We start from the raw sequence: 72089 nt of genomic DNA on the forward strand, positions 1-72089 counted from the left end.
CCCCAGTGGCGTATTTACGGAGGGGGGGGGGGGGTCCATGAGGTTAGGTTAGGTCCCCGCCATTGATCACCTAAATGCCTATCTAAACATTTAATATATTCTCTAGCGGAACCTTCCCACTCAAACGTATTTGGAAAATTAGCCCGTCCATGAAAAATTCGTAAATATGCCACTGGTATATTTACAAAATAATAGGTTGCGGTACGGAATGTGATTGAGAGACAGAATAAATTGCTCTTATACAGCGCACTCACTCTATAAAGGAGTTTTATCATTATTTGTATTTGTTATACATAAGTATACAGGGTGACCCGCGAGGATTAACCCATTTCGATATCTCCTGAGGTAATAAATATATCATAAATCTGTTTATTTTTTTTATTATACTCACCGAGACAAGAACTATACATATTTTTAATTTAAGTTTATTTTTTGTTAAAAAAATATTATTTTATTTTTGAAACAATTAAAGATAGCCATTTTATAGAGTTAATTTGTGTGAACATTTTTATTTTTCATTAATCTCATGATTTTTAATAATTATTTTATTTTATAGGTAAAACGGCACAACCAGTCTAGGCCGGGCGGCGAGTCCCCCCTCTACGGTTAATGGGTATATCCTCACGGGACACCTGTATATAGTTGAAAAGACCCTTTGAAACACGGACTAAGAAAATATACCTAATGTCAGTCCATGCTTTAAGACCTCAAAAAACTAAAATGTTCATTATCACGTTATAAATAATATGCTGGTGACATCCTATAATATCCTATCTTTTCTTATATTATCTATTGGTACTGCACAGCCTAGTGCGCTGTCCGCGGACCAAGATACCTATAATATATATTCAATCTTACCCACAGCGCTGTCCTGATTTTTTTTATCACACTCTCAGTCATCTATACTACTTTCAATAGTATAGAACCATTGTTACCTAGATAAGAACAGGTAATGGACTACCACTGGAGAACGACGGCGAGTACCTTCTACATCCGGCAATGTAAATAAACTGCCAGTCGGCGGTCACGTCCGATGATTATGTACCACTATACCACGGCAAAAACATTTCAAACTGCTGGTCGTATTTTGGTGCCTAGTACGAAGCGTAGACGCATAAAAGAAAATGGACGGGACATTACCTAGGTATGAACGGTATAATATGATACTTGACGCGTGCAATCTCAGCAGGTGGAACTTGTCACGAGGACATTGGCTGTCCTCGGAACAGTTTTTCCACTTCTGTCACCCTCATGATAAGCTCAAGCTGTCTGTCCGATCGGCACGACTATAGGTACGCCTCCAAGTCCTCTTGGAAAATGTTCCGTGTGTTACGGTTGTTGGTTGAGTAGGTACTAACGCTAACCAGTGTTGTTATCTATCTCGATGTACCTAAAGGGAATATAGAAATCTATGTTTCTATGTTTTTTTTATTTATCATTTTTTTTTTAACCTATATTAGATGAGCGTAGTAGTGGACAAACATTTCGCGGGGTAACCCCGTACCACACCACTCAGCTAATCAAAACTTTAAAGTTTAAATACTTATAACTCATAAACTACTCGCCCTAAATTCGATTTTTATGTTTCGAAATACTTGGACAAATATTCTGCTTTGGAATATGAAATTTAAACTCTATGTTATCATTCAAAAAAGTAAAAAACTTAAAAAATTATAAAATAATATTTTTAAAAACATTTGCACTTCTTGAAATAATAAGTGTTCGATGATAAAAGAATCATCTTGTAGTGTGTACAATAATTACGCATTCATAAGGCGTGTATCCCTACTTCATAAATATTTTTTTTTACTATTGTGTAAATAATTAAATTATACCTACAATCCGTTGACACTGTATCTAGTTATTTTATAAACCTACATCTTTTATACATATATATTTGTTGGGCGCAGGTGGGTTGCTCTGTATGAAATGTACACAATATGATATGCACATGCAAAAATACGTAATTGTAAAAACTATAAAATGTATTAATACTTACTATTTATATTTTAGAGTTAGTCCAATCAGTTTTCAGCAATTCGCTTAGGTAACCACGAAGTATAGTTGTGTTTCAACACTCGTATTTTTAAAAATAATATTTAGGCACAATCTAGTGGTTTTATAGGTACTATATATAGTATATACTATAGTATTATAGTAAATAGTATCTGTATACATAATATATTTATATTTATTTATATTAAATTTATAAATATATTTTATTTTAGGTAACTAGCAGATACCTCTGAGTAGCACACAGAAACAGGAAACATTTATAGGTAGGTAGGTACCAATTTCCCATTGGGTTGTTAAAAACAGTTATAACTCGATAAGAATTCAGTATTCAAACACATATATTAAATCGAAATATTATTATACACAATTATAGAATAATATAATATTATGTTTGTATCATTATTCATAAAATTACAATTAACTTCAGACAATAATAATATAGTAACTCAATTAAATAATTATGATGTAACTATATAAGAGTAAAATCAATTAGGAATACACATAATTGAGAATGGATACATTTTTTCTTAGAATTTATACAAATATATAGGTAGGTATAATGTAGTATAATACAATTCATCAAGAACTTACTAAATTATATCAAATAATAAATTCTAGGAACTCAAATTGATGTCGGTGTGCTTTGAGCAATAATTAGCCGAGTAAGCATTTTATGAATCTGATTCATACAGACACCACCTCACAACAAATTGAACTCAGTAAACAAAAGTACAATAGAGTAAATATAATATACATTTTTTTATCAGTCTTAACACTTAAGCATAAAATATACATAATATAACGTCTGATAATATGGACTAAAACTTAATTATTTTGGAAAACACGTCCACTGAACCAGATTACAAAAATAAATTTAAAATCCGAATGTAATGAACATTATTTAATTAAATATCACACCTTGCACAGAAAACATATAGAGAAAAATACAATAAGTGTGCTAGTATGAGAGGTATCAGACAATATAATTTAATATATAGGTAGGTACAAAATATTATAAGTACGTGTCATAAGTAAGTTGTTTAAACTGATATAATATGGATCATAACAAAAAACAAAAACCATTAATAAATAATTCATCATTATTCATTTTAAGGTCTACTTACAATCAATAAAAAAAAAAAATATGTATATAAATTTGAATTTTGATAATTGATACACTACTGGATCTGGATGGTATATAGTACTTCCAATGGCATTCTTTCCAAAACGCCAGGAAAACCAACTTATGATGTAGGTATTTCGTATTTAGTATTAACAACTAAAGGAGGGTATTAAATAACATATCATGGCAATTAATACAATGAAAAATATTATCTTAAATTAAAAAATAGTGAAAATAATAAAAACAAAGTACTATTTTGACAAATAAAATAACATAAATAAATAATAAAATGTATAAAGCACCATAGGAGTCCTTCAATAAAAACATTTTGTAATGTACCTATAAATATTAGTTTTATTACGAGAAAAATTATCTAATATAAACCAAGACCCTACACAATTAAATGTACAATATGTACCTACATCAATAAGAACTTCAAATTATATTTCTGAGAAAAAATAAGATTTTGAATAGAATAAAATTATCATTAATGTCATCATATCATTAATCGGGATGATAATATTATCATCAAATTGTTTGAACTTATTGAAATTGTTGACAATATTTTGTGAGAAATAACTAAAAGATATTGACTACCTTTTGTATATCTGATAATGACAAACAATGTAATTGTAACTTCTTAATTTAAAGAACAACTAAGCATGATTCATTTCAACATTCATTTTTAATATTATTTCTAAAAAAAAACCGTTTATGTAACATTTGTAATAATAACAATTTTTGATTATTTTAATTAAATTTAACTTTAATTAATAGTCAAATTTTTGAAATAAAACATAAATAATTCTTACTAGCTACCTTTTTGTACTATATGTAACATTATTGTATATACATTGCAGACAACATAATAGATAATATAAATGCAAACACATTACAATAAACAGTTAAAAGTATTTAAACTATAACACAAATAATGTTATTTTTATAATTTAATTTATACATTTTTAGACACTTAAATATTACTTTCAATTTATACTAACAAAAATAAAAATGTTTATAAGATAATTGATTATTATTTTGTTTTATTCACATTTAATAATTAGAACAAAGATAGTAAAAGTAAAGTTAACCTTTTCATAATTAAAAATTATTAACTAACTAACAAAAGCATACTGACATATTTTAATTAATCTTTAAATAAATAATTTTTGCAAACTGTGTTTGATGTATCTGATAGCATTCACTTCTAAGGTGGCAATAGTACGCCAGCATTGTAAAAACCATAATTGTCAATGTCTGTCTCCATAAGTTCATTAAGGTTAATTTCATCGCTCTGGTCAAAATAAACAAGTTGATCAGAGGATATCATAGAAACTTCTTCCATGTTCTTGGCTTGTTGAAGTTGTAAGTTTGTCTCTTCTTCCTTCTCTCCAAAAATAATAAATGAATCAACTGAGTTTATTGGTACTTGAGCAATTTCTTCCATATTCTTGGTTTGTTGAAATTCTAAGTTACCAGACTCTAATATACCATTGGACAAATTATAGTCCAGTGACATAACTGTTGTTGGAATTGCATCATCAAATGGACTATCTTCATTAAACTCATTAAAACCAGGAATATTATTATAACTAGGATCATCAATATCCATCATGACAGTATCAGGATTATTAAATATATTAATACCATCATCAATAACACCAATATTTTCCATCAAATTATTAGTATTTTCATTTATAAGATTTTGAAGAAGAAAATCACTGTTTATGTCATAGTTTATAGATTGAAGATCTGGAGTAACTGAATTCTTAATTGTAACATTATTTAAAACATCAAACACATTAGATGTGGGTATATTGCTAGGAACAAGTGACATATCAACATTATTGGTGTCTATCGGGTTGTTTATGTCATAATTTGTAGATTGAAGATCTGGAGTAACTGAATTCTTCATTGTAACATTATTAAAAACATCAAACACATTAGATATGGTTATGTTGCTAGGAACAAGTGACATATCAACATTATTGGTGTCTATCAGGTTGTTTATATCATAATTTGTAGATTGAAGATCTGGAGTAACTGAATTTTTAAATGTAACATTATTTAAAACATTAAACTCATTAGATGTAGGTATATTGCTAGGAACATGTGACATATCAACATTATTGGTGTCTATCGGGTCCGTTTGAACATTTGGTTCAATTTGCAGTTCTTCAATAGCTCTTATATTGACACCTTTATAATCACTGTGGTTTTCGGTATCATTAGTACTGTCATGTTTTGAACTAGACAAACACTTAGGGTATTTGGTATTAAGATACGATTCATACGCCTTTGCAAAACACGGTTGATCATACAATATCATTAACGCATTATTAATTGCATCTTCAATGTTGATGTCTGTAAACCCACTTGCAGTATCAATATAAAAAAAAATATTTTTCAAGATACTTACTGCCAATTTATAAAACTTATCATCTTCAAGATATTCTTCACAAAACCATCTTACATATACTTCAACAAATTTTGAACCGTGTCCAGTATTACTTTCTTTTATTGGCAATGTGACACCAGCTTTCAGAAGCTTGGATATAAACCTACGTGCATTATTACATTCTTTCCAAGACTGATGAATAGAATCATCTGATTTAAGAATATTAACCATACTCTTACATATTTCTTCATTTGAACTGTTTTTCTTTATACAAAACCCTGTGTTTGTGACACAAAAATGTTCCGAGTTTGATGTTCCTGGTGTATTATTTGAAAATTCGTCATTATCGACTGGTAATGGATAAGTATGAATATTTGCATATTTCAGTGATAGCTCAGTAAGGACGTCTTTTACTATCCGAACATCAGATAAATTCTCAAAAAGAGATTCTTTATTCAATACAATTCTTAGTCCAGAATTGCGACAGAAATCTTTTACTCTTTTGCAGACTGAATTAACGATTTTTTTAACAAAACTAAATAAAATGTTAATAGTTGGACTGCTTTGTGAAATAATATTATTAACAATCATTTTACCCAATGGCCAAATTAAAAAATTATCTACTTCTGTAAAGCTAAAATATTCTTCCAAAACGCAGGATTCAATTTGTATTGATTTCAATAATTTTTCGATATCTATCATATCACATATATATTTTCCTTTTAAATCCAGAAGGTCCAAGTGAAGCTTATCACAAAGTCCCATTTTCAAACTTCCGAAATATACAATAAATTGAAACAATCTTGATTTTTCAGAAGATTTCCGCCTTTTCCACTTAACTTTATATGGGTTCATGTCTGCAAAAATTATAGTTCTTAACATTCTTTTTTCTGATTTAGTTAATGTTATTGGATCTGATAATAATTTATATATAAATCTTTCACATATTTTTGAATAATTGCTTGAACTATTTCTTTTCTTTACTAAAGTATTTGTAGGTCTTTCTAGTCCTAAATTCTCAGAAGAAGTTTCTGCTCCTGAATAATTTGTAGCAGTTGTTCTCTCTAAAACATTGGAAGAAATTTCCATATTAATATAAGGGTCTTCTTTGGAAGTACTTTGGATATGAACTTCTCTCTCTATTGCTTCTATGGACCCATTTTTCTTATCATATTTGAGACCAAAAGAATTATTAGGTTGGACATCTTTAACATACTCACGAAGACTATGTTCAAATTTAATCTCCTGAAAACAGTTTTCAAGCTTAGGAGCAGGAAAATTTTCAAAAAATGGTAATTCACTGTCAGATGTAATTTCAATATCATCAAAAATAAAGTCATCATTATTCTCATCGAAACTAATATGGTCGTTTATGTTAAACTTGTAATTTTCATTAGCACATGTATCTAAATCTTCTTTTGTTATGTATTGCCCTGGTTCTAAAATGCCTTCATAAGCATGCTTTATGTCAGCTACTTGATAAAAACTGAGTCTATCGGTTTTCATTATATGTTTATATTCATTAACAATATCTAAGAAACTTTTTTTCTTTGTTGTGCCTTTTTTATAGAGTTTGATAGACTGTTTTTCGTCTTTATTATATTTCTTGGAATTTACCTTTTTTTTATTCTCCTTAGTGAGCATTCTAGAACTTTTCCTCAATAAAGTAGTGAATACGCTACAAATAATATTAATACAAAGTACTAAATGGGGTTTTTTAGGATATCCTGTCAAACCTCCATTGTACAGGATTAATTTTTTTAAATTCATGGTACATATAGTTGTTTTACATCTAGTGTGCCTAAGTAATGAACGTATGAATCGTTTTAGTTGTTTTGTTGATAATACTGATATATTAGGTGTTTTTTGCAGCCATAATTCACAGAATTTTTGATAACATAATTCAAATAAATATTTTTTAAGTTCTATAGATATTATTCGCCTACTTTGTTCACGGTCTGTTAAATCAATTGAATGTTTGTGATAGTGTATAGATTCAGTATACATTAAATCTAATAGCTTCATAAGTTTATTTACAGATGGCTGTTTAATAAAATCTAAAACAATCTCTGGATTCAATTTTGGAAATAGTAATGAAGTTTTATAATTTTTAGTTTTATAACGTTCAGGTTTAAACTTAAGTGTACGGAAGTCTTTAACAGAAATTATAGTTTGATGTTCAGAATTAAATGGTCCTATGAAATTATTCTTGAGTAGTATCTCTTGATAATGTTCTACTTTCCTCCGTTTAGGGTATCTTTGGTTCAGTCCAAAAGTAAACTCCTCTTTGGTCTCTGGTAGTTTTCTAGCATACTTTTTTAATCTCTTCATAATGATTGGGGAAGCAAAATTTACAGAACATTCTTTCATAAAATTATATTCATTGTTCCTTTGTACAACTGTTTTTGTATCGAACCATGTGGAATGTTCTCCGTGATTACCAATTTTATTCTTCTTTTCACTATTCAATTTAGACCCCATTTTTTTGTGTTTATGATAATGTTTCAAACCTAAAATAAAACATGGTTGTTTATAATATATATTCATAACTTACTTAAGTCTTAAAATATAACAAATATCTACATCAAAAGTTTTATTTAAGATTCAAAAAATGCATAAAGGATATGGTTAATGTTTATAAGTTACCTATAGCTTATATTTAATTATACATCTAAATAATTTAAGTCATCAATTATATAATCCCTCAGAAGAATATATATTTGAACAAATAACCATACAACGATAAAAAAAATTAGTTATTAGTTATTACCTGTATTAAAAATCATTGTATACGAGTACCAATAAATTTAATAATCACCGAGTGAGAATGGGGCACACCCACTTTGTCTAACACATGTACAATATAGAATTGTAGACGTGTTATTTATTTGCAAAACATACCAATCTAATGAAGTAATAAGAATTCTAAAAACAAATTTGAATTTGTCGTCAAGTCTACTTGAAATTGACTTTCTCACATTATTGATTTTTAAAATACCACAATTTTTAATTCCTCTTTTTTAACATAACCTTTTTAGAAATTTTGGGGATAATATAAAAAATGTGGGAAAGTCAATTTCAAGTAGACTTGATTCAATTCTGTTTGCAGAATTCTTATAGCTTTATTAGATCAATTGGTATGTTTTGCAAAGAACACTTCTAAAATCCTATGTCGTACATGGGTTAGAGATAATCACCGGATGGAATCTCAACATTGAAATATAACAATATTTCACAATATTCTAAATTATACACTTACTATAAGTTATTGATTAAAATATATATATTTGTATGTTAACTACCTATATAGTATACAATTATAAAAATAGGTTATTCATCATTCTAGTTCTAGCTTATTTAATATGCTCTAGGCAAATGTACCTAGTTAAAAGCCAAAATAAAAATATAGATATTTGATTAATTTAGAATAATAATATTCCTAAAACTCGTGTATACCTAAAATAAATAAATATTCAAGTAGCAAATCAATAATGCTTAACACATTTATACAAGTTAATAAGTAACTAAAGTTATATTTTTATAAATGTATGATTCTTAGTTTAATATTTTTTTACAAGTAAATTTAGATATAAATTTAACATAACATAAAATTAAATTGTTACTAGTTGTAACTTACCAGTTTATAATATCTGCATGTTACATTGAGAATAAATTGACATTCTGAAAAAAAAATATATATACAGTTTAATAGTAGGTACATAGGGACTTATAATATACTACCTAGTAAATATATAATGTATTAAATATTATTTTATTGGTACTAATTTTATGTTAAATATAAAAAAAAAACTAATAAAAACTGTGTCTAAGGATTTTCAATTTACTCATCTGCCTTTGAAACAATAACGTAGGAGCCTCTGTTATTTATAGAAAAAAACTAAAAAAAATGAAAACTGACAATGTCCGTAAACAGCCCAAAAAGAGTCAAAATATTTTCAAAATTTTACTGTCTATAAAAAATGAATATATAAACATTCAGTAAAAATTTTATATATCTACAGTTATTCGTTTTTGAATAACAATAAAATAACACAACCATGAGAAATCGAGTAAATATCCAATATTGTAAAAATATGAATTTCAAACGCTCATAAAAATTTAATTTAATTTGCTTGTAGACATTTTTTTTTGATAAAAATAGACAAACTTACGAGGAACCTTGTATTACATTTTCAAATCTTAAATTTAAAGAGAAAAGTTTTTATGAATTCTCAATTCAAAATTTTGCTAATTTTTGTGATGTTTCCGTATTTTGTCAAGATTTGAACTTGAAATGCTTATAAATAACAACTGTGGCTAAGGATTTTTAATATTTTTCAAATTTCATTGTAAATTTCATAGTAGGAGCCTTGTATTAAATTTTCAAGCTTTTTTACCCAACAAATAAAGTTTTATTGACATTCATAGAAAAAATACTAATAAAATTAGAAACAGAAAATGTTCCTAAACAGTTAAAAATAAATCAAAACATTCAGTTCGTCGTTAGACTCCGTACAGACTATACGTTACTTATCGCGACTCACGAGTACCGTTTTTAATAGCTTCTGATAGCAGTAGATATAGTATACATTCACCATATCACAGGTAGTAAGCTCGTTATTTATACTATTAGCTAATATACGATAAACCCGGGGGGGGGGGGGGGGGCGCAAGAACATCTCATTAAAATGTTTACAAAACCACAGACTTTTAAAAGACTTCCATTCGTCAATCAATTCAATCAAACAATGTACAAAAACAAAACAATAAAACGTCACCAACTATTACACCCAAAACCAAATACACTAAAAACCACATCAAATCCTACAACACTACATCAGTCCTCACCAAAAATTCACCCAACTCTGCGATTCCAAACTTTGACGTTGTCCCTATGGATATTGTACAACCATCCAGCACTAAAAGTTCTTTGCCAGATTCATTTCCTACTCACTCTGCGCCTCCATCTCTATTAGAATATTTAGAATTGAAAGAAAATTCAAACGTAATGTCTGCTAATCAAAACTTGGAGACCCCCCCTCCCAAATGAAAAAAAAAGTCTAAGAAAACAAAATCTTTGCTGATTGGAATCTATTCACATCCCTCTTAGAACAAAAAATAAATACAATTGAAAAACCAAAAATAATGAAGATACACAACGTTTTACAAATGCTATAGTAGAAATAGCGAACTTAACAATAGGACAAATTTAATTCTCAGGAAAAAAGCCCCCAGTTCCTTGGTGGAATTCTCAATGTAATGAATATATTAAATCAAAAAAGACTGCTTTCAACAAATTTAAGCGCACAAAATCCCAAACTGATTTCATAGAATTCAAAAAACTCGGAGCTCAAGCCAGACGCACAATTAAAGACAGCAAAACAATAACCTACACAAGTTCAATCACTTCCAAAGCAAACCCCAAACAAATATGGAACAAAATTAAAGCTTTCAAATGCATCAATAAATACGATAATATACAAATCATCAAAAACGAAAATGGCACAATTTATTCGGAACCTTTAGAAATCACAAACGAACTTGGCTCCTTCTTTGCAAAAACGTGTAGTACCGACAGCTACCCCCTAGATTTTCAAAGATACAAATGGGCTGAAGAAATAATACCTCACAATATCTACCAAAATCACGATAATACACATATTAATAGTCCTCTCACTATGCAAGAAATGGAAACAACTTAGATTTACCACATACAATTTATATTATCCTAAAACTATTTGTATCATATTAATTATCTTATATACACCTTATTCTTTTGTAAAATTTAAATAAATTGTAATATGTATTTCTAAAACGCCAATAACCCCGGTAGTTAAGGCGTATTTTTTAAATAAAAAAAAATATATATTGAAAATGTTATCGTGTATAGAAAATGCAAATATAAACGACCAGTGAAAATTTTATGTACATACGTTCATTTGTTTTAGAGTTACACCAAAAACCAAAATCGATTTTGTGAAAACCCGATTTTGCGTAAAAATGCCCATTTTCCTTAAATTGTATGTTGTTCTTCCCGGCGCTTTTGAAAACTATTGGGAATTTTAAATTTTGACCTCCCCAATGCACCAACAATATTACTTTCCCATCAAACAAGATACTGAAGTTAAAAATTGAAGCTTTATTTTGACTACTTATTGTGTACAACAACAAAAAAAAAAAAAATTTAATTTAAAAAAAAAACACACATCATTGTAAAATCAGTACATTCATAGTTCCACTAAGAATCTAAAATAAAATTTTTTATGAATATCTAACTCAAAATAATTTCCAGTTTTTCGTGAATTTTACGTATTCTGTCAATATTTGAAATTTAAATGGTTATAAAAAAATTGTGATTGGATTTTTAATATTTAAGAAAGCTTGTATTTTAATAAAAAATTTATTTTTTTTTTTCATTTTATTTTATTAAAAATTCAAGCTTATTAAACCCAACAAATACAATTGTATTAATATTTATAGAATAAAAAACTAAAAATATTAAAAACTGAAAATGTCTGTAAACAGCTCAAAATAAGTCAAAATGTTTTACCCCAATTTTGCAAAAATTGAACTTTAAGCAATAGGATTATCAAAAACATTATGACCATGAAAATATTTAGTTAGTAAAAACCATCTTTGAAATGTTAATAAAAATGTTTGTAGGTAGGTATACTTTTAGATTCTGAGCGAAGCGATGAATGTATTGATTTGACAATGATGTGTGTTTTTTTTTTATTTTTTTTTTTTTTTGTGTCTGTCATCACCTTTTAGGATGTAAAAATGCTTGGATTTTCTTCAACAGTAACTTTTGACAGTAACAAATTTTTTGAGAAAATCGATTTTGGTTTTTGGTGCAACTCTAAAACAAATTACCGTAGATACATGACATTTTGACTGAATGTTTATATTAGCATTTTCTATACACCATAACATTTTCCAAATATTTTGACTTATTTTGAGCTGTTTACGGACATTTTCAGTTTTTATTTTTTTTAGTTTTTATTTCTATAAATATCAATAAAATTGTATTTGTTGGTTAAAAAATCTTTAAAATGTAATAGGAGGCTCCTAGGTTATTGTTTTAAAAACAGATGAAAAAAATTAAAAATCCATAGTCACAATTTTTTTTATAAGCATTTAATGTTCAAATATTAACAAAATACGTAAAAATTACAAAAATTTGCAAATTATTTTGAGTTAGAAATTCATAAAAAATTTTTTTTTAAAATCTAAGATTTGAAAATGTAATACAAGATTCCTCATAATTATATTATTGTTAAGTATAAAAACTGTGAACTTTCTGTATGTATAATGGTATTATGTGGCTTACAGAATATCGACAGTATCATATTTATTTTATGATAAGCTTTCTAATAACAAAGAAATGAAACATTTCCACCACGTCCCACTAGGTATACTCCTTCATTTTTAATTCCATTTTCCTCTTAAGATTATTTGGCTAACTCCCTTATTGTGAGTTTTATGTGGATTGCTAATGAAGAGTCCTTCAACTATCCAAAGAGCCTTCAAGTATCCTTAAATATTGTTCAACTGGGTCTTTGCTAATATTATTTTAAACATTAATACTTTCAGTTGTTACTGGTAGATTTAATTTTACTACCTTGTTACTACTTAACCTTTAATTTATTGTTAATACCTATTATATTATATCTCATTTGTTTTGGACCCAGGACTGTATCTTATAAAAATTAAATTGAAATTAAATACAATTATACACAAATATAATGAGTATTACTGTATTAATATTTATTATTAAGTTATAAATTATACAATTTGTAATTAATAGTTAAAAGGTAGAAGGGATACTGCTCTGCTGTATATTAGGTGCCATGTGGTTGGAAACTGTAAGGATGAGTTAAATTTGAATTCAACTATATTATAAAATCATTGCATTCAAAAAAAGTTTGTGAGAAAATTCTTACTAGTATATATATTATGATATTATTTCTATTAAAGTAATTCATTTTACTCGGTAACACATTAATACAGTAGGTTTAGTTAATTTTTGCCAAAAAAAAACGTATTTTAAAATCGTTTATTACTAAAATCATTATTCTGCATTTAAATGATTATATAATTTTTAGATTTTTTGATTACAGTACAGTATGATCTACTTATGAGAAACCTTGTTTTAAATTTTCAATCCTTGCTTTATCTATATATATAAAAAAACGGTAAGTGGTCGTCGCTCTGCTGTATAGTAGGTTACAAGTGAGTCAATGTATAATGGATTGTATTAAACTTGAATTCAATGATATTGTTATAAATTAGCAATTGGGTTAACTGCTTAGTTTATAAAGTTGCAGGTAGCAAGACCGTTGGTAGAGGATTTCTTTAGGTAGAGTTGATAAATAATTAGACTGGTTGAAAGTAAAGTTGTTTATTGAATTCTTATGCACAAATACTCTAAGTCTAATTCAACTAAGTTGATATGTAGTCTTTCGCGAAGGTGCTCGCCTGTACTGTGGTGTCATACGTCTAATCTACAGGCCGTTTTGGGTCTGGTTTTATAGGGCCTCCTGCACTTCTACTTCCCCCTAGTCTATCGATATCTCCGTGGACTTCGCTGGATGTAGTTTACATTCCCACGCCTAGTTAATCGGTTAGGTTAGGTTAGGTGTTTTGCCATATATGGTATACGACATTTGACAATATTTAGATAATGTGCATTATATATATATGTATATTTCGTAAGCAATGTCCAAATATTATATTCATACATTTATGATTAAAGCGAGGTTGTAAGACTTATTAAAATGCAAGATCGCATTGCCCTCTCGTTATGTTCCCATAGGTTTTCTAATTGGATATAATATGAGTATATGACTTTGATTTATTTAGCCGAATTTCTACGTGCTGATAGTTATCTAATCTTTATGTTGCCAAATGTAGCCGAAAGCGAAACGACCACAATAATATATCATGTGTATATTGGGTTCGTTACAATATAATATCATTGTATAAGAAAATCGATTCTGAACGGAGACAGTTTATCGGTCTGGATTTTTTAAATTTTCATTATTTATTATTGCCTTTAAGTTAAATTAATATTGTAATATTATATTTTTTTATTCGAGGCTGATATGCACCCAAAAGGAGTTGAACAATCACAATTTCTTTTTACGAGCAACGAACTGATCGGGATCAGTTATTTATAGTATAAAATCTATATTAACACAAGAAAGCTGACTTCAGTTTTTACATTGGGTATAGCAGCCATATTATTCAGGTATAGTAATATTTGCATATTGGTATATTTACCTATATGATTAAATTTTACTTACCATGATAGTTGTTTTATTTATTGAACGATAATATTATTGATTAAGTTGATTTTTAAGTTGTAAATTAATATGTTGCTATAATTTATTTTATAATCTGAATATTTTTCCATTATATTTAAATGTTATATTACAATTTGAATATTCTTAAGCAATTTGTTGTTATTTTTTTTCCACTATATTATTACAATAAAAATACAACCATCAAATGATAAACTACGCAGTGATAATTTATTTACAACCCCATTCTAAGTCTGTTGATCAAAAAATGCATAATATGCGTATAGAATATAACATTATTTTATTATTTATAAATTCGCTTGAATAAATAAGTAAAAAAAAAGCGGGTAAGTGGATGTCGCTCTACTGTACAGTAGATTACAAGTGGGTAATTGTGTAATGGAATGTATTAAATTTGTATTCAATGATATCATATCATTGTATACGAAACGATTCTGAGTGGGGACGGTTCATTGGTGTGGATATTTTATATTTTATAGCCTATATGTTGATTTAACATTATAAATTACAACAAAATAACTAAAATCGTTATTTTTATTTTAATTCGTTTCTATGGTGATAAACAAAGTGTTGGAAATTAAAATCCCATTTTTAGCGATTTTTTGTAATTTGTCCGTAGTTCTTCCTATGGAATTAAATAACTATAGAGAAAATCGAAAAATGACCTATCTAAAGTACCATTTTGATCCAATTTGCTAAAAGATAAGGTACTATATGTTGAAATCAAAGCACTGCTTCTGGTATAAATTTTGTATACAGAATATAAAAAAAAATATAAAAATAAACACCATTGTAAAACCACTAACCACTCGCTCCGCTCAGAATCTAAAATGAATATATGCCTGTCTGTGGGTCCATATTACCATGGCAACCATTTATATATTATTTTGAGATTTCCGATGGAATATTTTGTAAATAAATTGTTGCCATGATAATATTTAAAACATATTATTCATAATATAGAATTGGCATTTTTAATGGGCAACAAAGTGCACGGGATCAGCTATTTTTATAAATATATACAGATAGATTAGACCTTTGGACAGAAGATAGGATAATTTAAAAAAGGATAGGACCAACCTCAGGAGGTGCTCAAACAGGGATTTTGAGATTTTCGATGGAAATTTTTGTTTATAAATGGTTGCCATGGGTTTTGAAGCTATTATAAATTATAATAATTATTATTGGTTGCCGGGCAACGAAGTGCAATGTTTCAGCTAGTTTTCCTACAATATGTAGATAATATATTTATTTATTTACTTAAATATTTCGAACTATACAAATTAGGTTTACAAATCTAAAACGTAATAATACTTAAATGGATAATGGTACCTAAGGAACTATGAGGTGTGAAAATGTGATGAGGACACGAGTTAGGAAAAAACTCGCACCACGACCACGCTAAAATATACGCTTGAAGATTAATGACAATGGGCACGGGGAGGATATCCCTCGCGTTCTTAGTTTTACGCAAGTTAATCGAGACAAATTTAAACAATGGAGAAACCGGCAAACCGCTATTTTGATTATTGACCTATGTCTGATTTCCGATAACAACGAGGATAACAACAACAAATGAGATCAACAGAAAATTAAAAATGCAATACGTACGCACATTGGCGTAGCCAGAATGGAGAGAGGGGTTTTAAGTTTAAATTAAACCAAGTTTTTTTTATCAATGGGGGGAGGGGTGTTTAACCCAAACCCTCCTGGCTACGCCTCTGGGTTACGCGTGTCACGAGCGCGTCATCAGTCATCACTGCCTCGGATCGCATCCCATGGACATCGTGAGCTGCATAATATCTAATAGTACAATCAGCTGAAAACCTCTCCCCTTAAGTCACCAAGCTATTAAATACATCAGTGGTACCTACTTATTATACTACATTGAATATTGTACAGACTAGGGGAAAAAAGTTTTGTAATTTTTAGTAATTAATAAAGGTAGTCAAATTATATCTATACATTTGTTGTGGATAAGTAATGTAATTTGAATTTTAATTTTAATAGAAGGGGCACTGGTAATAATTTTGACCAAAAAATGAATAGTACCTATAATATTAAAGATTATCATTTATACATTATACCATTTGGGTGGGTGAAATTGTTTTTACCTGCAAACGTTTTTATAAATATAGTTCTATATTAATTATTTCATTTTATTAACTGTAAATTTTAAATTATAAAAACTGTGCCTACAACACAAGTAAAATAGAAAGATTTATTTTGTTACTTGCTGTGACCCAATGAAAATGTTGAGAAAAGATCTTTTTGAAAACTATTTTAGGTACTAGGTTATGTAGGCAAAATAATTTATGTTTTTAACTGTATATAATATGTGTAAAAAATAAAAATACTTTCATGGTTTTTAAAAAAGTTAACTTTTTTTAAAGCCTCATTGAATACAAAATTCAAAAATGTATATCTCACCTAGAAAAAGGGATGATGGATTCATTCATAATATATTTAAAACAATTATTGAACATCGGGAAGTACGTTGTACGTAAACTAATCTACTGCTTATTGGCCAAAAAAATTACGGTGTGCTCCAACCTCAGTTATGAATTTTTCCGGTTCCGGCAATGATTATAAAATAATAGGTACATCCAAAGAAACGTGCATCTCGAATTGTCAATATATCATTAAAAAATGTTATTAATTAATTTAGAAAAAAAAAATAATTACTTAATTTATTATCTTAAATTATTATCTTAATACAAATTTTTATCTGAGTGGTAGACAAACGACCGTCAATATTGGAATGATGATTGACAATATCGTTTTAAAATACATTATATCAATAATAATAATAATAATAATAATAATACATAATATAAAAACAACGAGTTTGGTTGCTTACCTATGAAGGCAGACGTATCGGTGGGTGAATGGCCGGCGCGCGTAGGTACCGGAAAATGTTCAAAGTGCACGATCGGAAAAAAGTCTTTCAAAACGGACACTGACGCCTCACTCGAACTCGCACACGTAGGGAAGGGCAATAGTACAAGACACACGAGAAAATTAACAATAGTCAAACACACAAATTTTAATGTAAACACGAACAATTATATTTTATAAATACACAAACACCAGAAAACAAGAACAAAAAAAATTCGATCGCAGCGTGTCGCGAGAATCGACGTGGACGGCACGTCGGCACTACCAGCACTGACAATGTTCAAAGACAGCTGTTGGCAAGCCAATGCCAACGTAAACGACAAAGGCGGTTGGGTACGACGGGGGACGTCCGCGTTCTACGCTACAATGACGCTGCTGGTCCAACGGTGGCCGACGCTAAGCGCGAGCTGTGGCGAACGACGCGCCCACTGGTGTGGAGCACGGGTATTGATTGCTATGGTTACACGACGGCCTATATTGGATCACAGCGGCAGCAGCAGCAGCAACTGTTGAGCGGCGCCGAATGTTCATATGAAATCTGACAACAAGTCGCGTCCTACTAGCGTCATCTACCTAGCCACTGTGGAGCGCTAGTATGACGTGACTGTTTTTGTGCGCAATATAATATTATATTAATATGTAACTTTATGAGAACATTTTGCGCCGTTGTAATATAATTATTGCAACCATAGTATCCGTAGTGTGTTGGGGAGTGTGAACCAGCTACAACAGTTCGGCCAGCTCCGTCGATCACATGATCACGGTATGTAGTGGCGGCACCAGATTGTTTTGCCTGGATAGGCCAAGCTGGGGCCACTGATTTAAAGAGAGGACCAGTGGCGTAACAAAATTCGCATTACCTAACGGGTGGTAACAACTTACAATTACTGGCTAATAAAGAATAAAGGTCACAATCGAGTGTAATACCAGCTAATTTCTAAAACGTCAATAACCCTGTTCCTCTTCGATACTAGTTCAATGTTACTGAGTAAAGCCATAATATATCCACCAATTTGCAACACTTCTTGAGAAAACTATAACATACATTTTCAAAATTACAATATTACATCATACAGAGTGGGACAGCCGGGGGCCGAGCATAAGTGGAAATTTGGTCAAATTACTGGGGGGGCTGAGCGTTATATTACACCTATTATAGGTATAATAGGTACCACTGTACTAGAGCCGCTCGAAATTATTTATTTCAACAAGACAATTTATAAAGTTCGATATACTAAACAGTTTGACCATAATTAAGTACAAAAAAAAATTATGTGCCATATCTTCAACATTTTAGAAGTATTCTAAACAAAAATTAATTAATTATTCATTATTAATTTAGAATTATAACCAATGGCGAATTTAAGTGTTCAAATAACGTCGGAAAATCCATAAGAGGTGCCTCGTACAAAATGTATAAGTAACATACTTACTCCCATTTTACTAAACCACTTGCTTCACTCGCGAGAAATAATTACCAATTAATTTTATAGTAACAAATCATCTAATTAGAATAAGTTTACTGTGTAGGTATCTAGTGTGTGTCTGTGTAAAATGTAGATAATAATTACAATTTAGTTTGACAAAAATCCATTTTAAAATATAAAAAAAAATGTGTAGCTATAAAATTATTCTTTATAATATTATAACATTAAAAATATCAAAAAATGTCTTAGACTTAGTTATTTATTTATTAAAAAATGTCTATCACTTGTAAAAATGTAAAGCATACAAATACTCAATGCGATATGCGGCGAAAAACAAAAATACTTAAAATTTGTCGATTATGCCGATTTTGGTGATATTGATAATAAAAACCTTCATAATTAGTATAAAATAGCATATTAATACGTAATTTCATCGAAACCGGGACGACGCACGACGCCTGAGGATATTTGCTTATAAACAATACATGATATACGGATATTATAATTACTTATTATTAATACCACATAATTGAGGTGTTTCTATGCAAAACGTATTATTTCCCAAAACTGCTTTTTTTCAGGAATAGTGATTTTCTGTTGCAAACGAACCGGACAAGTTAGGACTTATGGGTAACTTTTAAAAATTAAATATTTATTATTAGAAAAGGAAACTGTTTGATAAATAAAAAATATTAAATTATTTGATAATTTTTATAAAGTTTTTAGATTCTGAGCGAAGCGATGAATGTATTGATTTTACAATGATGTGTGTTTTTTATTTTATCATGTTGATTTATTTTATAAATATTTAGTTATGAAGTAAAAAAATAACTCATTCATTTTTTTAAATTTAAATTTTTATAATATTATCTTTTTGTATCTGGTTAAAAATATAATTATAGAAATTGTTATTCTTTTTGAAGTAATATTTCGATTTTTCTGGATAAAATGACATGAAATATATAATAATATGTAACATCATTAAATTTGATTTTAAAGACAGTCAGCATTAACTCCACTCAAGATGTATTCAAAAGAGAGTGTAATTATTTGTCAACCGGCGTTATACTTTTGGCCGATATTATGCCTGGACTGATAATCAAGATTTTCTCACCATTTTTCGGGTTATATATCAAGTGAGTATTATCTATTTGGACCATAAAGTTTTTTTTTTTTAAATTTTTTTTATCAACTTATTTTATGTAATAAAAACAATTATTTTTACAGCCGAAGACTATCGTTGTGTATCGCACTGACAACTGCTAGTTTTATAACTGTGGCAAAAGCGAATACTGAACTAGTTGCCGCTTTCGGTGTAGCACTGACATCCATGGCTTCAGGTCAAGGAGAAACAACACTTTTGTCTTACATGGTCAACTATGAACAGTATGAACATAATAAAGAGTAAAAAATTGTTCTAGGTACCTATAATATATTATAAGTAGGTACAGCGTAGAGTAAACTTATCGATAACCACCATGGCTCCATTATCCATGGTGTTCGATTGTGATTTGAATGCTCAATCATTCACGAAGAATAGCTGATAATTATTTATTTATTCTTGACAATTTTTTTTTTTTGACAGAATTATATCGATAACTTTACTAGTCATACTAGGTCCGGATTTGTAGGTCAAACAAAACTGGAGCATTATGATTCGAATATGGTCTAAAAAAACCATAATAATAAAATAATAATAATATTATACTCTAATAATCACTTACTATCAACATGTCATCTACAACATGATATTTTGTAAACACTACTTACGAAATAAATTGCCTATGCCTAACTCCTTAAGTCCGAATCTCTTAATATGCTAAAAAAACTTAATACTCGCTAACCCCTGAAATTCTTGTGAGTATGCAAGAAAAACATTCATCTGTGAACTATGTATTTAAATGAATGGTCTTAATTTTCTGCTCCTGTCAAACTGATATAAGAAAACTAAGAATCTAGACTTTGGATTTTAGATTCTGAGCGAAGCGATGAATGTATTAATTTTACAATGATGTGTGTTTTTTTTTTATTTTTGTGTCTGTCATTACCTTTTAGGACAGTAAAAGTGCTTGGAATTTCTTCAACAGTAACTTTTCTGATAGGAAAGTCAATCTAGTTGGTACTTTGGGGAGTCAAAAGTAAAAATTTCCCAGTAGTTTTCTAAAGCGACGTGAAAAACAAAAGAAAAATTAAGGAAAAACGGGAATTTTTACGCAAAATCTGTTTTCGAGAAAATCGATTTTGGTTTTTGGTGTATTTCTAAAACAAATGACCGTAGGGACATGAAATTTTGACTGAATGTTTATATTAGCATTTTCTATACACTATTAAATTTTGAAAATATTTTGACTCTTTTTGAGCTGTTTACGGACATTGTCAGTTTTCAATTTTTTTAGTTTTTTTTTCTATAAATATCAATAACATTTTATCTGTTGAATAAAAAAGCTTGAACATTTAACAGAAGGCTCCTACGTTATTGTTTCAAAGGCAGATGAAAAAAATTAAAAATCCTTACTCACAGTTTTTATTTATAAGCATTTAAAGTTCAAATTTTGACAAAATACGGAAAAATCACGAAAAATAGCAAATTATTTTGAGTTAAGAATTCATAAAAATTTTTCTTTTTAAATCTAAGACTTGGAAATGTAATATAAGATTACTCATAAGTTTGTCTACCTTTATCAAAAAAAAAATGTCTGGAAGAAACTTAAATTAAACTTTTATGAGCGTCTGAAATTTATATTTTTACAACATTTGATATTTACTCGATTTCTCTTGTAACAATTTTCTTATTTTATTGTAATTAAAAAACGAATGACTGTAGATACTTGAAAATTTCACTGAATGTTTATATTAGCATTTTCTATACACCATAAAATGTTGAAAATATTTTGACTCTTTTTGAGCTGTTTACGGACATTGTCAGTTTTCAATTTTTTTAGTTTTTTTTTCTATAAATATCAATAAATTTTTATTTGTTGGGTAAAAAAGCGTGAAAATTTAATATAAGGCTCCTGATATATCGTTCTAATAGCAGTTGAAAAATATTAAAAATACATAGGCACAATTTTTTTTATAAGCATTTAAAGTTCAAATTTTGACAACATTTATCAAATTTATAATTTATTAATTATTTTGTGGTTAAAAATTTATAAATTTATAAATTTTTAACTTTTATGGCTAAGGATTGAAAATTTAAAACAAGGCTCCACGTAAATAGGTTATATATAAATTTAACTTATTCACAATAATATCATCAAATATACTTGGTAAAATCATAGGCTGACTGTAATATATATATAATAATATATATACCTACCTACCAAGGATCAAAAAAAAATGTAAGAATTAATGAGTATTCTTCACTTTAATTCTTCACAAAATGCAATGAATCATGATAACAACTAAATTATATAATACGCACATGGAAAATATTTATTTATATCAAACTCAATAAACAATAAAACAGCTTTGTTAAATTTAAAATTTAGTGTATGAACATACATGGTTCTTCATGAGATCTTGCTAAATAGATGTTAATGTATATTATCCGCCATAAGCTTAGCTTGCTTAGATTTCAACATAGCTTCTAATAGTTCAAATATTTTTTGAATATCCATGAAAATTAATATAATTACATTTTAAAGTATATATTATGTTTGTCATGGATATAAAATAAATTATTGGAATAATATATTATGTATATTAATAATACGATAACATAGCATAGTACTCTCACAAAGAAGCCAAAAGCAGCTATTATGAACTTTGGCGGGAAATTACAATCATGTGGATTGTGGATATATTGTAGATAGGATTATCATATAATTTTTTTTTTATTTTCATATAATTTTTCTATTCATAATTGTTGGTTTTGTACTAAACCACATCATATTTTAATACAAATTAATGAAATAATTTTAATTGGATTAAACCATTTTGGCATTAGCACGTTTTGAATTAAATGTAGTTGATTGGTATATCAATAACATGGGTAATAACACGTTTTGATGTAAAATGGAAATAACACGTTATGAATTAAATTGTGGATATACTTCGTTTTGGAAAAAAATTAGAAGTATGTCATATTATTTAGTACAGGGAATAGCACGTTTTGAAGAAAAGTGGATAAAGAACGTTTTGGAAAAAAAATCTATTGGAAATAACACGTTTTGAAAAAAAAGTAAAAGTTTAAGCCTAATTTCAGCTAGGAAATAGTACGTTTTGACAAAAAAATAACCGTTTTAATCGATTTATCGCCATTTTTTCCATAAGAATCGATGTATAACTCGATTTTATTGAAAATGGAGATAACACGTTTTGCATAGAAACACGTCAATTACGATCGTTACAAGTTATGATAATAAGTTAGTAAAATCTTACGAATTAAATTTAATTTTTATCACAGAATATTTTTTTATAATTTAATTTTTAATTCAGTTATTAAATATGAATTCTACAATTATAACAGTTATTGTATATATTTAGTCACTGTAAAATGTTGTGGGCCAAGGTGTCTAAGATCTGTTTTTTGAATTTCTGCCCCCTAATATGCCCCCCCCCGATTTCCATTATGGGGCCGAGAAGGTTTTAGGGTGGGTCATGACCCACCCTGGCACTACCACTGACGGTATGCGTGGTTACCGGTTCCTCGTCATAACTACAACAAACTGTGGCCGGTGGCCCATGGACCTTAATATACTAGTTGACGGAGCTATTGGCCGACGGGGTTGGGTAGTGAGGTCCTTGACAATTTGCTTTACAGCCACAGGGGTGGATTGGCCTATCGGAAAATTGGGAATCTTTGTGAGGGCCGGCCGGGCTGCTATAATTATTATATTATAATTACATAAAAAAAATTATATTTTATAAATTAAGCATAAAGAGTCAAATTATTTTCAAAATTGTATGGTGTCAAAACATTCAGTGATATTCTCTAGTATCTACTGTCATTCGTTTTTTAATTACAACAAATTAAGAAAATCGTTACATCATAATAGAAAACGAGTGAATATCAAATGTTGTAAAAATATAAATTTCAAACGCTCGTAAAATTTTAATTTGCCTTTCTTGTAGACAATTTTTTCGATAAAGGTAGGAAAACTTATGAGGAATCTTGTTTTACATATTCAAATCTTAGATTTAAAAAGAACATTTTTTATGAATTGCTAACTCAAAATAATTTGCAAATTTTCGTCATTTTCCTTATTTTGTCAATATTTGAACTTTAAATGCTTATAAAAAAATTGTGCCTATGGATTTTTAATTTTTTTCAACTGCTATTGTAACAATATACCAGGAGCCTTGCATTAAATGTTCACGCATTTTTACACAACAAAAAAAATTTTATTGATGTTAATAGAAAAAAAAAACTAAAAAAATTGAAAACGGACAATGTCTAACAGCTCAAAAAGTGTCAACATATATTCAAAATTGTATGGTGCATAGAAAATGAAAATATAAACATTCAGTAAAATTTTCATGTATCTACAGTTATTCGTTTTTGAATAACAACAAAATAGATAAATCGCTACATGAGAAATCGAGTGAATATCAAATGTTGTAAAAATATGAATTTCAAACGCTCATAGAAATTTAATTTGACTTTCTTGTAGACATTTTTTTTTTTGATAAAGATAGACAAACTTATGGATAATCTTGTATTACATTTTAAACCTTGGATTTAAAAAGAAAAATCTTTATGAATTCTCAACTCAAAATAATTTGCTAATTTTCGTGATTTTTCCGTATTTTGTCAAATTTGAACTTTAAATGCTTATAAAAAAAAATTGTGTATATGTATTTTTAATATTTTTCAACTGCTATTGTAACAATAATATCAGCGTTGCATTAAATTTTCACGCTATTTTACTCGACAAATAAAATTTTATTGATTTTTATAGAAAAAAAAACTAAAAAAAATGGAAAATGAAAATGTCCGTAAACAGCTCAAAATAAGTCAAAATATTTGGAAAATGTTATGGTGTATAGAAAATGCTTATATAAACATTCAGTGAAATGTGCATGTACCTACGCCTTACAGTCATTTGTCTTAGGGTTGCACCAAAAACCTGAATCGATTTTCTCGAAAACAGATTTTGCGTAAAAATTCCCGTTTTTCCCTAATTTTTCACGTCGCTTTTGAAAACTACTGGGAAAATGTTTCTTTTGACCCCCCAAAGTACCAATTACATTCACTTTATTAGAAAAGTTACTAAAGAAAATCCAAGCACTTTTACTGTCCTAAAAGGTGATAACAGACACAAAAAAAAAAAAAAAATAAAAAAAAAAACACAACTCATTGTAAAATCTATACATTCATCGCTTCAATCAGAATCTAAAATTTAATACGATTAAACTTCAAGTTTAAGTTAGGACAGTCTGTACAACCACCTTATCTGACTAACCCAAAACTGTTATAGCTTTAATTATAGGTACCTATAATATATTTTACTAATTTAGAGGTGAAACTAAACAAATTTTGAAATTTGAGTAAAATTATGACCATTTTGTGGGGGGGGGTTACATTTTCGGTGCATGGCCGGTTTGATCCATATTTCCCGGGCTGAAAAAATTCGCCAATCCGCCCCTGTTTACAGCCATATACATACTATATTACATACAGTTGTACACAGTTTATTGTATCATGTAGTGCGCAGGCGCCGTGTAATTCGGTGACACCCGAACAGGTGCCCTATTCTCGAATTTGGTCGCATTCGATATAAATCAGAACTCGATCGATCGTCTTCCATGGTATTCTCGAAATGATGTATGACTTTTCTCGAACGAAAAACGTTCGACATTATGTCTACTGTTATATCGCATTCGACAAAATGTAGCCGTTTGATTGATTAGTAATCTTGTATTCTTGTGTATAGGTACATGACTTCTTGTCGATCGATCTCGAGAATAGGGTCCCAGAGCGGTTACGTCGGACCGCTGGAAATACATCCATATTTCGTCTTCTATAGTATACCCTATGCTGTGGCCTGCCACAGATTTCTATATAGTACTATATAGATAGCGAACTCCCGCCATGAATTGAAGCTTCAATAGGTCGGTTGGCAATTGTATATGGTATTTTATTTTATGTCAAATAAGATTAATTATGGTTTATTTTGTATTGCATTATATTATTTCTAAACCTGTACCTAGTTTTTAAAAATAATATATTTTGTATAAGTCATTTTACATTTACTATTTTATTTTACCATTAAAAAACGATGTTATGCCTAATACATTTCGTATGAAATGTTTTGCCAACCTACAAAATGGTGGCCAACCACAGCTGAGCTTCACTTGTTACAATGTAAATTGTATAGGAGTTCCTTATCTAGTGTAGTATAGAAGACGTCTGCTCTCTGCAGGTGGCATCAATAATAACAGAATATAGATAAATTTTCACTGCTGATTAGTGATTACATGATTGTACGATTGTGGTGATTACAAATAGGTATTTATTTTGATTTCTGATGAAAGTTGATGACTTTTTCGGTTATCAAACCTTCTTGCTGTGTATAAATTATGGACAATCATTGTCGGAGTGAAAAAATTACATATTGTTTTAACCTTTAATTATCTATTGGAAATATCGAGACAAAATAAATTGTTTGTAACGTCATGAGAAATATAAAAATGGCATTTTCAATTTTTTTTTTGGAAAATCCTAAAAATACATTACTATTCTTATTTTATTGTTAAATCAACAAGTGATATTTGACGTAATGAAATAGAAAAGTAAGTTTTAAATTCAAAATAACACCAGTTATTTTTATATTAGGTGATATTGTGTAACCTCGGTCAACTGGCCCATCTGGTGTTTAGATTTTGGGCAAAACACAATGTTATGCAACATATGTCATACAGAAAATTTCATTGTGTGATCTAAACCTAGTATTGCAACAAGATTATCCTTGTGAAATGTTTCATTCTTTCCCTAATCCAGCCGTACCTAGTCATACTAAAATAACGAATACAATGTGTAGTAATTTTGTTATATTATTTCATACATTTTTTATTTTTGTTTTAATCTCAACTATTGAATTGACTAATATCAAATAGGTACTATAGATATAATGTGTTTTTTTGGATAGTAAATTGTTAAGATCAAGCAAACATATTAATATGTGTATGTCCGAATCAAGCACTGGATGTTTGAATGACATCCATTCAAGTATTAAGATTTGTCAATGTTTTTCAAATATTTTTACAGCCTGAAATAGTGTGCCAGAAGGAGTATTTAAGCTGCCTTTAGAAATGTAGTTTATTCAATTAAGTGAATAATTTGATATATCTTTATCAATTATCAATCAGTTCAGAATATTCATTAGTAAAATGATTTACGACATAACCAGCTATATACAGATTACCCACTTCAATCTAGTGAAATGGTTCTGTGGTTTTGATCTATATCACATTCAAAATGTACAGATATTCTACATTACGTCATTATGTAATTTATATGTATTTATTTATATTTATGTGAAACTGTTCTAGAAGATCATAAAATGTTTTTAGAATCATTGTATCTGTTGTTGCTTCAATATTGTTAGATTACAATTTGGCCATTAAATTAATTTCTCACACTTCATATTATCTATATATATACTTTTTTCCACCTTAAACAATTGCTTTAGAGACCAAATATGAAAGCAACTGTACATCTAGTCTCACATTCATTTGCTTTTGTATAACATTTTAGTGACTATAAGGTGTCTTTCAAAAAGCTTATACAACGATTTACAATCATGTTTTTGTTAGGTTACTTTTCCATTTAAAAAATTGGAACTTGTTTGCGCACACAATATGATAAAAGTAATCACTTGGACGTGCATAAATTATTACCAATCAATAAACTTTAATCAATTTATTGAAACAGGTTTGTGAAATTAGAAATATTTTCAAAGTAAAGAGTGTTAAAAAGTGGTTATTTCTCATTCTGTGGTAGAAATAAAAAAATTAAATCAATGGCTACCATAAATACTCAGTGTACAACAGTTATTAGTTTTCATAACGAGTAATTGTAAGAGAAATAATTTGTGCGCAAATAAGTTGTAATTTTGGTAAGTGTGTGCAAACTAAGACTGGCTAACTCATACACATGTAGGACATCAGTAATACTGTTCTTCCATGTTATCTACAATTAAAAAAAAAACCAAATATAATTATTTTTTAAATATTATAACATAATAGCTCAATAGTTTTGTAAAAACCAATCTATAATACTAACCAAACTTACAACTTGGTTGTATCAACATAATTTCAAGTCTCAACACATACTTTGTGGCTGTGCTAACATGACTTAGTCAGCATACTTGCGTTATAGTAAGTTGTATGTATAAAGTATACCTAGTCTAAAATTGTATTTATTATTCTGTACCCAAAACACAAACATAAACATGCAAACTTTTGAATATGAATTACTAATTAGTAACAAATTGATTCCATTTCGTCTTCATTTACATCTATAAATATGTACTTTGGTGATAATGATTTTTTTAATTCTTCAATTCTTCTTTTCTCTAGAATAAATGTAATTTATATTAGTTTTCATTTCCTTCACTGAATATATAATAATATATAATATATTATTCTTGTTATCATATTAATTTTATGCTTTTTATTTTTCTTATGTGTTTTACATAACCTATAGACACAATTGGTTTAATTCTAGAAACGATGTAATTAAAAATACATTTTGTTAAAATTACATCAGCCACTGGATCATGACAATGCATGATACAGTGATCTACGTCACATAGTAATACATGTGTCTCTAGTAAATTTAACAAACTGCCATTTTTATTAATTGTTGCAACATAATCAGACAATAATATTTCTTTAATATCTGTGTTGACTAATTTTAAATTAAATTTATTATCGTTCCTATCACTATACGCTGTTGTTAAAGCATTTTAGTATTCTCCTTAACCACGATCGTTTAATAATATTTATCTCTGTGAATAAACAAAAGATAATTTACAAATATTTTTGAACATATGTCATAGACAGATTTGATGCCCCCTGGAGATTTACAATCCTATGTAATTGTCACAACAATGGTGTCATCGATTCCGGCCTGTGTATAAATTTTCTCTTGATAGTTTGCACAACATGACCTAAGTCTCAATGCCAGAACCTCCTCAGCTTAATACCTTTTGTGAGTATGAGAGGTACTCTGATATATTGTGGTTTATATATTGTGTAAGGTCGAAACTCCTAAACATATGTCAATATATGTTGTTATTCTATATTTATTTGTTATAATAAATTGATTTTATGAATTTGTAGAAACAGTCAATAATTATCAAATCCCTGATAAACAACATTACCTAACTGTATGATTAAGATGGTAAAATGTTGTGATACTTTAGAAGACGAATAAATAGTACCAATGTTTTTAATGTACCAATCTCATATGTTAGTTCAGATTCATCTTTGCCAATAAAACAGAACTTACGTGATTTATGTTACTTATGACTATTGTAGGTAGTAGTAACATATGAATTCATCTTTGTTAATTCAATAGTTCTTTTTTCTTCTTTGATAGATTATTGTCAATAAAGTACCTAGAAATAATTACACAAATTCTATAAAATACAACATAAATAATAGGTAGGCAGTATAGACTATAGGTACTGTGTATGCCTCACGAAAACCAAAGCTAAGTCGAACTGTTTAGTTTTGTAATTACTAATTTATATACTGAAACACGATAGTTACGTCATAAATAAATTATTATTTCCAAAACTTTCTTCGAAAATTCAAAATTAATTTAATTGATGTTGGTAAAATACTTACGTCACCGTCTCAACTCGGATTCAAGCAAAATAATAAAAATTTTAAGTAGGTCATAGATAATATAAGAATTATATATATTCCTTTATTATCTATGAAGTAGGTACATAACCTCAATAATTATAATATCATAATGTCCGATGTTTGAATTGGTAGCATCCTAAAAACCAAACCATGGTTACAATTAATAGTTCGTTATCATAATTATTTACAAAATGTTGATAATAATATAATAATAAAGGTATAATAATACACAGACTTCTAATAGGCACAAATAATATTGACGTCACATTGTCTACTGATAAGACTGACGGTTCAAAACAAACTGTTATCACGGTTCATTCCATAAGAAATGCATAGGTTGAAAATATTGTTTGAAAAAAATTGAATTTTTTGGTATTTGTATTTTTTTTTTAAAGTTCTAAAAACGTGTTCTTTACAAGTTTATACATATATAACGACCAAAAATATGAAGCTAAACCCTTTTTTCGTCAAAACAAACAATTTGCAGTATTTTTTACCATACACATTATACACAAATCATTCAGTTAAGTATTAAATATTAATAATATCTTAAACCATTGCAATTCATTGTATACACTACTTTCCCTCCAATTTATGCTTATGTACACAATTTTTATATTTTTTAACTATACCTATTGATATATTTTTATTTGTCATTTTTCTTTTTGAGCCATCTGCTTGTACGTGTTACACCGGTATTCTGTTTTGGTCATCTGTGTGTCAGTTAGTGTCAAAATGGTTCAATGTTGGGTTCCGTTATGTTCTCACATTTCCAACAGAGAAACCTGCAAGTTTTTTAGATTTCCAGCAAATGATGTTGAATGCAAAGTTTGGGCTAAATCCGTGAGGCAAATTATATTAAATAGTTATATTCTGTAAATATATTATATAAGTAGTAAGTACCTATATAATTAACTGATAAAAGTTATATGTTATTTTAATTTTAAATTATTAGCTTTTTATTTTTTACATGACAGGAGAGCAGATGCACATCCTACAAAAAACAATAAAATATGTAGTTGTCACTTCAAAGATGGACTAAGAGAAAACAGACCTACTCTATTTGAATGGAACAAAAACATATCTTTTTCATTTACATCCCCTGAAAAACATACCAAGTATGCAATAGAAAATAATATTTACCTCCTTGATTTAATTATAACTTTATGTTTATTGCTGGTTATTTTTATTCAATGTTATTGATTTGTCATTTGTATCATTATTTTATTTTATTAATTGTTATGCAGGGTTGCATGAAAAATTTAATAATTTAATGGACTAATCATGCCTAAGTGACAACAAGGTCACTTTTGATTTGTTAAATAATTAGAGATTGTTCATGTGACCTGGCATTAGTGTTCTATCTTTTTGCAATACCCTCCTAATAATAACAGTGAAGTCGACCACCCTAGTCCTATACTTCCATAGATCCCAATTTGCTACAGTCATACAAACTATATTCATATCTTTCTACTTCATCCAACTATCACTTTTTTGAATTCCTCTCCTTTTTTTCCCTTCTACATCCACCTTCATAACAAATCTCAGTGGCTCACTAGCATATTTTATTTTTGTATTAATTGTTAGTTCCTAGTTATTTTATTTGTTCTGTAATTATATAGATATTAATTTAATGTATGTGTGTGTGATTAAAATAACATAAAATATAAGCTATATGTTTTTTACAAATAAAATCTCTATGTTTATTTATTTAAGCCTGTGTCTATCTCAAACTAATACTTAACTACTTATAATTGTTTTATCACTAATAAATGTGTTAAGTGTAGAAAGGGGTTAGAGTAAAGCTGTTCAGTTCAATAAGTAAATGAATAAATAAGTAAATATAATTGTACGTTGCATGCATATTCGTGTTATGTGTGAAATTCTAAAATTAAGAATTCATTTTTCTATTATTGTTTTAAGGCGTAAAAAGGTAGAGAACACAAAACTTTCACTGGAAAACGAGGATTCAAATGTTATTGAAAATATTATTGAAACAAAAGCAAATGTTATAACATCAAAAACCAGTGCAACTGATCGTTAGAATAAATAAATGGGACGACCAGGATTTTTTTGCATGATTCCGTTTGACTAAAAATACTTTTAAAATTGTATTAGAAATTGTTCAACAAGAAGTTACAACAATGGAGGTTGCCTTGCATGTTTTTCATACCTTCTGATAAATTTGAAATATGTTTTTTGAATTGAATAATTTCCTCGACAAATTCTGTTTCTAAATATTCAGGGTACATTCTTACTAGTTCTAATGCTTGCTTTCTTAAATCATAAGACTTCATTTTTTCAACTTCACTAAAAAAACCAAATTTATTATACAATTCTTTATACGCCATATTTCTTTTCTTGAGTTGTGTGATCAATGCGTCCATGATTGGAATAAATGTTTCATTTTTCATTTTGTCTTTACTAGAATATATAGTATTTAACCTTCCAAATTTTCATCAAAAAAAGTTTTTCTTCGTTTTTTTTTTTGGTCATGTCCGCGGAAAATGTATCAATACCACTTAATTGTTGAGCTTCTTCTAGAAATATTTCAAAGTTATATCTTTGGTCATACACTTAATGTAATAGTGTATCATATAAAGAAACAACATTTGATAAATCAATATTGACTGATTGAAGACTTTTTGATGTTTTATCGAATCGTTCTAAAACAGGTGTCCAAATAATTAAGAGAAATACAAATTCTAAAGATTTAATTTTATCATATATTGGTTTTGATTCATGTTTTGTTGCATTTTTTTGATTTATGTCTGTTGACAAAAACTTCAAAGCAGAAACTTTGACATCAGTCATTGATAGGCATTATAAATTAAATTGGTAATTACATTGAAATAATCACCTATATAAAGAATATTTTTATGATATGTCAAAAAATTGTATTATAATAGCCCTACAAAATATAGCAACCTAATAACATTGAACTTAATCACAGATTAATATGACCATAAATTGTCAGTTAGTTAATATTTAACCAAGAGATCATAAAATCAAAATTTTAGTTTAACTTAAGATTAATATTAACTCAAGTTTAAATTCATTTAACTGATGATTGATAAAATGGGCCTAAGGCACTTATTAGTTATTAATTAATAGTGGGAAAAAAAATTAATAATTTGGAGTTTAAACAACTAAGAAAATCAATTTTGCAATTGTGCATGTATATTGATATATTACATAATCAATTCAACATAATATAATTATTAATTGACATACATAATTGATAATTGTATCCAAAGATTAAATAAACATTTTATTAAATTTTATATTTTAATAAGTATACCTATAAGAATACAATGTATTGATATTTGAATAGTTTTCAGTTAAATTTATTAGTTCTCTAATTGTATTCTTCTTTTCTAATTTCTAGTTAATACATTGATAAATATACTATCTTTTTTTAAAAAGAGAATATACCGCTTTCGCACATGTCAAATGATTCAATTGGTGCGTCGAGAACTACGCGCCACCAGACATAAATTGGTCGCTAAACAGTATATTCTCTTTTGAAAAGGAGTATAAATCAATATCTAAATGAACATTTAATATACCTAACTGCTAAGCTATTCAGTCTGGACTCAGTCATTTTAGAGCACATGTATTTTTTTGATCTCCTAAATTTAGAAAATAACCTTTCAGCGGTTGCTGTGGATACTGGAAGCATAGCAAATAATAATTGTAAGATGATTTTAACAATTATGTACCTAAAAATTGCTACCCCACCGCCACGATACCTGTGTTATTTAATTAGTTTTGCAATATTCAATGTTTTCAAATTATATGTTTTTTTTAAGTGTTAAATTAATTAATTTTATTAATTTAGTTAAGGCTTAAGTATTAAGATACCTATGAAATAAATAGTTTATTATTAATTAGTAAATACTATATAAAATTCTCACAAACACATAATTCGTTAAACATTTGGAACACTTGAACAAAACGCACATGTCAAGCTTACTTTTTCAAATTTATTTTTGTTTTTTTTAATGTACAGTAAATTTGTTGTAATTTAATATTATTATGGAATAGGGATTTACAACATAAGTTAAGGAAAAATAAATAAACATATATTATAGAAATAAGTTACATTTAATTAACCAGACATTTAACTAAATATATTTAAATGATAATAATTAATAATACTAAGATAATATACATTTTAATACATAAAACGACAAATTAATTGGAGAACAAAAGCTAAAAACCAGTTTAAAATTTAATAATACATACAACTGATAATTTTGTTTTCAAGAGTGGTACATATATGTCCTTAAAACTATTCATTAACACATAATATCTAGACCAAACAAAAACATTTGGCATGTATAGCATTTTAACCCAATAATATTTTATGATCAATTGTAATAGCTAATATTAAAAAACTAAAATGATAACATTTTTATAAATAAGAAGTTTGAACAAAGGATTCAAATTGCTACATTCTAAAATTGTATTGTATGAAAAGTATATATAATTAAATATAAACGAATACCAATAATTGTTACAAAAGTAATCTTAAAAAAAAAATTATAAAATAAAAGTAAAAACATTTGGAATGTTTCAATTTTCAAATGTACTCAATTTTAAGAATCATTTGTATGACAATTTTGCACTATTGATATTAATTTCAGGAGACATCAAATATTTTTTGACCTGTACACGTTGTTTAAATCCTGCATAAACTCTTTGTTGCTGCATTTGCGAATGTCTATAGTATATTATGTTACTTTCAATTTCCATGGATTTTTGAGGTGGTATTTTTACCATTTTTTGAGAGGTTTGTAGAATATTATAAGGGCTGTGCCGTACATTCAACGATTGATTTTTCGGAGATTTAATTTGATTTAAGCCTAATATTAATAAACATAATTAATTTTAATTTTTAATAAAATGTATTTATTGTACAATACTTGAGTGAATATTTGACAGGACTTGTAGTTTCCGAACATTTTTCATTAATTGTGGTTTTGTAGCTTCTGGACTTTTAGAGCTCTTCACTTCCTCAGGAACTTTTATGTCATCTTCTATTGATTCTACACCAACGTCATCATCATTTTTTTCGACTTGAATTTCATCAACAGCTAAAGTTTTAATCATTAAAAAGTTAAAAAGCCACATAACACAAAAGATGTTGTATTTAAATTATTTGTTTTTATATTTTAAGAAATATGGTACTAGTCTCATTTTTCAATTCACATTATTCAAAGGGTTATGAGGAGTTGAAGATAAATGATACTGTGTTATCCTTGGACTGGACACCATACAGATTCAGATTGTGCATACCTTATACTATAATACATCATCTTCAGCAGAAAAATCAAAAATATAATTTTAAGACTAGTTTAAACAATATTGGTCAAAAATGGATGTTTCATGGTAATTTGTTTCCTTTAAGATACGGTTTCCCTGAAGTGTCTAACAATGGAATTAGACACTAATCATGTCTGGACTATTCCAAAAAAGTTTGGAAAAACTGTCCAGCCTCAGAGCGATAGGACCTCTGTGATTCGATGTAGTAATTGGCAGCCAACGCGACTGTACATGCGTTTCCATTAAGAGTTTTACCAAACTTATTTGGAATAGAGTATAGTAGTTGATGCTAGATGGCCAAGGTCTACAGGGAAATCATACTTAACATTTAATACGTTGATCTATACATCTATGTTAGTAGTCAATTTAATCATGTTTTTTGGATTTATAAATATAATATTCAATAAGCTTCTATATGAGCATAATACAATTGTAAAAGCAAACATATGTAAGTTGTAAGCAGTAAATAAATCTAATCACAACAAAAATTCTCTACATATAATAATAAAAATATATGTATTTTTTTTCTAAAAAAAATGATTATAACGTGTTTGAATATACTATTTCCTGTGCTGAAAAAATTAGGTATGAGGAAAAATGATTTCCTAAAAATTTTAACTTATACTTATAGGAGACGCTGATAAAAATCTAATAGTTTAATCATAATACTGATCAAGTTATAATGCATTGAATAACAGGGCGCCTACATTCCTATAAGCATCATTCAGCATTCTATGAGAACAATGTTAAATTACACCAATGAGTGTGAACAAAGTAAATGTGTTAAAAAACAAAAAATTAAAAATACAATTTAAATTATTTTTAAAATCTATGAAGCATGAAATAAGTTTACACCTAATAATCAACATACTATCTCTATTGATAACATTTTTCTTTCTGTATTCAAAAATTTGATGATGTGACATCCTTGACCAGATGTTTTAAAAATTAATTCAAAAATTATAATTGTGCTCCATATTTAATTCTTATAATTATTTTATGAAATATTATGAATAATAATACTTGTTGGGTTATTAGGCAGAGTTTGTTGTTGTGAGGTAGTTGGAGAAATATAGCTTTTGATATTATTATGTAAACTGTTATCTATTTCTTCAAAATCATCATCAGTACCACTGTCTATTTTCAACTCGCCATCACCTAAAAATGAATTATTAATACTTGTGTCAGTTAATTTGTAAATAAAATACACATTAACGATTCATACTCATATCTGAGTTACTGAAAGTAACTCGTTTACCATTTTCATTAGAGTTACTTTCTCGTATTTTTCTTAAAGCTTCTGGAAGTTTGTGAGGAATGTCTGGCATGTCAGGAATAAATTCACATTCAAAGCCATTACTATCATCATCATCTTTATTATCCCCATCATCATCCTATAATAAATTGAATAACAATTAGATAATTAAAATGTTCATAAAATATTAAAAAAGTTATATTTATTATTTACTATACATAAATAATAGAAAGTAGTTGAAATTTTGTCAACTATAATATATTTATTACAAGTCATAAATATTTACATCCATTATCCTCTTTCTATGTGTCATAAGTATTCTGAATTCTTCATCAGAAATATTGTTGTGGTTAAGTTTAATTCTAGGAGTGGACATTACTTTAGATTGTTTTGGTTGATTTATTGCATTCTTCTCATCAACAACAGATGAATCTACAGATTTAGAACTTGTAGGAACTTTTCTTCCTCCTCTCCTGTTCAATTGCTAAAATTTTAAAATGCAATTAATAAATATTAAATAAATTTAAAAAAGAACAATTAATTTTGATTATACAGCTATAATATTGGTGTTTGTCAGTGATTCATGTGGTTCGCTATAATCAGTATATTTAAGTAATATTTGGTCCATGTCTGTACTAGCATACTGGTACAACCGGGTGTTGTTATTGAAAATAATAATTGCTACTTCACAATCACATAATACGCTTAACTCGTAAGCTTTCTTCATAACACCAAATTTGCGTTTGTGAAACGTCACCTATGAAAAATGATAATAATTGACATTAATAAATTAATTTAGAAATTGTTGAAATTATATTACTACATACGTGACGGTTTCGGTCATCCGTGATCTTGCATAAATTAATTTTCTTGCGTCCCATGATGCACGATTAATAATGACAATTGGTTATTTTAATTTATTCATCAGGGTTCGGATAATGGAGAAATCCTTTAATTGCAATTTATCTTCAAATATAAAAATAGTAAATACCAAACAATAAAAAATTAATAAAAATAAAAATAAAAATGCTTTGTGATAACAAAAATATATAATAAGCATAACAATATCATAGTGATGTCCTGACGTCCAGTAAAAAATTAATCTTACGTTCTATACAGTTATGGTAGCTGGTACAATAGTCAATAACATGTTAATACCAACTGCCAAGCAACAGGTAATTCAATAACTTGTATTTAGAACAATAGGACTGTTGGACATTTAAAAAATAAATATTTATAATAATCTTAGGAAAATACCCGTACTTACGAAAGTATTAAAATAGCTTCCTGAAACGTTTAAAATTAAAACTAGGTTTGTAAAAATTAAAAATACAATCCGTAATCCATCGTGCATGTTTTATTTTAATGGTATGTAAGGTTATCTTACGTTCAGAGTTTCAGACATTCTATAGAAAACTATTTCTTATAATTATTTCCATTTTATCCTCCAGTCCACCTCTCACTCAACTATCCAAAGATATTGTAAGTCTTAACGCAAAACTAACCACAATTAAAGATGTAAATGTTACCCTACGTCCCTACATGCAGGGATATGAAACTCTGTGAATTGGCCGAATCGGGGGATTGTGGCCTTGAACACGGTCGCCAGGGGGCGCGGCATGCGTGAAATAGGGATGGTAAACAAGCCGACCCCGCGTAGAATACCCCGCCAGAGTCTTGGAACCGTTTTCATAGTATTGGTAACCATGGGTCTAATGTTAGAAATTTCACATCATGTTAGTGCGTGGAACCGTTTTCATGTTTTTTGTAGGTTCAGACTCCAGATTATAGGTAACCAAGACCCCCCAATCAGCTGATCTAGTTTCGCTTCTATATTGTTCTATGATACGGGCTATGTCACAAGCGATATCACATGGCAATTGAAATTACTTTCAGAACCAGCTGCTTAACTAACTAAGTTAGGTTAGGTTAGGCACTCTCTATCCAGCATTTCATGATAAAACTAACTTAGTTATATCATGCAGCATTCCAGCGCGACGGTAGTGGCGCAAAGCTAAGTAAAAAAAAAAGCGGGGTGGTCACTACTGTAGTACATTACACGAGTCAGAGTTTGTCCATTGAATGTGTGTAAATTTGACCATTTTCTTTAGCCCAAGGCTACAGACCTAACGAATGGACGGATTGGTCCGTTTGTGGTATCAATTGATCGGGCATGATGTGCAGATTATACCTTAGTCATTTTTGAAAAAATTGATCGAATAATGCCGAATATATTAGCAAAAAAGTGAAGTATTTATGCAAAAAGATATTGTATCTCGACCGTTTTAGTTATAACGTACACTAAAACTGGGCAACTGGGCAGCCATAGATAATATAATAATTTATTTCGGTACTTTGCAAGAATTTATTTTATTTATAAATTCATAATTAAAACCTTTTTACAAAAGAAATTTAGTAACATTTGTAATGGAAATTTGTTAAGTAGTCCAGTTACGAACAGACATGTTTATTTGTCTAAATAAATTCTTGCAAAGTAAATAAATTATTGAGATAGAATAAATTTATTTTTAATTTAATTTACTTAGCATTTATTAATGATATCAGTTCTTTATAATGCTTAAGTCTTAAAAATGACTGTTTTTTTTTAAATTTAGTGTACTTAGCAATTATTAATGTTATCACATCTTTATAATTCTGAAGAGTGAAGATGACCCGTTTTTTTGACTTAGCAATTTTTTACACGGAGTTCAAGAAAGTGTTTTTGTTGGGATAATATTATTATATTAATATAGTACAATAGTACATAAATATTCCACTGCTATTATAGAACGCTGCAGAATTATTCTTATCATAATAATAATATTAAAGATAACTATTCCCATAGATATATACAACAACTTGTTGCTGTATATATCTATGACTATTCAATGCTGGTTGGGCACATAGATAATATAAGAAATAAGAATATTATTATATTATCTATGGTTGGGCAACCATCATATCTATTATATCATGCTTACCACTCACCATCGTATAGAAATTGGTCTCCATAGTGATGCGCACAGTATACCACCAAAATAGGAACCGCTTTCAGTGTATATTATAATTATTAATTGTAATTATATATTATGTATCAAAATATGAAAATAATATATATCATAAAAATATTATACTTAGTTTAACTTCATTAATTTCCACTAGGGCACTAGATTCCTTTCTCACTGGCCGTAACCAAAGATAAACACTGGGCATCAAAATAAATGCTCCGTTGTGTAGGTACTTGAATCAAGGTTTATAGATAATATTAATATCAGTGTATAAGACCCACACCACAACCGCGCAGCAGGTTACCTACGCAGCGTATTATACATATTTGTATACTCTTATTTTTCGAATTATAGGCACATTATAAGTTGTTAAGTTTAAGCACTATTTTGTACGCGCTATTTTACTTCAATACCAAGTCTTCACGTCTGTATATACATCTGACATCATAATATACTTATACATTAATTATTATATTTGTATAGAAACATTCTTGAGCCTGTATACATTTTATAAATTATTATTATTTAATATTATTTTATTAATGATCATTGTACATAATTTTTTCAAATAAAAAAATGTTTATGTAGATTGCCATTTCGTGGGGTCACATTTAACTGAGAAAATAACTGTGGGTCAGCTACCCCCTCTGGGTCTACCCCTGAGTAGGTAAATGACTATGTGAGTTCCTATTACATCCTATACAGTGGTATACAATTGTATTAAGCTCATGGTATAAAATTATTTTATAGAAGTTGTATAAAAGAAAAAATGAGTTAATATTATTAGAAAATGAATTTTATATTTAAGAATATAACTTACTATAAATTAATATTGTATCTATATTATTTTAAATTAATATTATTTCTAGCCACTGTATTATATAATTGGTAGCATTACTTCAAACATTAATTTAAGTACTCTAAAATTATTCTTGTATGTTCACTGCTGTATTGTAGTTTTTAAAAAGTTTTATAAAATTATTAAGCTATTTAAAAATTGGTCATATCTCATAATATACAATTGTTTTATAATCCTGTGTTCAATTTCTGAGTTTCTAATAATTTAGGGTACTGCAAGGCTCTATACGGTATTATACAAACAAAAAATAAAAACCGTATTTTAGCATCTTTACATAATAAATTATACAATAATAAGAAAGTCACATTAAATTTTTATGAGCGTTTGAAGTTCATATTTTTACAAGATTGGATATTCACTTGATTTCTCACGTAGCAATTTTCTTATTTTGTTGTAATTCAAAAACTAATAACTGTATTTACATGAAAATTTCACGGTATGTCCGTCATATTCAAATTTAATACAATCCATTACAATGACCCACTTGCAACCTACTGTACAGCAAAGCGACATCCACTTTCCCACCTTTTTATTTTTATTATAATTTCAGAACTGTGTGTTATTAAATGTTAAATGACGATCATATTAAAAAATGTATTAAATTATATTACTTTAAATGTAGGTAGGTTTAGTAATAAATAATACTCTTATCCTTTAGTCCTATGTTTGTTAAATATTATATTATATTATAATTAAAATAGTTGCAGAAAAGGGGCCAATATCGGCAATTTATATTAGTACTGAGCACCAAATCCGGATCAATCCATATCCGGATTACCGATCCGGATTGATCTGGATTGAAACAAAAGCAACAATCCGTTTAATCTGGATTAAAATACTCAATCCGGATTATGATATAAATCCGGTTTATTATGAAAAAATTAAATTTAAAATTTAACTGAATATAAATAACACTGCAGGAAACATTATAACGTCAAAAAAAAATTGTCTAGCTGGTTAAACAGCCAAATGGTTAATATTTATTTCACATAATGCTAAATTATAATTTATATATTGTTTATTATTATTTTATTTGTTGTTGACTGTTGTAATAAATATTAAATATATTATATATAATGTACTAGCTGACCCGGCAAACGTTGTTTTGCCATATAAATTATTTCTAGGGAATTTGTAGTGTAGAAAAAAATAACCAACTTATTATAAGTGTATATAGGTAGATCAATTACCCGGCGTTGACCGGAAACAAATTCGTGACAAATGAAATAAAGCCATGTATTACCATTTACCTTCTTAAATACATAATTATCGATAAGACATAAGGTTAGGATACTAAACTTAAAAAAAACTACGTTTTTTGAAAAGTAATTTTTATTATTTTGGAAAAATATTACATAACTACCGATTAACCAATATTTCTTTATAAACTATATTATTAGTATTTTCACCAGGGGCATAAATGTATAAGTTTTTTCTGAGCTTACACGGGAGCAGGCAACATAAAATTGTCCGTGAGTGAAGCATGGATCGCTGATGTCAATTCCTGCAACTTTCATTGTCTGTCCTTGTGCCTTATTAATTGACATAGCAAAACAAAGTTTTACTGGAAATTGGACACGTTTAAATTCGAAGGGGTACTCGTTTGTTATCATTGGTATTCTTGGGATATATACCATTTGACCACTCGCTGAGTCGGTAAGAATTTCAGCTTCAATAAGGTTTTTTTTCAAAGATAATATTTTTAATCTGGTTCTATTGCACAATTTGGGAGCATTTAAATTTCGCATGAGAATAATAGGCGCACCGATTTTCAAATCAAGTTTGTGTGGGGGGAGACCTGATGGATTTAATGAGTTAAGAAATTCAGTCGGGATATCTATAGCTTCATCTTGATTAGTAAGTGTATCTATGGAAATATAGTTTTTTTTTATCAGCTTCGAACATGGAAAGAACTTTTTCGTTTATAATGTTGACGATGTCGTTTTTAGGGGCCAAAATTGCACGTTCACGGAGCCATTCATTGGATTTATTGGAAAGATGAGAAATTTCAGGATAAACTTTGTTGATTAAGTTATTTTGATCAAGAACCGAAATTGCAAATGTAGAATTTATTTGTATTATGCTATCCTTATCATTCTGAAAAGTTCCGTCACCAATTTTCAAAAGATGTTGTGAGAAGAGCTCGGCATTATAATCACCACCAAAGTGTATACACATATTGGTTGTTAATCTCAAAGATGTTATGTAAGACCAAAGATAAGATGACTTTAGACAGGCGTTGATTTAATCACTTTTAGTGCCTTTAATAACAACTCCGCCCATTGGGCGATCATTATTTTTAAAATCCCTCAGCGTTCTATCAAGTGCCTCAGGACCACCTTTATTCGCCATTGTTGATTCATCCCAAACAATAAAACGTGTCTCCCTTAATAATTTACCCAAAGAACTTTGTTTCTTCACACTACAAACTGGGCGTTCGTTAGTCTGAAGATCCAAAGGTAATTTGAAAGCGGAATGTGCTGTCTTGCCATTTTGTAATAATGTTTCTGCTATCCCGGAAGAAGCGACTGCTAATGAAATTATTCTCTCTACACGTAGCTTTGCAAGCCATAGATTCAGTATGAAGGTCTTGCCAGTTCCACCAGGAGCATCAAGAAAAAATAATTCTCCAGTATCTTGCAATACGCTTTGTAAAATAGTATTATAAACAACTTGCTGATCGTTTGTTAACTTCGGCTCATTCTCCTGGATGTAATTTGAAAGTATATCATAATCATAAGAAGTTTCTGCAACATAAGCCCTATCTCTAAGAAAATTATCATCATTATCATCAGTTTGTAACGGTGATTCCATGTTAAAATCAGACAGCTTCTTTCCAGATATTTTCAGAAGATCATTTTCTATTAATATTAAAGTTTTATTGAAAATATATGGAGTGACAGCTAAATCGTGATTTCCAGAACGATGCCTTTCTTGCTGCAAAATATCTAATGACATATTATTTTTGTGATTTTCCCACAGTTCTGTTAAATTAGTAATGTGGCAAAATGCTATCATAGTAACAAAAAGTTCTCTTAGATTCGACACTGATTGAAATAAAGCAGCTTCTTCAAGAGTAGAATTCCAATGACTTTCATCTTGTAACAGACCAAGCACTTGGCAAGCTCTTTGAAATGTAGGGTGGATAACGTTTTCAACAGTTTTTAAATCTAAAAATGAAGTTGGTCCACGGACGTGATGCAAAAGCATACGTAAATAATAACATTCAACATTACTTGGGTGAACAGTGTATACTCGACCGAGCACATTGGATTTCTTGACTCCAGGGTATTGTACAATTGGCTCTCTTTGTTTTCTTCTATTGAAACGATTATTAGTAAAAGTATAGTAAGAAGGAACTTCAATATAAAGCAATGTTTTCGCGAATTCGTCATGGTGACAAAGTTCAAAAAAAGCCATAAGAGTGGTGTTTCTAACATTTTCAAGTCTTTCGCGAGCATTTTGATCGGTGAAATAGACGCGTTGGCCATTTTTAAGGTGTACTGAGAGTTGAAAAATTGCTGGTGACCGTTCGTGAATCGTAAAACCAAATATCCGCCATGCAGCTTCTGATAAACTAATATATCTGCCATTTTGGAATGCTTTAATTTCATCACGCGATTCTACTGAGAATGCAGCCTGATCAGATCCTTTATTAATATAACTACAAATATATTGAATGGCTTTTACTGAATGGCAAAGTTCTATGTTGATGTGACAGTCAAATACACGTAATAATAAAGGGCTATATGGCACAATCCACCGATTATCGATTGTGACCATGCGATTACCGGATTTCCTAAGCTGAAAAGTTTGCCCCCCATCATCCGGTGATAGACGACGATATTTTGGATAACCATCCTGTCCGGATTGTGTCGCAATAGTAAACAGTTTCGGAAAACCTTTTGAACATTTTCCATTTTGCATACACGGTGAATTCATGTTAAATGTACCACATGGGCCATGAATCATGTTTCTACTGACGACATTAAATAGGGAAGGATCTTCTTGTTGATTTGGCAATCAGCACTAAGAACTAAATCGATGTCATTTGGCCTTAATTTATCGTTGAGCCACACTAAGAGATGAACATGAGGCAATCCTCTTTTTTTCCATTCAATAGTATACATATAACATCTAACTCCACCATATATTTTTTCTTTTGTAATTAAATCTATAAGTTTTTTCACTTTCAAATTGAAAACGCGTGCGATAATATCATTCCGGTCAGCGGGTATTTGATTAGTAAATAAACATGATTGAATATCTGGCCATTGAGGATACCACGTCATCGTAATAAAAAGATCTGGGCGTCCGTAATTTCGTACGTACACCATGGCATCTTGTTTACGTTGCTGCGTGTAGCGTGGACCACCAACAAATAAAGATGGTAAAATCACTCTGTGGCCAATTTGATCTGGGTTTCCGTCAGCTTACATTGCATCTTGAAGGTCAGTGTAAATTTCAGTTCGTAATCTAGTTTGATTTGCTCTTAGATATTGAAGCCGTTCAGTTAATATCGACAATATATCGATTCAAAAGTTTACCGTATTTAAGTATATTATTAGAATTTTCTCTGACTTGAAGTCTATAAGAGTAAAAGTCCATGGCGGAAACCGTTTTATTAAGAGGAATTTTTGTAATTGGATTAACTTGCAAAACATCAATAGAATAACCATTCTGTCCATAACAAAACATTAGAGGATACTGTAACGCATCGTACGAACGATGAATTTCACTTACGCGTGTTAATGTATCATCTCGAGCTCTTAATACAATATCTCTCTTTGAAAATTCTTGGCCGACAATTAATATGGCTACTTCATCAGTTTGATGAGTATTATATCGACCACGATGCTCTGCTTGTGGTTTTCTGTCAGCCCTAATAACAATCTTAAATTCATCTAGATTGGACGGCATCAAATCGAGTGCACTCTTAAAACTACGAATGTACGAATTATTTCTATGCAACATATATTGCAAATCATATAATATTTGTTTATCTGTATTGGGAGCAATAGACAAACGCCTTTTCACTTCATTCTCTGAGTCACCCATAAAATATATCTGTAAAAACTTTGGTTCTTCAGTACCGGTGGGTAATAAAGAACCAGCCAAATGATAGACTTGACCTTGAACTTTAAATGTTGGCATGAAATTTCCATGTCTAATTTCTGTTGCACCAAACGATGTCATTTGAAAAGCCGAATTATAAACACGTATCATGTCAAAAAAATGTTTTGAATTATTGTGAGAAAAATTTAAGAGACTTTTTAATGGTTCAGGTGGATCAGCAATGTCTTCCAAAACAACTTTTCCTCCTGAACAACAAAAACCTGCAGGCTCTTTGGACCATTTCAATGCACAATAATTACATTTTAAATTTATATTTCCAATGATAACGTGAGAATTATTTTTATAACCTATTAATTTATCATAAGTAAATGCCGACATTTCACGGCGACGCCATGGAACTTGTGGTTCATCTAAATTTTCGTTGTTATTAATATTGTTTTCATTAATACTACCTACACTATTGGTAACAGATATATTATTTATATTATCATCATTATTATCGCTGTTAATATTGCAGTTATCTGGCGAGCCATTGTTATTTTGACTTAATCTAAGTAAACGTTGACGTTTTATTATATTCGATGAACGACCTAAATTAATTTTCCTTTTCATTGTGATAAATTTTAATAATTAAAAGAAACGAATAAAAATTTAAAAATTATAGAAATTAAATTAAATTAAAAGTAAGTTATTATTAGTAATTAACTTATTATTAGTACTGTTTACTATTTAAATGCAGGCATCTTGAATATTCGACAATTCATTCATAGTCGATGCACAAACATTAAGCAGCGTTCCGACTTTTACGAAGCTTCTCTTAAAATGTCGGTCGGTCCGTCCTTCGTTCACTATAATGCGGTGAATTTCTATAGAATATGCGAGAAATTGTGTTTTTTTTGTATTAACATAGATTATATTATTTTATGCACTTGAGTTATTATTGATTAGATAATACTATAGTATGCGAGAAATTGTGTTTTTTTTGTATTAACATAGATTATATTATTTTATATATTTAATCTATGGTATTGATTTAAGTTATAATATAATAATTAAATAATTATAATTATAGTTTTCCATTAGCAACGAATAACGATATGAACTATCACGTCGCGCAACGGTGATATGGAAGGGGAAGTTTGGGCGGCCACGTCTAGCCGCCGTCCGTTGCCGTACCGCGAACCTCACCCACCCAGTCTACGTAACTGGTCATTATTTATGATAATTTATAACTCCTTTGTTTTTAAAGTTAGAGAATCGATCAAAAGCCTTAAACCTTCTCCGCAATGAGCTTTTCAATTTAAAAAAAAAACCATAACGATCGGTTCAGTAGTTTCCGAGAACATCATATCACTCAAAGGTTTTCATTTTCACATTTATATAATATTAGATATATAATATATATATATATATATATATACGTATTGATCACAGTAAGTTGTATAGTATACAAAATATATTTGTGGTAACAGTAAGTTTGTTGACAGTTAACCTAACCAAACCTAACCAGTATACAAATGTAATCAGTTTACGATTACAGTAGCTATTAACTACCTAAGTATCTTTACGTTTGACAGAGTATCCAAGTGCCAATATTAATCAGACTCATTACTTTATCCATATCACATTGGCTAGTGTATAAATTAGCGGGATAATCTTTACATTAAGCATATTTAAGGTGGATATTGTGTACATTACCTTTTTCATATGGATTAGGTTCACATTACCCTGGTAAAATGTATCTACGTTAGGTGCCTACCCGTTTTTGGACCTTACCCGTAATATATTATATGATATGTATTGTTTTTTATTTATTTATATAATCATTTATTCAACTTGAACATTTACATTTGATTTACATTTACAAATAGATACCTACTTTGCTTTCTATAAGCTTTTATTGCTTCCCACAGGCAAAACATGTGCTGAGAGTAGAGAATATATTATGTCAACAATCACGAAAATATTGAATTTGCAGAAGAATTTCCTATACAAAATACCTTCAAAATGTATGTTTCAATATTATATAATTAAACACATAATGTGTCACTATGTCTATGTGAAGCCAACTATGAAAATAGTTTTGTTTGTTCCTACATTTTACAGTGAAAGTTACAAGTTACAAAAGTTATAGTACAAAATTATTTTTTTTTTTTTAAATATTAAAATTGCATTTAATTTGTCTACATAAACCCCTTCTATTTATATAGTTCGTTTGACTAAATAAAAATAAATATAAAAATAATAAAATTAATTGACCTAAGGCCTGAGGGGATCGAAGTACATGTATTTTTCATACGTTTTAGACCAATAAGCGATGGTAAATTAAACATACATGTCCGATTTTAATTTTAAATATAAGTATGAATTCTTTGACAAAATATCTAGGATTTTTAGATGATTGATTAATTTTTGCTTATAAAGAATCTTAAAATTAAGATATTTTTTTTCAAAAATCCTATGATATAATTGCATTAAGTACATTTGTATTTCAGTATTTATTTTGGGAACTTCTGATTTTAAATCAAAAAAGTGATTCCAAAATAGCATAGTTTAGAAGTTTATAAATTCAATTAGTTTTTCGAAATAACAATCGAACTTCAGGAAGTATTATGAAATTTACTACCGATTTTAGTAGTTTTTGATTTTCATAGTTGTGCAAACAAGAAAATATTTAATTTTTCTCGATGAATTGACAATGTGTGCGAATTATGTACTAGAGTTGCATCTAGCGGCCAGCGGTTACCCGACGCGACGTGTTTGCAATTTATTCTCAGAAACACACACAGACACACAGTAGTTAATTTACTACTCACACATAGATACGATATAAGATAATATCTTAAGACACCTTGTGCCAATATAATTTTGTGCACAAAAAAACGCTCTACGGGAATAATGATCCTGTTCTGTAGAATCGGCCAAATTTGATAGATTTTTTTTAACTAATAATAATATATAATAATAATAAGTCATTTTTTTTCAATATAATACACCCTAGTAACCCCTAAATAGATATCGTGTAGTAGATTAGTGGAAAAGTATTATAATTATGATGGCAACTAATAAATAAAATTTATTTTACAAATTTTATAGAATTGAGGAAAATTTGAAAAACTGGCACCGGGCCCCTTAAATCGTGCACATGGACATAATCCAAATGTACATGTCATATGAATTGCCTAAATATTACTCCTTAAATTATGTTTAAAGGAAATTAATATAGGCAACTTATCATGACACTAAAGTGACTTGCAAGCGTGTGCAAAGTAAACGCACATAAGTATGTGTGTCCTGTGAGTCTAATCTATAGACTGTAATAGTTTTCGGTCAATATTTACTAGAAATTTCATGAATTATAACAGTAAGACCACATAATAGATTAAATTAAATTAATATTTAATCTATTCTGTGGTAGGGCCTAACAATACCGCCCGGCGACCGGTAGGTCTGTCTTTATTTATAGCCGTCAATTAACCTAGGAAGGTACGCGCAGGCATTGACAATGATATTAATACAATTAATAAGATTTTTGTTTTAAAAAGGTAGCCATTTGACCAAAAAGCCAGACAAACTGAAGGAATTTGGTTTGACGGATTTAAGTTTTTAAAACTGATTTTAATTGATTAACAAGTTTACTAGGTTATTTTAGAGGCTATTTTGAATATCTATGAGGAAACATAATATGATATTTGTTAGTTATTTACATGACACTAACGATATTCGGAACATTAAAAATCGCCTCTATTCAAACCTAGTACAAAATAGTAAACTTGTTAAGGCCCCTGCAAACCCTATTCATTTTTCATCAAAACGACCTTAGCAACTGACAAAAATTAAAGTACTTCTAGGGGGTTGATTTAAAAAATGTAAAGATGTTTTAATTGGTCGACAAGTCTACTTTGCATCGGTCGGAGCATATTTTTTATATTTTAGATATTTTTGAATATATTCAATATTAAAAATTTATAAATTTATAAAATGTTAAATATTTATTCTTGTCAAGAATTTGCTAAAATTGAAAAAGTGCTCTGACCGATGCAAAGTTAACATGTTTACTAATACAAACATCTTTACATTTTTTGAATCGAACCACTAGATGTACCTTAATTTTTGTCAGTGCGACGGCTATTCCACGTCCATAAATTGGTTTTGAATATTTTGATCTAATGACTTAAAATGACTTGTGCATGTGCGTGCGTGCGACCATAAGCCAGATAAGAAATAACAATGAATTGTAAATTAATAAGGGTCGCGGGTGATGGTAGGGAGTATACACACTAATGATCATTTACTACACACACAAAGACGATCATTAATCGCAGGAACGAAATAATTGCCTAAACACTTAACTCCTTAAAAATGACACATTTACAGTGGCCTTAATCAAAGATAATCCGTTTTCAAAATTAAAATCCAAAAAACTAAATTGTTTCAGTTTTGTGTCTTGCTTTTTGGTCTGAAAGGCACTGTAAAATATTTCAATTGTCAATATATACTAGTGTATTATAAGTAGGCATATATATTTTACTGATGATGCTAAAGAACGGATCAAATAATATTAAATATATAGGGTTTACTATAAAAATGTAAAATATTTACTTCAGTAATTACACGAGCATTGACACATTAAATGTGATATACTGATATCATTGAGTACCAGGTTATTAAATTAATGTAGGATACTCATTATTCAAAAAGTTACTATGGTTTTTTTTTTTAAATGTTTCCAAGTAGCTACAAAATAACGTTTTTATTAAAAAATTATATTTTTAATATAATAAATATAAAATATTTTTTATCTTTAAAATTTTTTAAGTTTTTACTTTTTGAATTACAACACGGTTTTAATTTCAGCTTCGAAAGTTTAATATTTTTCTGAATATTTTGATGCATAAAAGTCAAATTTAGGATGAGTAGTTTATGACTTATAAGTATTTAAAGTTTAGATGATGTATTTAAAGTTTAGAAGTGAAGTGGAACACGGTTACCCTGAGAGATGAGCGGAGTAGTGGACCAGAATTTTGTGGGGTAGCCATTCCACTCTGCTCATCTAAACTTTAAATACTTATAACTTATAAACTACTTGTCCTAAATTGGATTTTTTTGTATTGAAATACTTAGAAAAATATTATGCTTTGGAATATGAAATTAAAACTGAATGTTGTCATTCAAAAAAGTAAAAAAACTTTAAAAATGTTGTTTTTAAAACCTAGAAATCAAGTAAAATTATTTTTTCAAAACCGTTTATAGTTTTTGAAAAAACAAGTGTTCAATAATAAAAGGATCACTCGGTATAATACACTAATATGTAACAGTTTTAGTTGAATTTAATGCTGGATGTAATCGTCATCACTTATTTGTAAATATAATTCAAATCGGTTAAGGTTGAGGTTTTTGAAATATATTGGACTGTGTTAAGGACCAGTTAGTTGTCTAATAGTATAATTCACTATGACTAGATGAAGTGTTGTGTTAACTTAGATGTCACTAATTATGTTTCTATAGTTGGCAACATCATACTCATTGCACCTGATTCAGAGTTGTGTTATGGTATAGTATGAGCACTTGTTCAATTTCTGAATGCACAATATTTTCACGGTTCAAATAAACTCAAGAAGCCATAATAGAATAATCCGGTAACTATTGTTCTGAGTTTCTAACACTTGTATTGGATTTTATAAATTATTTATCACCCAAGGGCGTCCGCAGGAATTCGTCAAGGGAGGGCAAAATACTTTCCTTTATATATTTTTTGTCTCACTATCCTATAAGTTATAAAGTATTTTTGTGACATGTTTTCTTTCATATAGACAAGGAATGTAAAATATTTATGAACTATACCCAGATAGTTAGTTAAAACTTAATCTCACAGCATTAATTTTAATTAATTGTTATATAATTTTGAATTATCAAATACATTTTTTTCAATAAATAAAATGTTACCGTTGATTTTATAGTTTAAGGTAATTTATAAAATTAAATATTTTTAGCTTATTCAGTCATTGATACCACAAATTTGAAAAGTTTAAACTATTGTAGGTATGCCATCTGTGACATTTAATTTTTTATTAAAAAAGTAAAAACTTGGATAAAAGCAACGTTCTTAGTTCATTATTGTTCATAATCGAGTGTAATAAAAATCATTCTATAAAAAAAAATCTTTTTATTTTGCGATATTTTATATTACGACGGTAATGATTGAGATTGGGTTTATGATGCACTTTGCATTGTTTTCCAAATCTAGCTACGCAATACTCGTTTTAAAACATACCTACTTTAAAATTTTTGAATTAAAAATTTTTTGCATTTAAAGATTTTTGGAGCATTTTGAAGTTTGTTAAAAATATAAATTTTAACTTTTATTTTACATTTTGCACATGTATTTACATGAATTTTATAAAAAATGTTAAATATATGATCTAAAGTCTAAACCTATATAAGTTTAATATGTGCATTATAATTTATACAGAATTTATTTTAGAATTTTTATCTTTTATATCAAAAATAAGAATAATTTAATACACTATTTACAATTCTTAGGACATTTTTAAGTTTTTTTAGAACAATAATAATCATCAATAATAATATTATGATAATTAACCCAGAAAAAGCCAAGGGTGGGGGGCGAAAACTGTCCCTACTTGCCCCCCCCCCCCACCTGCGGACGCCCTTGTAATATCATCCTCAGTTTTAGGACGAACATAATTTATTACTTAACAGCTATCAGTTTGCAGTGGAACAATGTGCATCCCACAGTTAACTACATACACATTACAACAATATTTATGATTAAAATTCCAAGACAAGATGTCAGATATGAAGTTAAAATTTAGTAAATTGTAAATAGTGTATAGCGACAGTAATTATTAGGGTACGGAAGTTGAAGGAGTTACATATTATTACGCTCTCAATTTATAGCAGACTGAGCTCCACAATGGAGTTTAGAAATAGAAATTTTAAAATGCATATTTTGTCAATTTTATGAAAGAAGTGCATATTTCTTGATTTTCGTACGCACATTATATTTCTATGTATATTTAATATTTTCTAAAAAAAATTGTTTAATATTTTTTGCATATTTGAAATTTTTTCATACATAGTTTACAATTTTCCGTTGTTTAGCTTTTACAACTTCCGTGCCCTAGTAACTAGTATGTTGAAATACAGCCAATAGTATTATTAAAAAGTGCATCATAATACATTATAAGCAATCGACAGTCATATAAAAAAATGAATGATCTAATTATAATGATGGTATAGCACTCATACATTTAAAAATATTAATGTAATTTTTTTATATTATTTTAATATTAATTTATTCATTCATAACAACTTATTTATTAAGAGGACGCACATGCATGTGTTGTCCCTGTCATACAAACATACATGGCAAATTTTACGTTCACAATAATCTATGTTTACTTTGTAAATTCTAAATTACAGTAAATTGACCTGTTATAAAATTTAATGGTCAGATTATTATCTGGGGCATCAGGAATGTTTTTGAAACTACAATTTTTGTAAACTTTAAAATGATCATAAACTAATTAAAAATAATATAATATAATATACTTCACTCTAATTATAAAAATAAGAAAGTGAAATAGAATATTAATGTAAAATTTGGTATGTTGTACATTTGTAAGACAAAGACAATACATGCGGGTGTGGCGTTCCTCTTGAAGTAATTTTGTCTATAGTAACTACAAGATCAAAGCAATGTATTATATATTTATTTTTTTAATTCATTCAAAAAGATAATGGGCCCCACTGAACGTTCTCATAAATATTTTAAGAACGAACAATTTTAAATAACAATATGGTAAGTAATATGTAAATGTGGTATATAATTTATTATACTCGTGGTTCAATTGCTAAATTACAATAATAAGAACAAAAACCTACATATTTAAGACTCCAATTGCCTTAAACAAATAAAGTGAGTATTTCAATAACATATTTATGATTTTTGGGTATCATTTAGTTGAACTATTACACAAATTGATTTGTTTCTAGTTACCAATGGCTAAGATAATATACCTTAGTCTTTGCTAGTTACCAATATGTCAGGTTTTCTATATAACTTGAGCGGACGCTGAAACCCTTTGGATGGATTATGAGGCATTGAAAGAGTTTCACAGTTGGCAAAACCAACTTCGTTCAACAGATAGTCTGTAAACATTGGAGGTTTCAGCAGAATGTTTTTGTAATTTTGACAAATGGTTTCCTAAAATTATACATTAAACAAAATCAATAAATATTCTACTAGTTTATTAACATTATTAACATCATCATCATATTTACCGTCAATGTTTTCCTGCGACCATAAGATTTCCATGGCTGAGGCTCCACCACAAGTATTCCACCAGGTCGCAACTGTGCAAACATGCGTTTAAATGCTCGTTTCAAACCGTCATCACCCCAGTTCAAGTGAAGCCATTTGGTAATACTTAAACAGAGAATAACGTCGAACTTACACGTTTCTAATGAAAGTAAAAGATCAGATTCTAATACATAATTTCCCTGAAACATATTGCCTTTGTTATAAACTTACATTTGTGGAATTACCAGACATTTTTTGATTCACTAACCTGCACAAAAGAGACATTGAAAGGAAATTGTTCATACAATGTATTACTAACTGATTTAGTAGGACAATGCTGCATAGGTAATAATTCGGTTACATTATCACAGTTTGAATCATTACGATTTCTTAAATCAAAATCTTTTTTTGGTGACAGGTGTGAGGAAGACTGCGCTGTATCGTTAATGTAATACTGTACATTTTTGCGTGCAATATTAATTAGTTTACGATCAATGTCCATTCCTACAACTGACTTTGCACCAAAATCTCTAGCAACGCTAAAAGTAACATGACCGATATTACAGCCAATGTCCAACACGTCCTTGTTGTTAAATAAATCCGGGCGTTCAGCTAAAACTTTCAGTCTATTGTCTTCATTATCTGGATTACGATAACCATAATATCTACAACAAAAAATTTGGTCTTAAAATAAAAAGCTTGGCAAATAATAAAGATAGTAAAATATGTAATGTACACAAATGTACACATAGTAAATGTAAATAAATAAATATGTATGAGTAGTAAAATAATGTTTTTATGAATATATGTATGTCACATATTATCTATGTATAAAAATTCTTTCAAATTTAAAACCAAGGTTGGGAAAATACAAATTATTTCAAAAAGTTACGTATTTATTTTAAATAAATAATAATATTTATATAAACAAGAATTATAAATTAAAACAGTATATTATTTTCATTACAAATTTACCATTATCATTTTAGAAAATACATTCATATTGAATAATGCTTTTACTTTTTAAGAATTCAATAGCAGTGTTCTCAATAATTTAAAATTCTCAGTGGAGCAATGAATGTATTGATTTTAATATATAATAAAGATATGTGTTTTTAGAATTTTGTTTTTTGTGTATGTATGTACGATAACGGGTAAGTAGAAAAAATGCTTCAATTTTTAAGTTTAGTATCTTTTCTGGTTGAAAGTGAATCTAGTTGAATCTTTTGAGGTGTCAAAGGAGAAAATTCACAGTAGTTTTCAAAAGATTCAGGATAAACAAACAAAAAATTAAGGAAAACAATTTTTATGCAAAACCAGTTTCAACAAAATTAATTTTATTTTTTGGTATAACTAAAACACAATAACAATATTCATGATATTTTTTCACACAAAATACTAAATACTATATAAATACTAATTTTTCAAGTACAGTGATGAGTGGTAGCTAGGAATACTATATTATTGGGTATATTATCAAAAATCCTAAAACTAATATATTCACAAATATATATAACTAATATATACTACATAATTTAGTACCTATACAAGATTATAGTAAATTCTTCAAAATGTAAATATTTAGTATATTAAAATTAAATAATAATTATTAAAATATTAAATTTATTTTGTTTCTAATATAATATAATGTACTTAAATTTTTTTTTACGGTTTATAAAAGAAACTAATTTTCTTGGATATATGTATTATAAAGGCTCAGGGAGGGGATCAAGCCAATATGAGTATTTTTATTCAAGCAAATAATCAAGATTTAGAGGTTGTATTAAAAGGTTGTATGTCAAAGGACATTCAAATTAATTTTATTGAGGAAGTAAGGAAAACGTGGGTTAATAATTAAATAATTAGTATTTATTTATTTGTTCATATAATTTGTATGTTATTTTAATTTTTAGATATTGTTATAACTAATTTACAAATTAATAACTTTTTTAAGAAACAATGCTCAATAAGCTAAAATATTACATACAATTTTGTGAATACTTCAATGTGATAAAATGTGGTTCACTATGCCTATGGTTAAAATACTTCATTGTAAGGTTAATATCCACTCTCTGTTTTACTCAGAATTCATGAAATATACAATTTTAAATTAACCTTAAAATGTCCACAGAGTTAAATTATATACCATGTACATAATATATGCATACTAAAAATGTGTGACACAAAGACTTCTAGATTATTACATTTTGTAATAACTAATATTTAGTAGTAATAAACGATAGTAAAAATAAAAATGTATTAAGAGAAACTAAACTATATACTAGTTTGTATAAAAATTACTTGAAGATAATTATTTTTAAAGATAGATAAGATTTGAGAACGTACATTTTGTTAATGAAATAATGCTGGGATGATCGTCAATAAACTTAAGTTGTTCAAATTACAAGTTGTATTTATTCAAAGAATATGATAATAATTGAACTAAAATATATATAGAATATAATATATCCAGATATTCTTAACTGTCGTAATTATAATAAATACAACTAAACTAGTAAAAAATGATTCATAATAATATAATAGTCTGTTTATAATGTTATAACGATTAACATTATATCAATTTATCTAGAATATAGATAATACCCATCAATGCATTGAAAGATCCTTGACCATTGACCAAGATCTTTGATTCATTCTAAGTGATTTAAAGTATTTTCCGTTTAGAGATCTCTTTTCTAACCACGTCAAAATACATGATGATATAGAGTAAATCATTTTCGGAATATCCAATAATATTTAATCTTACCTGCAATAATTTCCATATTGACACGATGCTTTTTTATCTTTCAACTTTAGTTTAGGCATAACAACCGGACTTAGTAGGACATGTGGGAATAACGGCCGGTGGGTATTGAGTTATGGGCCGTTTGCGGATTAGGCACAAGCAGTCTTGGTTAATAGTTCGTGGTTTGGGTAATGCATATCACTCGTGCACAACAACATGATATTTGAAAACAACCTTTTAGATTTTATTTATATTTGATAAATCGAAAACTAATATCACAAAATGATAACCAAAAATTTCTTATCAATTTTTTTATCACTTTTTATCAAACGTTTTTTAAAGTTTATTAAAAATCATGTCAATAAGCACAATATTTCGATTTTTATTAAGTGTTGTTAAACTGTGGAAATAAATATTTATCGGTGAAAAGTTGATCAGTGATTGCTATTTGCTACTAACTGCTACTTTTATAACAGTTGTGTTTTAGGGGAAATAAACACGTATCAACCGTGATAATTACATTTCCTTCTTAAAATCACTTTTTTTCACAATTTTGACTCACAGTATCTCGATATTTTTGATAACCGTCGTCAGTCGATGGATTGTGAACTACGAATCATAGACCATGGTATTCAAATCACTGTTCTTTTACATAGTAGTATACCTACTAGTAGCAGGCAATGTTACTGTAACTTAGACGATATTTTAAGTCAAAACTGTTAGTTGTTAACTAAAATGTTTGCTCCTATCACCGACTTTATCAGAGGTTTAGTGCTTCTGCTACCCTTGACGGCTTGATAATGTTGGCGATGAACAATCTTCATAATATGGTGAATAAATTGCCGTATCTTAAAACAGTCAGAAACCATTTGTTTTCTCTACCTTCCTGAAAACATGCCTAAGGTAAACAATTCTTACATTTCTAATACACTATTGTAATTTTAAATATTAATGAATATTTCTGTTCTATTAAAAATTACATATAATTTTGTTGTTCTTAAATTGTATGATTTTAAGGAACTTATATTTAATTCTATACTCTTATATTAATGTGTAACTTGTAACCAATCTATTCAATTTATGAATTATTATTTATGCAAAAGGTATTTTTTTATATTTTTGAATTGAAGTTAATAAAATATATTAAACTTAAATAAAGTTATTTTTTCAATCAACTTATTGGTAGGTACATACATTTTTTCATAATAATAATGTTATACTACCTAGGTAATACAAAATTAAATATTTTTTCTAGTGTCGACATTTTATTAACTAATAAAATTAAAACATATTATTTACTTTCAAGTTGGTTAAATATTTTGTATCTTCTTGTTCAGTACTTCAGTACATTATATCAATTAAAATAAAATATGCATTCCAATATATATTTCAATGAAATTTTAAGTACAATATTGTGAACTAGAATACAATGGAACCACATGAATAAATTATATGGACTTGAAGAGTTTGTGCTTATATCATGACAGATTAATATATTAAAAACAGAAGAATGAAAATCATCCTAAAAAACACGTATGAGTAAAAGCAAATAGCTATGTTATTTTTTCATTTTTATAAGTAAACGAGCAATAACCAAAGACTTACATACAAAACATTAGTAAAAATAAAATAATGAAGTCAATATATTTTCAACAATAAAAAAATATTTATTCATCTCACAAATTGTACAATGAATAAAATTTATACTATGTATTCAAATTATGAGAAACAAAAAATATTAAATAACAATTTGGTAATAAAAGTCAATATACACGTGGTCCAGTTGTTAAATTACAGTGCTAAGAACAATAACATAAATATTTAAGACTACAATTGCCTTAAAGAAATTCAGTGAGTATTTCAATACCATGTTTATAATTTTTGGGTTTCATTTGGGTGAACTATCGTACACTTTGGTTTGTTTCTATTTACTAATATGTTAGGTTTTCTATACAACTTGAGCGGGCGCTGAAACCCTTTAGATGGATTATGAGGCATAGTAAGAGTTTCACAGTTGGCAAAACCAACTTCGTTCAACAGATAATCTGTAAACATTGGAGGTTTTAGCAGAATGTTTTTGTAATTTCGCCAAATGGTTTCCTAAAATTATACATTAAACAAAATCAATAAATATTCTACTAGTTTATTAACATTATTAACATCATCATCATATTTACCGTCAATGTTTTCCTGCGACCATAAGATTTCCATGGCTGAGGCTCCACCACAAGTATTCCACCAGGTCGCAACTGTGCAAACATGCGTTTAAATGCTCGTTTCAAACCGTCATCACCCCAGTTCAAGTGAAGCCATTTGGTAATACTTAAACAGAGAATAACGTCGAACTTACACGTTTCCAATGAAAGTAAAAGATCAGATTCTAATACATAATTTCCCTGAAACATATTGCCTTTGTTATAAACTTACATTTGTGGAATTACCAGACATTTTTTGATTCACTAACCTGCACAAAAGAGACATTGTAAGGAAACCGTCCAGATAGTGTCAAGCCAGCTAAATTAATAGGACCGTACAGCATAGGTAATGATATAGGAAATGATTCGATTATATCACTGTTTGAATCATTACGATTTCTTGAATTAAAATCTTTAAAATGGTAATTTGATGAAAGGTATGAGGAAGACTGCGCTGTATCGTTAATGTAATACTGTACATTTTTGCGTGCTATATTTATTAGTTTACGATCAATATCCATTCCTACAACTGACTTTGCACCAAAATCTCTGGCAACGCTGAAAGTAACATGACCAATATTACAACCAATGTCCAACACATCCTTGCCATAAAATAAATCCGTACGTTCAGCTAAGACTTTCAGTCTATTGTCTTCATCATCTGGATTACGATAACCGTAATATCTACAACAAAAAATTTGATTTTAAAATAATAAGCTGGTCAAATATATACACAACATAAATGTAAATATATATGTATTTGCATTAAAATAATTTTTTTATGAAAATATTTATGTCACATCTATGTTTAGTTATTTAAAAACAAGGTTGGGCAAATCAGTGGTGCCAAATTAAATTAAAACTGGCAGTATTATAGCAGAAAGACTAGGAAGTATAATCTATTTAGCCACTTTCTAGCCACCCACTGAGTTATTAAGGCAGTTCAATTGAATTACCTGAAGTACTTGTTCGGTACCACTGGGGTAAATACATATAATTTCAAAAGGTTACATATTAATTTGAAATAATATTTATGTAGATAAATAATTATAAATTAAAACAGTACATTATATCTTTATCCTGATCAGTACTTTTGCGCATGCATTTAGATTGAATAATGCTTTTATTTTATAAGAATTCACTAGCAGTGTTCCGATTGGTATTTATAATTTAATTTGTTATTTATAGTTACACTGTAACTTTTAATCAAACAAAATATTTATTACATCTATATATCCACCAATAATCATAAGATAAATCTTAGATACCATAGATCTTTAATTTCCACAACTTAATGTATGCAATTATGTATTTTGTTAAGGCGTGAAACAATGCTCTATAAGGTAAAATATTACATACATTTTTGTGAGTACTACAGTGTTACAATGCTTAAAATACTGTTTTGGCTGTAGCCAACGTGGTTAATAGCCACTCTACGTTTCACTCTAAATTAATGAAATATACAATTTTGAATTACTGTTGTCTGTTAAATGATATACTATGTTCACATGTACAGTAACAATAGTGGTTTCAATAAACTTCTAGATAAAGAGATTTTTATGATAACTAATATTAACTAATAATGATCCATAATAAAAATAATAATGTATTAGGCAGAACTAAACTATACATTAGTATATAAGAATAACTTTGAGATAATTATTTTTACCAATATAGTTAAGATTTGAGAACATTTTTTAATGAAATAATGCTGTGATGATCATCAGTGTAAGTCTTATAATATATGTGGTTCAAATTAGAAAAGTTGTATTTATCCCAATAGCATAATAATTAAACCAAAATAAATTCTTATTAATAAACTCTTACAAATTATAATAATTACATATTTTTATATTTGGAACTAGGCAATGTATAAAATAGTTCAGTTCCCATGTAGCAGTGTCGCAAAAAAAAAGTTTATGTAGAATCTAGATCATACCCAGCATTTTATTGAAAGGTACAGTCCTTTAATCCTTTGATCCATTCAAAGTGTTTAAAGAGTGTTTCCGATTGGACATCTCTTTTCTAACTACGTTAAATACATGGTGATATAGGGAAAATCATTTTCGGATTTGCCAATAACATTTAATCTTACCTCGTATAATTTCCATATTTAAACAATGCATTTTTGTCTTTGAACTTTTTATTAACCTTTTGTTTTGGTTTAGCTGTCGTAACAACGACCGGCTGATGTACGCTGTGTTTCTCTGACAATGAGGGCTGCATAACAACCGGACTTACTACACATCTTTTGGGCTTTATTTTTTCGCGCTGCTCTTGTATTTCCTTACCGTCGTCAACTTTTTTTTCAGGAGATGGTGACAGTGTTTTGCTTGGCTCGAGTATCTTTTCAACAACCACTTCAACAGGAGCTTTTGAAATTGGAATATTACATTCATCTAATGACACTAGAACGTCTTGCACTAATACATCTATGATAGTTTCTATAACTTCAATTATTTCACATGATACTTTATTATTTTCAGACTCGGACATACAGTTTTCAAGCAATTCAGTTTTGAGCTTTTTGTTAGGTGGCAAAGAAATAATGTCTTCTTCTACCTCTCTTTTCTTTTCTTTATTACATTCTGGTTCAAAACTAAACAAAACAAAATTTAAAATTGCTATTAATAAATAATAATTAGAATAATACAGGTTAACCCAATATTGCTAAAATTAATTTTAAATAGTGATATTTTATAAGATATGACGAAATATTAATTTTCCATATTATTGAAGTGAAACTTCTTTATGGAGTATACAATGCAGAAAAATTTAATGCGTAATTATGTTCACAGCACAAAATGTCAGTGTCAAAGAAAAATAAATACAATATAAATCATATAAATCCATTAATAATTATTATTATAATCTATTTAGATATTTAATACTTAGTGTGGAATAGTGAAACGGAGTTTCGTTTGAATATATACTGTAAGTTAATTAAATTCATAATAATTATGAAATAATCAAGTATATAACAATAACTATAAGTCAATAAATATCGAAACGATGGCAGGTTATAATAATATATTATATTATTATATTTTTAATACACTTACTGATACAACATCAAATAATTTCAATGCTAATTTAATTTTAACTTGAAACTTTTAAAAAAATAATGTCTAAAATTAATCTATAATGAAATGAGATTAATATAATAAATAGAATAAATAAAAAGAATCGAACAAATAAATTTTTTTTTGTATCATGAATTTGAACTAAAAATTCTATTAGTTGCAAGATTGTTCATTTTCAGAAAAGCTAGATATCACTAAAAACGATGAAAACATTTTTACTTCATACACTCGTGCTCGCACACACATTTTTTATACATCACAACTCATTAGAATTTAATTATAAAATTAGCTTTAACTTACTCCTTTTCTGGGGTGTTCTCAGTAATTATACCAGTATCAGATAAAGATTTTGACAGCGGTATTTTAGATTTACATTTTTGTGGAGTTTTTGGTTGTAATAAATCTATGCCTGAACATGCAATTGCTTTAGCTTCATCGCACTTGCTAAGTTCCAATGGATCAGATAAATTTCGAGGAATTATAACATTCACTTGATCTTTTTTAATGTTCACTGTATTTGAGTGTAGGGGAGAAGATTTTGGAGTTTTATTCATTGCCCTAAAATTTCAAAATAATAAATTAATATAATTTAAAATAAATAACAGTAAAAAATATATCTATTTTTAATTTACTTATTAATATCTTCATTCTGGAGACTATTTAAATTGAGGGGATCAGACATGCTACCACCAAGCAAAAACTTTTTAGGTGGTATTATATTTTGATCTTCTTTTTTTTTTTTCTTTGGCGATGTGCTTATAAGAATTGATGTGCTGACACATCGTTTTCTTGTTGGGTATAGTTTAATTGTATCATCACAAAACTGTAAATTTGTACAAACTGCATTCAAATCTTGATTTTCAAGTGGTTTTTCAATTGTTTCATTCTCAACTTCAGTTTTAGTCGCCATTATAAGCCTTAAATCAAAATATAATTACATTGTTAAAAAGTGTATGTTCCATAAAAAAAAAAGCAACTTTAATTAGTTCAATAAACAAAAAAAAATTATGATTATTATTTAATTATTTAGTATATGTTTTTACTCAAATAAGATAAGTAAACATAAAAATCAATATATTATAAAAATTATAACAGAAAGGCATATTACGGCTTTTATCATGGCAATAATAATTAATAATACATCAACTTATAATAGTTATAATCATATTTAGTTGTATTAGTTTTGTAATATACAACTATTTAATGCTTTTTACTATATTTCATTAATTAATATATTTTTTTTGTAAAAGAAAAGAAACTCTACAATTCTAAGGTATTCAAACTGTACATTGTGGCTCCAAGGGTAATGCAAGTGTTAGTTAAAGAAGCCACAGAACAGAAGAGGAAAGAAAATAATAATGTCCATCATTTTGTTATGATAATCAATGATTATAATAATGAAATAATGAAATAAATTATTAACATTATCCATATTTGTTTTTAAAAATTTGGGAGGTGTTGTGAAGAGAAAAGATCTGCAGGGTAAATTTTTTTGTTATGAAACACCTAAATCTATTACGATTAAGACAAATTATAAACTAAATTTTATTTATTATTTAAAATTAAGTTTATAAAACAATTGTTTTTAATGGTAAAACGTGATTAATGATTACAGTGCTCTAAACTTTGCACATTTCTTAGTAAGCCAAAAAATCTGATAAATGAAATGAAATCTGTAATAAAATACAAAAATGTACTTCAATTTCACAATAGGTTACCTACAACAATAAGTCAATTTACCTTAAATCCAAAATGTTGCATATTTTCCAAATTTAAGCAGTTTTACATGTTTTAATTAAATGTATATTCTGTTTAAAACCAAAAAAAAACTGGTTTAGAACTTAGAATATGAACCACTTATGAGAAACCTTCTATTAAATTTTCAATCCTTAGCTATAATAATTGAACATTTAATACATTTTCAACTACAAAATAATTTGCAAATTTTGTGCCTAGTATGTATTTTTAATATAGTTTTAACTACTATCATATTATAACAACTTTTACTTAGCCTTGTATTAAATTCTCAATCTATTTGACCCATTGAAATTTTTTGATTAACATTAATAAAAAAAACGAAAAAACAATAGTAAATGTCTATAAATAGCTCAAACCTAGTCAAAACATTTTGAAAATTTTATCATGTATAGAAAATTATAACATTAGCAAAATCAGAAAATCGTTCTATGAGAAATCGGTCGAATGCCTATTCAATGTCATACAAATTCTAACTTCAAACGCTCATTTTTTTGTTGTATTACATTTTAAGAGGACGTAATCCTGGTATTACTTGCTTCCGTCTTATAAGTGGTAACAGAGCAAATTTACGCTCAGCAGACTGCAGAACACGTAGTTTCTTTTGTTTAAAAATTTGAGTTCGTCAATGTTACCTATGATATAATTAGTTGCTGTTATGAAAACTTGATGGTAAGAACATTATTTGTGTTTGTATGTGGGGTTTTTGCACAGTTTTTTAGGATAGTTCAATTTTATAGCAAATTGTGCGTAATAATATTGCGTAAATAAAAAATACTCATAACTCACTAAAAAACTTAATTATCGTAAAAACACATTCAAACTCGGATAATGTTCTTAGCATCAAGTTTCATAATACGTCAATTTACTCTAACGAAGCTAAACGTGAAATGCTGAACATAAATGTTATGTTAAGCACTTGTAAGACGGAGACAACAAATGCCAGTGTTAAGTTTTCTTAAATCTAAGATCTAAACAAACAATTTTTTATGAATTTCTAAATAAATAATTTGCACGATTTTGCGTTTATAACGTGTTTTATCAAAATTTCAATTTTAGACACTCTTAGCTTAACTTTTTTGTAATTTTTAATAGGTAACAACAACTTAGTGGAACCTTGTATTATATTTTAAAGTTTTTTAATCGAGCGAAAACATTTTTATCGACAACAGTTAAATATGAACTAATGAAAATCTAAATTTTCTTATATGCTCATAAATAGCTTAAAAAGAGTTTTAATATTATTATTGTAATGTAAAATTGTATGGTGTATAGAAAATGCTAATAAAAACATTCTGTGAAAATTTCCTGTATGTACAGTAATTTTTTATTTAGTTTCACCAAAAATCAGATTTTTTTTGAAAATTTGCTTTGAGTAAAAATCTCAGTTTTAACTAATTTTTTGTTTTTGTTTTTCTTGACGCTTTTAAAAACTTTTGGGTATTTTTTACTTTCGACCCTCTTAAGTACCAATTAGATTAATTTTTCTACCAGAAAAGACGCTATGGTACGCATTTTTATTGCCCCAAAAGGTGACGACATTCACAAAAAAACACATTCGTCGTTCCGCTTGGAATCCAAAATATAATGATTTTTTAAGATTATTTCCATATAAATGCATAATATTGTACTAGATAGGTAGTCACTAGTTAAAATGTTTCTAAAGCATGCCTATAAGTATCTACCTAACTATAATATAATTACAGTCATATTTTTCACAAATTGATGTTTTAATTTTTTTTTTTGTATAAATATCCAAGATATTGATAAAATGAGCTTATAAATTTGTATTAAATCTATCTATTGATACAGATCATAATAATATGTTATTTTTCTATTTTAATTTTCTTCTTTATCGACCGTCGAGCCTTCGCGTAATTTGATGTGTACTAAACTCCGATTTTATTTTTACAAATTACCAATCGTCATATTTACTAAACCGTAATTTATGATCAGTGAACACATTCACTTAAGTGAGAGTAAAACGTAAGTCTTAAGACGTAGTATACGTCGTATGCACAATTCACTCAATGTGCGCGAACCGCTACACTCCACGCCGCTTGTTCATATTCATAATAGAATAACTTAATTTGAATCATGAATATAATGTAATTTATTATAACTTTTAAATATGTAGCGTTTTGTTGATTTTTGAGATCGTTGTTTAATAAATTAAAGTAAAAATTAAAAACACTAGAACGATAACGTTATAACGGTTATGTACCTAAATAAACAATTTTTATGAATAATTTCGTAACTAGTAACTTCTCAAAAAACTATTAGCACATATACGCGCTCAATGGCACTTTTAAATATATTTTAATTGTTACGTTTATTAAAAATTAATCGATAAGATTGCCTAATTAGAACCCCTTAAAAATGGGTGGATGCTGTGGAACTCTTGCTCGAATATCCAGGAAAACATTTGTTATCTTTATTTAATATAAACAAGCTATAACAAAACAAATTTTCGCATTTTAGATTCTGAACTTAAAAAAAAAGTTAGGTTAAATTTAGCATAAATCATTTGTTTTAAGTGCCTGTCGTCTGAAGTTAAACTGAGCGTATTTTTCAAAATCACGAAAATTTGCAAATTATTTTGAATTATATATTAATAAAAAATTTATATTTATATCTAAGATATGAAAATGTATTACAAAATTCCTCGTAAGTTTTACTAACTTTAAGAAAAAAAGCTAACTGGAAAGTCAAATTAATTTTATACGACATTAGATATTCACCAGATTTTTCATATTATAACGATTTTCTTAATTTATTGTAATTCAAAAACGAATAACTGTAGATACTTGAAATTTTCAGCAAATGTTTATATTAGCACATTCTATAAATGGTACAATTTTAAAAACATTTTGAATGTTTTTGAGTTAATAAAATGCAATTTAACATTAATAATTGAACGAATAGCCAATTAATATTAATTCTATAGTTCACAAGCAGATTGATGTTTTATTTTTATACTTTGTGTTAAATAGTATACAAGGTAGTATACCTACAATACGTACCATATTATAATATGGCATGATAAATATTATCTTTGGTAAAAGAGAATTTAAATCAAAGTATCAAAAAGGAAAATTAAAAAAAACAGATAAAGGTAGGTATACAATTTGTATTTACTGAAATTATATAAATGGTATAATTGTATAAATAACTGTTTGATTTTATTGATATAAATAAAGTTAAAAACAATTAAAATGGCTGAATGCCAAAATTAGTGGCAAACTGAAACGCAAAGAACTTGGGAGGTTTCTTGGGAGGCTGTGGACTGTAGCTTATCTTGAAAAATAAATTTAATTTGGTTTGGATAGATTCAAATTAAACATATTATTATATGTCATATGATCAACCAACCTAATTTGTATGATTATTTACAGCTTGGAAGGCTGGCAATATTGTCATTCATATTATTTTGTTAAAATATTTTATATTCAGCACAGCAAATGTGTAACTATAATGTGTAGACAACTTTCAATTACCTTTTTACACACATAGCTTTAAATGGCGAAATCTCAGTTTATAGTAATAATGTAATATTCAGTTAATTAAAATATATACTTACAAGTTTTGTAAGTAAAGAATAACATTTATATTATTAAAATTATAAAAAAAAATTGTGATTGTGATCTCATAACCTTTTTGAGCCTTACACAATTGGCTACAGATTTGGCTACATGCCCATATAAAATATTAAACATAGTATACTAACTATAATAATATACCTGAACATTAGTTTAAATATTTTTTAGTAAACCTTTAAATTAAAAAAAAAAATAATAAAGGGATTAAATATAGTACCTAACTGTTTAGCTGTAAGTAGATACCGATTATTAATTACTAAATTAGGTATGTAATTTCTAAATATTGTCTTAATACATTAATAATTAAGTAAACCTTAATCACAAATCATTCTATATATTAGTCATTATTCAGTAGGTATGTAGTTGAACGTGTTTCATTTTCATCATAAGGCCAGTTATTGGCAATAATTTATTAATAAATTAATTTTCATTTAAAGACAAGAAAATTAAAAATATTGTGAGTTGTATTATGAAGAGTATTCGTTTTAGTGCATTCTTAGCACTAGGCATGTGTTAACATTTTGAAGAAATTCATTTTTCAAATTAACGAATTTATTGATTTGCTCATCCTACAAATTTACGAAACTGCCAACTGGTGTTTTTTTTCATCTAATGCGTAAATACATCAAAACAAAACAGTCTTAAACCCTATGCGAGTTTTCGATTTCCGCCCTCAACTCCTGCCAAAATTCGTTTGAAACGAACTCTCGGAGCATCAAACACTGTGGCGTTTGCCCACTGCTTTACTGTTTGATGATCGTAACGACGAAACAATCAAACAAACTAGTAACGACGACAGCGGGACCGGATCCAACCGGTAAGCGTTACCTACGACAAAATAACAACATTATTTACGTAAAAACGACGACGTCGCAAACCTCCGGACATCGGGCTCGCCACCGACCGGAAGCCGACGTCCGGCAGGCGAACGTCAGCGGCGGTCGAGTGCCTACGGAGGAAACACATCAGATCGGTAGTGAAAGAAAAGCGCGTGTTCGGATCGATTTTTTTCAATCGTAATACATTTTCAAAATGGTCGCCGTATCTCATGGCGCGGACCGGCAGTGGTGGCCTCCGACGGACGTGAAAATCGGTCGAGTTTTTTGTCCGTCGTCGGAGGGGATTAGGGGAATGGAAACGATCCGGCTGCGATGTTTGAGCGTGATCGCCGCGCCGCGCGGATCCCCTCGACCACCAGCTGTAGTAGACGGGTACGGCGGCGGCGTAGTAAATAATAATAATAATAGTGGTGACTGGTGAGTACGGTGACGGTGCGTGAAGGTGAAGGTGAACGCAATACGCAAGACGGGAAGTGGTAGGGTGGTGGTGGTGGGGGGTGCGGTGTATACAACGGTACGGGTAATCATCATATTTTGCCGCGATAAGCGCGGTGGTTTCGACGACGACGTCGATAGTACGACTGTCGAAATCACAATATTATTATTGTGTGTCGGGAGGAAATAAAAAATACGATTTTCAAACAAAAAATCATATCGGAGGACGTGATTCCAGCGATCGCGTAGCAATTATTATAACATGGAATGTAACCACAATAATAATAACTATCAACGACACCGTAACAATATAATATTGTTATACTCACAACATGAATGAGGCTGCGTGGTGCGACGTCAGTGGCGGCGGCGACAACGACGATCAGACGGCGGCGGACGCCATTTTTAGCCAGTGCGTTCGGCGGCGGTGGGGATGGAGGGACACACTGGTGCGCCGGTTGGAGTGGGGTAGTGTTGCCGTGGCGGTGAAGAGCGGCGGCGGCGGCGGCGGTGGGTGATTGCGCACGGCGTACGTCGGGACGTGTGAATCGGCGTACCGACGAGTTCGGCGGCGAAATGTTTAATAACTGGTGGTCGGTACCGAAGAGTACAATGTGTTGTTCGAAGCTTGCCGCAGTGCTGCCACGGCCGGCGCGATCCATTACCGTGTGTCTGCCCCGGTTTCTTGTGACCGTGTCGTACTCATAGCGGATTACGATTTTTTTTTTTTTTATCGTTTCTGGTTATTTTTTATCCTACGCCTCCCGTTGTACGGTCGAACAGGCGATACGTGTTTGCTCGACCGCCTGCAGTGAGCAGTGAGCACCGACACACCGTTACCGTATGCGTAGCGCATAGTGCACGCGGTTAACGTCATCTGTCACTGCGGGATATGCTTGCGACGATGCACTCGGGGCTCACTTAACTTTCTTGCCTGAGCGCTTACCACTTGGCTTCTCGGGTTTTGACCCGTACCCAAGTCCAAGTGGCGTATTGCGTTTCGTGTCGTATATTACGGACCGACGAACTCGCGGAAAGCATACGAAACCTGGCAACCTGCAGCGGCGGGATCCTCGCAAAGGCGTATTTAGATGGGTAAATTGGTTTATCGGGCGGGTGTTCTCCGGCGTTCGATAACAATCGTATAGGTAATGGAATTATTAATTGCGTTCGTATGACCGCCGCCGTCGCAGCTGCCGAGTGCGCTTACCTTGGAAATAAACATTCGACAGATTTCTCCTACTCCGTCGTCGTTTTCGCAAGTCTGCCCACTTACCAACCGAGACCGTGTAATTGTCACGTAGTGGATATTATACCTATATATAGGCCACCGGCAAACTCGCACTAGTCGCGTACTCCGTATGAATAGATACAGTGGATTGCGATCAAAATGGCAGTTACGATTACGGTCGTTTTATTAATTTATCACGATAATATAGGTATCGTCGTCGCTGTAATAGTTGGAGTGGAAGGTTCTAAAATATATCGCGATTAGCCGCAGTCGCAACGACGACGAAAATCGGAAAGTCCAGACGAATAATATTTACGAGTAATATTATATACCAACTTGGCACGCGCGTGTCGTACACCAGCTAAATTATCATTATGTTTGATTAAAGTACACGAGTATTAATAATTATTACTTTTGTAATTAATAATGTTGTTATTGTACACATACTGTAATGAATGCCACGATACCAATTCCTTTTTTATCGGCACAGTGTTAGTTGGATGTTTTAGTTGGATACTCGACTATAATAGTATTATTGTTACGTCAAGTACTGAACTACCAAGTTATACCTACCTACCTAGTTTTGATTGTTTCTTATTACTCATTCCTCTGTTGTTGCGATAAACGCAAAACGTGTTCATAATAATATTAATAATATCATATATTATGATTATTACCTACCTATTAATAGTGTACGTACGAACGAATAATTAATAAATCAATAATAATATTATCATTGTGTTGTTGGATCATTAATAATAATTATGTATGAACTTGAAAACGCTCAAGCCGCAACGTCCAAACAATAAAAATACGACTTTAGTGCCTGACAGTAGTTATAATAATATGATTATAATATTACAATATGCATAATAATAATAATAATATCGCGTATGCCGTATTATGTGTGTACATTGTGTTTTATTCAATTTTGTCGGTGTGGCTCGCCAACGTGGTCTCCACCGGCACGACCATAATATAATATTATTATTTTCAATGGGCCCCTGTTCGGCCATAAATTCGTTAAATATTTACGATATTCTTCTCAATCGTTGGACCCCTATAATATGCGCGATAAAAAATGACTCAAGGTGCTCCGCGATTGCGTTGCGCCGTGTGTACTATACAATAATATTATTACAGTGAATGCTCTCCGCCGAATGCTCCGAATGCCGAATGCCGACGTACCTACAACAGGAGGAAAATAATGAGTGGCCCAATGTCAATTGAAGCCGTTCCTGCGCACGGCGTATATGATATTTATTACTGTTTGTAGGCACTTGTTAAAGAATTTTTAAACACAATTTCACATTTCAGCGGACAGATGAGCGTCGTATAGATACCTACTGGTTATTTGCAAATTATACAATTATGAATATTATATTATTATTGTGTGTGTGTGTCCGACACTCCAGCGAACAGACTTCATAGAAGTCCGTGGTCCCACACATCACAGTAATTATAGATAAGAATACGCGCGCTTCAGTAACTGGCCATTGCATTTTGAGGGTGGTTTCTGGTAGAAAATTTTGACGCGATCTAAACAATCGAGAAAACCTGACAAAAAAAGATTACGGGATATTTACGCGACACCGTTTTTTGACAAAATGTATTTGAAAGTTTTTTTTGATGTACCTACCTCATTGTCCTCATTCAAAAATGAAATAAACGATGTAGGCACTTGCAATAATCACCAAAAACTTATTATAGTCAACTTTTCTAAACATCGTGTAAAATTCAAAATATTTTGGTTATTTTTCAGCTTTTTGTAGACATTTGAAATTTTAGACTTGTTTTATATATAGGTACGTTGATACATTTGTTTTCATTTCAAGTAAAAAAGCTTGAAAACGCAATCCAAGGACCCAAATACATTTTTCTCGAGGTAATTTAAAAGTATGGAACAAATAGGTACGTACCTAATAGGTAAGTAGGTAACCTACCTATATAGTGACAACATTTTTTTATAAGCGATCGAAGTTCAAATTTTATCGAACATTAAAGATATTTAATCGTGAAATATAATACAATTTTTCCTCAAACGATTTTTGTTATTTTATTGTATTAAAAAAAATTGGTACTTTTATGATATTATAAATCCGCGATAATATCAACGGTATTTTGTTAAAAGGGCGTATACCAAATTTTACTTTTTTTCAGGAAACAAATAAAAATGATTAAATACTCAATTAATTTTAAGATAGAACATTCATTTATACATTTTATTAAACACGAGACTCCATGGAACTAAAATTGCTTATGAAATTGCTTAAACTAAATTTATGTTTAATGTGATATTCATTTAAAAAAATTCTTTCTAAAAACATATAATAATAGTGGTATAAGTC

At 28.9% G+C, this 72089-nt stretch overlaps 6 protein-coding genes and 1 long non-coding RNA gene across 8 annotated transcripts; 1 reads left to right on the forward strand and 6 right to left on the reverse strand.

Annotated features, from left to right (window-relative positions):
* Window positions 1-2411: 2411 nt before the first annotated feature.
* Window positions 2412-18106, reverse strand: LOC132936603 (uncharacterized). The gene is made up of 3 exons (XM_061003358.1): window positions 17721-18106; window positions 9175-9218; window positions 2412-8047 (listed from the first exon to the last, which is right to left on the reverse strand). The coding sequence occupies exon 3, from the start codon at window positions 8016-8018 to the stop codon at window positions 4347-4349; it is 3672 nt and encodes a 1223-aa protein (XP_060859341.1). The 5' UTR covers window positions 8019-8047; window positions 9175-9218; window positions 17721-18106; the 3' UTR covers window positions 2412-4346.
* Window positions 18107-27724: 9618 nt separating this feature from the next.
* Window positions 27725-30000, reverse strand: LOC132935543 (uncharacterized). The gene is made up of 4 exons (XR_009663261.1): window positions 29986-30000; window positions 29645-29753; window positions 28415-28706; window positions 27725-28321 (listed from the first exon to the last, which is right to left on the reverse strand). It is a non-coding gene; the product is annotated as an uncharacterized LOC132935543 (long non-coding RNA).
* Window positions 30001-30741: 741 nt separating this feature from the next.
* On the forward strand, window positions 30742-32050 carry LOC132939527 (THAP domain-containing protein 11-like). The gene is made up of 3 exons (XM_061006745.1): window positions 30742-30854; window positions 30984-31124; window positions 31930-32050. The coding sequence occupies exons 1-3, from the start codon at window positions 30742-30744 to the stop codon at window positions 32048-32050; spliced, it is 375 nt and encodes a 124-aa protein (XP_060862728.1).
* Window positions 32051-34094: 2044 nt separating this feature from the next.
* On the reverse strand, window positions 34095-39005 carry LOC132935541 (transcription factor mef2A-like). Of its 2 annotated transcripts, none has more exons than XM_061002134.1 (7): window positions 37417-39005; window positions 37143-37346; window positions 36876-37073; window positions 36593-36728; window positions 36358-36492; window positions 34935-35105; window positions 34095-34874 (listed from the first exon to the last, which is right to left on the reverse strand). In XM_061002134.1, the coding sequence occupies exons 1-7, from the start codon at window positions 37468-37470 to the stop codon at window positions 34615-34617; spliced, it is 1158 nt and encodes a 385-aa protein (XP_060858117.1). In that variant the 5' UTR covers window positions 37471-39005; the 3' UTR covers window positions 34095-34614. The 2 variants fall into 2 exon arrangements, with proteins under 2 accessions (XP_060858117.1, XP_060858116.1); XM_061002133.1 differs by having other exon boundaries at window positions 36560-36728; window positions 37417-39003.
* Window positions 39006-42700: 3695 nt separating this feature from the next.
* On the reverse strand, window positions 42701-44428 carry LOC132939533 (uncharacterized). Its single transcript, XM_061006760.1, has one exon. It carries the CDS (start codon window positions 44426-44428, stop codon window positions 42701-42703), a length of 1728 nt encoding a protein of 575 aa, XP_060862743.1.
* An 8934-nt stretch (window positions 44429-53362) lies between these two features.
* Window positions 53363-56839, reverse strand: LOC132935542 (7SK snRNA methylphosphate capping enzyme-like). The gene is made up of 4 exons (XM_061002135.1): window positions 56626-56839; window positions 54127-54523; window positions 53840-54058; window positions 53363-53762 (listed from the first exon to the last, which is right to left on the reverse strand). The coding sequence occupies exons 1-4, from the start codon at window positions 56682-56684 to the stop codon at window positions 53577-53579; spliced, it is 861 nt and encodes a 286-aa protein (XP_060858118.1). The 5' UTR covers window positions 56685-56839; the 3' UTR covers window positions 53363-53576.
* A 1390-nt stretch (window positions 56840-58229) lies between these two features.
* LOC132935540 (7SK snRNA methylphosphate capping enzyme-like) lies at window positions 58230-70121 on the reverse strand. Its single transcript, XM_061002131.1, has 7 exons — window positions 68840-70121; window positions 62515-62799; window positions 62183-62440; window positions 60895-61398; window positions 59069-59483; window positions 58782-59000; window positions 58230-58704 (listed from the first exon to the last, which is right to left on the reverse strand). Exons 1-7 carry the CDS (start codon window positions 68842-68844, stop codon window positions 58477-58479), a joined length of 1914 nt encoding a protein of 637 aa, XP_060858114.1. The 5' UTR covers window positions 68845-70121; the 3' UTR covers window positions 58230-58476.
* Between the last annotated feature and the right edge of the window lie 1968 nt (window positions 70122-72089).

This window comes from Metopolophium dirhodum, chromosome 1, assembly GCF_019925205.1.
Source record: "Metopolophium dirhodum isolate CAU chromosome 1, ASM1992520v1, whole genome shotgun sequence".
NCBI classification, from domain to species: Eukaryota; Metazoa; Arthropoda; class Insecta; order Hemiptera; family Aphididae; genus Metopolophium; species Metopolophium dirhodum.

Coding starts and splice junctions, on each gene's coding strand:
- LOC132936603 (XM_061003358.1), bottom strand. CDS start 8,018: ATGGGGTCTAAATTGAATAGTGAAAAGAAGAATAAAATTGGTAATCAC.
- LOC132939527 (XM_061006745.1), top strand. CDS start 30,742: ATGGTTCAATGTTGGGTTCCGTTATGTTCTCACATTTCCAACAGAGAA. Junction 30,855..30,983: donor GTTTGGGCTAAATCCGTGAG/GCAAATTATATT, acceptor TTTACATGACAG/GAGAGCAGATGCACATCCTA. Junction 31,125..31,929: donor TCCCCTGAAAAACATACCAA/GTATGCAATAGA, acceptor TATTGTTTTAAG/GCGTAAAAAGGTAGAGAACA.
- LOC132935541 (XM_061002133.1), bottom strand. CDS start 37,470: ATGGGACGCAAGAAAATTAATTTATGCAAGATCACGGATGACCGAAAC. Junction 37,347..37,416: donor CGGATGACCGAAACCGTCAC/GTATGTAGTAAT, acceptor CATTTTTCATAG/GTGACGTTTCACAAACGCAA. Junction 36,493..36,559: donor TTTCAGTAACTCAGATATGA/GTATGAATCGTT, acceptor ATTCATTTTTAG/GTGATGGCGAGTTGAAAATA.
- LOC132939533 (XM_061006760.1), bottom strand. CDS start 44,428: ATGATTCATGGCCCATGTGGTACATTTAACATGAATTCACCGTGTATG.
- LOC132935542 (XM_061002135.1), bottom strand. CDS start 56,684: ATGCCTAAACTAAAGTTGAAAGATAAAAAAGCATCGTGTCAATATGGA. Junction 54,524..56,625: donor CAATATGGAAATTATTGCAG/GTAAGATTAAAT, acceptor TTTTTGTTGTAG/ATATTATGGTTATCGTAATC. Junction 54,059..54,126: donor TCAATGTCTCTTTTGTGCAG/GTTAGTGAATCA, acceptor AATATGTTTCAG/GGAAATTATGTATTAGAATC.
- LOC132935540 (XM_061002131.1), bottom strand. Junction 59,001..59,068: donor ACAATGTCTCTTTTGTGCAG/GTTAGTGAATCA, acceptor AATATGTTTCAG/GGAAATTATGTATTAGAATC. Junction 58,705..58,781: donor GTCGCAGGAAAACATTGACG/GTAAATATGATG, acceptor GTATAATTTTAG/GAAACCATTTGGCGAAATTA.